The 72,089-nt window shown below is 43.0% G+C and overlaps 1 protein-coding gene and 2 long non-coding RNA genes across 3 annotated transcripts; 2 read left to right on the top strand and 1 right to left on the bottom strand.

Annotated features, from left to right (window-relative positions):
- The first annotated feature begins 13,185 nt into the window (after nucleotides 1–13,185).
- LOC135371693 (uncharacterized) lies at nucleotides 13,186–19,765 on the top strand. Its single transcript, XR_010415701.1, has 3 exons — nucleotides 13,186–13,204; nucleotides 17,164–17,214; nucleotides 19,483–19,765. It is a non-coding gene; the product is annotated as an uncharacterized LOC135371693 (long non-coding RNA).
- A 35,025-nt stretch (nucleotides 19,766–54,790) lies between these two features.
- LOC135371648 (uncharacterized) lies at nucleotides 54,791–56,485 on the bottom strand. The gene is made up of 2 exons (XM_064605634.1): nucleotides 56,416–56,485; nucleotides 54,791–55,869 (listed from the first exon to the last, which is right to left on the bottom strand). The coding sequence occupies exons 1-2, from the start codon at nucleotides 56,483–56,485 to the stop codon at nucleotides 54,791–54,793; spliced, it is 1,149 nt and encodes a 382-aa protein (XP_064461704.1).
- A 963-nt stretch (nucleotides 56,486–57,448) lies between these two features.
- On the top strand, nucleotides 57,449–59,049 carry LOC135371656 (uncharacterized). Its single transcript, XR_010415679.1, has 3 exons — nucleotides 57,449–57,569; nucleotides 58,138–58,198; nucleotides 58,583–59,049. It is a non-coding gene; the product is annotated as an uncharacterized LOC135371656 (long non-coding RNA).
- The last annotated feature ends 13,040 nt before the right edge of the window (nucleotides 59,050–72,089 follow it).

The raw sequence follows: 72,089 nt of genomic DNA, 5'->3' as shown, positions 1-72,089 counted from the left end.
GAACTCCCAATCATTAAAAAATTTACAGTTCCGCAAGACGCCCCACATATCGAGGCTCATCTAGAAATAATCTACAAAACACTCATAGAAATTCATAACAACTATGAAAATAAAATAATTCAAATAAATATAAACAATAAATCAACAATAGCTACAATAATTCAACCCCAGCCTATTATATCTACAGCCTCTAAAACTGAATTCAATTATCCACATTAAATAAAATTTACCTAGTCTACCACGAGGACAAATACTCAGACGATTTTTGCTTTTTTTTTTTGGTCAGGCCCCTTGCTTTTAAGAAATGTGCCAAACGATCGTTGACGAACTCACCCCCATTGTCAGTACGAATCCTTTTGACAGTCCGTCCAAGTTGGGTTTCGGCGGTGCATATGTGTTCCTTTAATGCTTCAGCGGCTTCGCTTTTGTAGCGTAAGAAATGAACTGCTGCTCGTCTACTACAGTCATCTACAATAACCATAAAATACTTGCTTCTCCCTATTGACTCCACTGGAAAAGGGCCACATAGGTCTACATGCAGCAATTCTAGTACTTCTGAGCTGTAACTTGAGAGCGCCCTCAAAGGTTATCTTGAGCGCTTCCCATTGACACAGTTCTCGCAGGTTTCCATTCCCTTCGAAAGGAGTGGTAGGCCGGCCACCGCATTCGTTCGTGACATTTTCATTAGCGCGTCGACATTCAAGTGTCCCATACGACGGTGCCACAGCATTTCTGTACTGTCGGTCTTTGCATGATCCGCCCGCTCTGTTACCGATATGGCTTGTGCATTCATTTTGTAGATGCCGCGTTTTCAGTTTTCACCGCGGAGAAAACGAAGTTCTCTTCCTTGTGGACGGTGCAATCGTCGTCGCTGAGATAACTTTCGTACCGCTGTCGGTAAGCTTAGACACGGAAATCAGGTTATCCGTTATGCCAGGGAACATAAAGAACGTTTCTTGCTGTTAGCCTGTTGTCCACATAGTCATCTAGGACACGAAAAATGACGGTTCCCGACTCATCAGCGTCAATAGTCTTGCCATCGGCCACCGTAACTTGCCTCTTCTTTTCGGGCTTGAAGTCTCTTAGGATATCCATGCATCCGGTCATATGGCTTGTGGCTCCCGAATCAATGGACCAATCTTCAGAGGCACACTTAAACTCCTTAACACCAAAAGCAAATTCATTGGTCAGTCGTACGTTTCTATCTTGTGCTGCGGGTGCTCTGACTAGTCTGGCCGTTTGCCTCGACATTGCTTCAGTTGTGTCGGGATTTCGAATCCTGAATGACTGGCCGCGATTCCTGTTCTGACGTGGCGTTCTACTTCCAGCGTTTCCTGCTGAACGGGTCCAGCAGTTTCGCGCAAAGTGTCCAGTTTTCCCACAATTGTAGCACTTGAGCGCTTTGGTTTGCGAAGCAAATTTATCCTCGTGCTGGTACCTTTTCGGTCGAACACTTGCTTTACAAGCGGCTTCATCAACTGAGTCCCTTTTTCTGACGTTGTTCTTCTGGTAGAACGGCATATCTGACCTTTTGTAGGGTAATATCGGACATAGAACAAACGTCAAAGACTCGGGCTACTCCATAATATGCTCTTGGCAGTCCTTGAATGGCACAGTATAGCTACTTCAGCATCTTCGATAGTCTCGCCTAAACTCCGTAGCTGCTCAGAAAGGGATTCTACGCGGTGCATGTATTGTGCTGCATTTTCTTCTTTGGTCCACTTAATCCCGTTAAGCTCCCGTTTTAGAGCATTTTTCTTTTCGAGTACTCGACCTCGGTTAACCTTTTCGGAGTTTGTTCCAAATGTCCTTTGGCGACGTCTGTTTACGACGTAACTCGTTTGTGCCCTTGACAGCGACTGGACCATGACGTTAGTAGCCTCGATCTCCTCCTTGTCCCATTTCACGCCTGGCATCCTGGTCAGTTGGGCGTTCGCCTTCCACGGCTGACCAAAGTCCCTTCGCTATGAGGTATATCGTCATTTTTAAAACGCCATGTGGGATAATTGCTGAAGTCAAGCTTCTCGTAGTGGACCGAGTGGTTAGTCGACGTTCCCTCCGCCATTTTGTTTTCTCAAAAGAATATGAACTTGCTCACCGCTTGAGGTTACTCGGTGTCTTGAAACCGATCTGGGCCCATAACCTTTGTTGAGGTTTCGTGCCGTGGACAGTCTGTGCGTGTGTCTTCAACACTACCGAGAGAGCATCAGTCAGACATCCAGTTCGGTCCAGTCAGCGAGAGAATGTGGTACACTACTTTGTCATCACACACCTCGCGCTGCTAGGGCCTTTATTATTAAAAGATAACTAATCCGAAACTAAAGGATTTGCGCTAGACTCCTCACATAGGGTTTTACCATGTGGAACTTGTTATCATTTTGTGTGGTCCAAGATTCCTAAGAGTTATGATTGATCGCCCTCCTCAGCATGGGTCCCAAATCCTGATTGGGAAAGCCAGCAGGAGCGATCTCTCCCACGAGAGCGGCTTCAGCAGCAGCCCGGTCAGCCTTTTCATTCCCCTGTATGCCTACATGGCTGGGTCAGGTGTTGAGCCCTGTTGAGCATTCTGTTTCAAGACATCGCGCTTGCTGGACAAGAGTGTTTTTCTTCAGTGCAGTCCACAAATAGCATGGAGAGACCTGAGCGAATTTCTGTACACTACGGATGATTGAATTCCATTTGTTCAGGATGAAGCGCAGTACTAGCATCAGTCCAATGATTTCAGTGTGAAACTTGAGAAGTTCTGATGTAAGCAGTTAGCCTTTGTCACGTTCTCTCTCACCATGGCGAATAATACACCGACTTCGCTCTTCGATCCGTATTTATAACATGCAGCAAGGCCGCCGAAATTTCCCTCAAAGTCTCAAACTCCTGCTTCGAAGCTACAGTGGTTGTATTTCTCTTGTCACACCTTGTTAAGGATGTAGATGGGTAGAAATCCAGCGAACCGGTAGAGATGTAGGAAGGGAGTTGCCTCAGGACAGAAGCCGCCGATATTTCGAACAGAGACTGTTCTTCTTCTGGGCACCGTCCTCATCATTGGCATGGTATTTAAAGGGTTAGGTGTGACGTGTTTAAAGGTTTATGCGAATTGTGGGTCAACAGCCCGGAGGGAAGAAAGGGTCCGTACGGGCTTCTTACGGCCGGAGTGAATGGCTGCTTTGTTAGAGTGTGGAGGGAATTATGTGAACGTAGTGATCTAGGCTACAGACCGGTTACAGAAAAATGGAAGGTTCACGAACACGTGGACGAAACGGGACAACAGGCAAGAATTGGCAAGCATAGCGAAAGATAAGGAGGTTAGTGGTTACGTGGGGAAAATTCCAGAACGAGCAAGGATTTTTTTTAAAATATATATTTGTAATACAAAGTTGTGGCATGCAATAAAGAGGGCAGAAAGCAGTGGCCATGCAGAACATAACAGATGATATTGAAGGTAGAAGGGAAAAGCATATTTTATTTGTGAAGTGTTTCTAGGGTACCTGTGATTTGTTGATACCGGACGGGTGAAGAGCGTTGAACTTGTATATGAGATAAGACTCCCTATCACGTCTGTCACGTGTGGATCTAAACCCGGTGTCTAGAATATATAGTTTAATGTTGTCAAAATTGTGACCAGGAACGTTAAAGTGTTCGGCGACTGCTTTGGGAGTTTGTTGGACGTGTCGGTTCTGTGTCCGGTAAGTCGGTTGTTCATTTGTTGGCCGGTTTCACCAATGTATTGCATAGAGCAGTCGCCGCATTCAATGCAGTATATGACATTGGAGCTTGTGCATGTGAATGCGTGGTTAACGGGGTGGGTGTAATTGCTCGCAGTGCTTTTGATGGAGTTAGCGTGTTGAATGTGCTTGCATGTTTTGCAGCGCGGGAGGTTGCAGGGTCGTGTTCCCGTGTACGGGGCGCTCGTTTTGCTGATTTTGGCATTGACCAAGGAGTCTGCCAGGTTTCTTGCGCGTCGGTATGTCACCTGTATGGGATTTGTGAATATGTTGCTAAGTCGGTCAGTGCTTTGGAGGAGGGGCTCGTGCTTCTGTAGAATGGCTTTGATGTTTGGAAGTGCGTTGGAATATCTTGTGATGAAGCTTATTTGGCACGCGTCGGGATTTTTTCGGTTTTCCAGAACCTCGTTTCGATCGAGTGTGAGTGCCTTGCGACGGAATTCGGTTAGCAGGGAGTCTGGATAGTCCCTTTGGGCAAGTGTACTGCAGAGTTCGTCAAGCTTCTCAGCGTAATCTGTGTCGTTTAAACAAATTCTGCGTAGTCTTACACTCTGCCAATTAGGAATTCCAACCTTACAATGACGCGGGTGGTGACTCTTGAAGTGAAGGTATTGTTGTTTGTCAGTTGGCTTTTTGTACAGGGTTGTGATGAGGTTGCCGTTGTCTAGTGATATCGTGGTGTCGAGGAAGTTAATTAAGTGAGTTGACTGTTGTGATGTGAACTTTATGTTGCTATGCGCGGTGTTCAGTAGATCTCGAACTTTTGAAATTCATGTTCCCCGTGTTCCCATATTATCTGTATATCATCCATGTATCGAAAGTACACCGTGGGTTTTAATGAGAGGGCGCTGAGAACTTTGTTTTCTAAGAACCCGATGAAGATATTTGCGTATGTGGGTGCAACAGGTGTGCCCATACTTGTACTGTGTACTTGTAGGTAGTATTCGCCATTGAACTCGAAGTAGTTCAGTTTAAGGACCAAGTCCATTAGAGCGAGTACGGTTTCCGTGTCTTTTCTGGTGTTTGAAGTAGAAAGGGTATTGCAGAGGGCTGTGATTCCGTCGTTGTGTGGGATGTTAGTATACAGTGATGTCACATCCAGCGTGGCTAGTATTGTGTCCCCACCAAATGTACGAGTGTTGTTTATATCTCTGATTATTCTGAGGAGGTGGGGTGTGTCTTGTACATGCGATGGCAGTGTTGTCGGAATATGGTTTAAATAGTGGTCCAGGAATTTCGAGAGTCTTTCTGTTGGTGTGTTGTTATTAGATACAATTGGCCTGCCGGGGATGTCAGCCGTATAGAGCTCGTTGGCGTGTACCTTGTGGATTTGGGGCAGTAAATAGAAACGACCTGCGTCTGTGTTTGATGGGGTGAGATATCTGAGGTCGTCACGTGTGATGAGCTTTCGTTCGTGGAGGTCCTGTATGGTATGGGTTATTAGCGCCGTGTACTCCTTTGTTGGGTCATGGTCCAGTTTGAGGTAGTGTTGCGTATTGTTGAGTTGCCTATGAGCTTCAGAAATATATTTATCTGTGGGCCAGATGACGATACACCCACCCTTATCTGCGGGCTTGATAATGATATCATCTCTGTCAGCTAGCGCTTTGATGATGTCACGCTGTGTTTTAGTGAGGTTGTGACCACGCGAGCTTTGGGAAATACCGCGAAGGATGTCGTTGCTTACTTGTTTAATGTACAGGTCTAATGCGGGTTCTCGGCCGTGATTTGGTGTCCAGGCTGATGGTAGTCGGAGGTCGTTGTTGTTTTCTTGTGTTGTATGAGCGAAGCATTCTCTAAGGCGTAGCCGTCTCGCAAAGTCTGATATGTCTTTGTGGATTTCGTATTCGTTAACAGAATTGAGTGTAGGGCAGAACGTTAACCCCCTAGAGAGGACTTGTAGTTCGTCGCTGGTTAGTGAGCGTGATATATCTATTACGGTGCTTGCGTCAGCGTTTTCTCGGGGTGGCTCAGCGATGTTGCGGAGAGTTGTGGTTGTGGTGCTGGAAATCATTTGTTCGGCTGCTGCGTGTGTCGTGTTAGTGGGTCCGGTATCCGTGTCGTTGTTGGAATTAGGTTTTCCGAGTTTTGAGTGTTCCTTGTTAGCTAGCTCGCGATTGAGTTGTTGAATGTGTAGTTCGAGAGTGTTTGCCTCCGCGTCGGTGAGACTGATATTGTTCATATGGGCCTGGATCGTAGCGAGTTGCGCGTGGCACTGTTTCTTTAATATTTCAAGAAAAAACCGAAAAAATCCCGACGCGTGCCAAATAAGCTTCATCACAAGATATTCCAACGCACTTCCAAACATCAAAGCCATTCTACGGAAGCACGAGCCCCTCCTCCAAAGCACTGACCGACTTAGCAACATATTCACAAATCCCATACAGGTGACATTATCGAAGTCTATCTTGCGAAGTGTAAACCAGAGTGAGCCCTACCTCTGATGTGCCAAACGACCTCGGAGAGTCCCGGCGGTGAAAACGGACAGCGCGGGCGTGTATAAAACATTCAACACACTGAACGTCACATTCATACACGTTGGAGCAGAAAATTCGCTGGATTAACGAGATTCCCACTGTCCCTTGGGACCGGTGCAGTTGCGGTGGTCTATTAGTAAAGGCCCGGACTCTGGAAGGCCTTAAGGCTATGGCCGAAGCCCTGGGTACGGATAAGGAATTAGATACTATGGTCAAAAGCTCGTTCCCAAGGGTGAGGAATACCAGACTAAAGCTCTGGGGGGTGGAAAGTAGGATTGAAACTGACATCCTTAGGGAAGTCATTAATATAAAAAATGATTTGAATATAACAGAAGAGGAATTTAGAGTCCTCAGTCAGGTTAAACGGGGAGCATACAGGAACTACCTGGTGGAGGTCTGCCCCGAGAAGGCAGCAATCATGATCAGTAAAGGACGGTTGCGCACGGGTTGGGATTCGTGCCGGGTACAGGAAATTTTTAACATCAGAGCGTGTTACAGGTGCCTATCGTATCAGCATGGGTCTCGGGCATGCACCGAGCAGAATGCCAGATGTTTTAGGTGTGGTGACGTGGGGCACCTGGCACGTCAGTGTGCCCGCGCGCGGGGTTCCGACCTGTGTGCTGCCTGCCAGAGGGAAAATGCACTTCATGGTGCTGCTCTCGGGGTGGATCATGCATTTGGCACCTCTAGGTGCCCTTTGTATCAAAGGGCACTTTATAGAATACGCAATAATGTTGACAACAGAACTTAATTGCACATTTAACAACATGGTACAACACAGGGAATCGGCAATAACCATTATTAATGGACAAAGTACACCTTAACGTCTTGCAGTTTAATGCCGGCAGGGGTAGAGCGGCCATGGACGCAATGATACAGTTTTGTACGGAGAACCAGATACAGGTTGCACTCGTGCAGGAGCCATTCATTTCTTCGGAGGCATTTTTGCCGCATGGTACTACGATAATACGCAGCATCGCCGGAGCAAAAGTTAGGTGTAGTTATATTTGATTTTTACGGGGACGTAATGCCTTGCATGGTCAGGGAGGATCTTATTGTGGTGGTCATTTCAGTTGGGGATGTCGAGTGTATTTTTGTGAACGTATACATTAGCCCCACAACGGATATGGCAACAGTGATACATGATCTCAATAGAATCAATCGTACATTTCATAACAAAATGTTAATGGTTGTAGGAGACGTTAATGCGAAAAATCAATTATGGGGCGGTATTAAAGACGATGACAGGGGCGAAGATCTATTTAACTACATCCTAGCCAATGATATGGCTATAGTAAACAACCCAAACTCACTGTCCACATTCCATTCCCGGAATGGAGATTCCTGGATAGATGTAACCTTGGTAACGGAAAAAGATTTCGATAGAATTAGTAAATGGAATGTTCATGATTTACCTACAGCTAGCGATCACAGGTATATTACATTTACGTGCTTTGACTATAAAAACCCTGGAAGAATCCAATTAACGGCAACGGGGAGAAAAAGATGGATTAACGATATAATGGGGGATCAATGGATAGCATTAATTAGAAGGCAGAGTATTAGGACAGTTAAAGATTTGGAAGCGATAATTAGCATTTTACAACAACGCATCGAAAATTCTAGAGTTAGGCATTTAAGATTTGTGAAGAAAAGAAATAAAAATGTTGAGTGGTGGTCGGACGATCTAACCTCATTGCGAAAAAGATTGCGCGCTATGCGCCGTCTATTTCAGAAGTCACGGGGAGACAGGAGAGCCGAATATAAAGACAAGTATTTTCAACTTTTTAATGGGTACAAAGCTATGATTAACAAAGCAAAAACAGACTTAGTTAACAGGAAAATTAGCAGCATGAGCCCTGTAAGGCCCTTTGGGCACAACTATAAAGAATTTATGGAAAAATCCAGACATAGGATAATGATACCAGCCGTTATCCGTTCTGGCGGAACCATTACAAAGGATTATACGGAGACATGTGTGGCAATTTTGGAAGCCATATATGGTGTTAATCATAATACGCATTCGGTAGTAACACATTTACTTGGTAGCAGTAATTATTCGGAAGATATAAATGAGATAGATAAGCCCTTTGGAGTACAAGACGTTAACCACGTGATCAAATTACTAAACAGGCGAGCCGATAAAGGAATAGATTTCGTAAATGTAGATATGTTAGAAATTTTACAGGACATACATGCTAACTTTTTGACATGGATTCTTAACAAAGCGTACTTATTTGGCATTTTTCCCCAAGCATGGAAACAATGCAAGGTTATATTGTTACCGAAAAAGGAGGCAGGTCAGTTAAGTCCGTGTGACTTTCGACCAATCAGCATATCAATGGGTATGGGTAAAGTATACAAGAGATTATTACACGGTAGGCTCGAGTCCTACCTATACAGTAATAAGTTTTTTTCAGAGAATCAATATGGGTTCTATCATAAAAGATCATGTACACTGGCGCTGGACCGCATAATTTCTTCCCTGACTCGTGTGAGACATCAAGGACAGTGTGCAGCCCTGTATGCACTTGATGTATCAAATGCGTTTACATCAGTACGGCCTCAGCATATAATTAATAATTTGGCCGGTATGAATTTTCCTAGAAATTTACTTACGACTTTGTGCGATTTTTTACAAAACAGAAGTTACATGGTTATGACTACGCAGGGGAATGTAGGCTTGAAGGAAGTATCGGGATGTCCCCAGGGGTCGCCACTAGGTCCAATATTGTGGAACGTCGTCATCAACGAACTACTGTCGAGAGACATGCCGGAGGGTGTTGCTATACTTGCATATGCTGATGATATTACCATTATAGTGGAGGGGAACACCCGTAAGGAGGTCGAGACTAAGTCACAGGAAGTGATCGATTCGGTTCTTCAGTGGGGCAAGAATGTCAAAATAGAATTCAATCAAAAAAAAAAAAACTAAGGCGGTCATGGTGGCCAAAGGCACCAAGTACGTAGGACGCCCACCGGTGGTTAAAATGGGAGCCAGGTCGATTACATTTTCCAACCAGGTAACGGTCCTAGGGGTGATAATTGATAGTACTTTAAGTTTTATTCCACACCTGGATAAAGTAAAGAACACGGTAGGTGATTTAACCCTCAAAGTAAACAGGCTGTGTGCCAGGCACAGAGACGAACGGTTTAGACTGTTCCATTCAATTTATAAAAAGTGTATTGAGAGAATAATGTTATATGGTGTGGGTGCCTGGTATAAAGATGTTAATAATTCACATATGAAAAGAAAACTGGAGAGCATACAGCGAATTCCGTTACTGAAAATGTGCAGGGGGTATAGTACTGTCCCTAATGATATTTTGCCGGTGGTTTGTGGGATTATTCCCATTACGCAAAAAGCCTGGGCCGAATGGGTGTTTTTCAAGATTCGTCAGGCTCATAAAGAAATACAGATTGGGGATACAGTCATTAGGCCAGACGATGTTGACGAAGATTTCCCAATATGGGCCTTGCACCCATTGCAACGTATATCGCTAACTTTTGACAGAAAGGACCAAGTAGTAGCGCAAGGTTGGCAACTGTACACGGACGGATCCAAAGGACAGGGTACAGTGGGTGCGGCATACTGTGTCATTGAGGGGGGACGGGTGGAGCGATACGGCAAGGCCGCTCTTCCGTCTCATGCTTCGATTTTTGAGGCAGAATTGGCCGCGATGGACTTTGGTATTAACGACGTCATTCAAAGTCGATACAGAGGGACGGTGCATGCATACACCGACAGCCTATCCCTTTTACAGGCCCTAAGTAACGCAGTCCATACAAACGTAAGGATACAAAAATTAAAGGAAATCATTAAAGCTGCCGAACCTGGTATAAATTTTTGTTTTCACTTTGTTTATGGACATACAGGAATCTTTGGTAACGAGATTGCCGACATATTTGCAAACGAGGCGAGGGGAGGTCAGGTGGACCGGCCGGTACCCTATTCCAAAACATCCATTAAAAATATTATATATGAGCAGGTAATGACAAAATGGCAGGAGAGCTGGGACAGGGGGCAGCATTGGTGTAAGAACTGGATTAGGAGTGTCCGAAAGGACGTGCCACCGACACCAGACTACTATATTACACAGGTACTGACGGGGCATGGGGGGTTCCCGGCCTACCTCGAGCGCTTTGGCCTCCGAGATTCTGCCCGGTGTGGTTGCGGCAATGAGAACGCCGATGTGGAGCACTACATGTTCCAGTGTTCCGAGACCCGGGGTCCGAGAGAGGTGCTCGAGGGTGTCCTGGGGGGGCCTCTGGTGGCTGAGCGACTTGTCTTCCTGATAAATAGGCGCGGTGTTTTGCCGCAGCTTAGAGCGATAGTTGAAAGAGCAAATGACATGTAGGTCTTTTTTTTCATTTTTTTTTTCAGCCATTACCGGGGTTGAGGCCCCAGTCAGCCGTCTCCGGTTTCCGGGGGTGCCGGGGCGGGGCACTGATTGGATACAGGGCCAGGGCGCGCCATGGGGGGGGGGGGAGGGTAGGTGCCAGTCAGGACGGAACTTTTGGGCAAGCCCCTGCGTGCTCGCATGCGGGCCTTAAGTACTATAACAATACAGTACCTTTTGAGGAATCCAAAAGGGAAAATGGAAAACAATTCCCCAGTACCTGTAGCTGGGAAAAAGGCTGGTTTCTGGTAAAACTGAAGGACCATATGTTGGTTGAGACACACCCAAGGGGCCTCCTCCCTTCACCCCCTGAGTGAGGCGCTCCCCTCATGGCGAAGGTCGTACATCGAGGAATAGCGATCAACCCCGACGTTGGTTGTTTTTTTTTTTTTTTTCAAGAAACAGCTTGGAAACGGTCGTGGGCTGCTGGGGCTCAACTGGGGCGCTCCGGTGCCGACCTCGAGGGTCTACGGGATAGTATAGCATGGAAGGCCGAGCGGTGGAGTCGGGTGGCTCGGAGCCGGGTCTGCCACGTGAGTGGTAGGCGTCCGATGGCCGGGTATCCCCGACGAGATCGTTCGACCAGATGGAGGGCTAGGTCCGGGGTTTTTGGTGTCCTGGGTGGGGCGGGGGGCCTCTGTTCTCCGTTGTGCCTCGTGGTCAGTCTGTTTAGTTGCCCTCGACTGGTTCTCCTGTAAGGGTGGTGTGCGGGCTGGATATCTCCAGGCTCCGCCTTGGCACTGGTAGTTGTCATTAATGGATGTTCCTTGGTGGTAGACTGGATGGGGTTCGTTGCCGGTTCGATGGTGGTGCCCACCCACTTCCCCCTCGTAGGGCATCTCTCACCAGGTTTAATCCAAACTGTAGGTTATATCTGCTTGATTTGGTTTTGTTTGTTATGTGGCAATGGTGGATCCCGTCTCCCCCTCTGATGATATAAGTATTAGCTGCACCCAATCTTAAGGCAGGGGGTAGGCGAAAGTGGGTCCGGTTATGGGTTGTGGCAAGGAAAGGGGCAAGTGGCGGCTCCTGGTTGACTTCTTTTTTTTGTGTGTGTGTGCTTTGCTCGGCCTTTTCCTGGCCTTCCCGTGGAGTGGTGGTGGTTACGCTCTGCTGCAGCTGCTTCTCCGCGGGGGGGCTGGGGTGGGGCGGGGTGGGGCCTAATGCTCCGGCGGTGGTGCGTTTATGCTTCGTTGGTTTGGTTTACTGCACGTAGGGTTCGTTGCCGTCGGTGGGGGGTGGTTACGCGCGAGCTGCAGCCCCCACTGGCGGGGGTCCATGGTTTTTCCCGTTTTTATCCTGGCCGGCATGTTGGCTGTGACCGTGGGTGTTGTACCACTCATCATTGACATTTTTCGTTTGTAGTATGGTGCCAATGTCCTGCGTTTCTATTCACTTTATCGTATTTACGTTTTGTGTGTTGACCAGGTGTGTCATGGGAGATAGGTGGTACCAGGGGTCGCAGGTACATAAATAAACGTTCTAATGTATTCGTGCATGGAGCACATGGATATACATGCAGGATCCCCGTGGCGGCAACTGGACTGGAGACGGAGCGGCGATGATGGGGTAGGAGACCCGGACCCGGAGACTGAAGGAGGACGGAAGGAGGCCTGGTCCTGAGGACGGGGTGTCGGGGTGACCATCCGGAGGTGCAGCCCTGGTAGGCCAGGCAGAGACCGGGAGAGGCGGTGACGGGAAGACGAAAAGGACCAGGGACTGTGAGGTGGCGACGGGTGGTGCCCTTGACCATCGAAGAGAAGTCAGCCCAGGTGCAGCAGAATGTCCCCCGGTCGTGCAGCAGGACAGAGTGCGGCGCTCGGGCCTGTTAAGGCCAGGAGGCTGGAATAGACTGCGGCTCGGGAATGGCAACGGCGGCTCCTCACGGAAAGGAGAAGGTGGCCCAAGAGTAACGAGCCCACAGCCCAGGACGTCAAGGCGGTCCACGCAGCACAAAGATCCAGGACAAGAGTGGTGCTTCAAGATAAAGAACTCGGGAAAGTGGTGCTAGACGTGAGGAGGAGACACGGAGGGTGCCTGGAAGAAAAGGGACTCATGCGGGGACTGTGTGCCTGGCAGGGTGGTCTCAGGTGTCCTTGGTGCAGTGGACAATTTGGATGGTGACTCTGGTGGTTGTGCGCATGGAAGTTGACATGAGTAATGATATGTATAATTAAAAATCTTTTTTTTGCGTTTGTTATTTATCCGGACTGAGCCAGCCTCCGGGGAGGCCATGTAAGTTGTTTGGATTTTTCCTGTATATTATGTGATATTATGATGAGAGTTCTTTATAAAAGCTGCTGTCCTTGTCTGTTCCCCGTTCCCCTGGCTGCGGTTTCGCGACTCCCAACCATTCTTCTGTTCTCTATTCGTCTTATTTCTGGCTATACTAACCCTCGCTCATTTGCTTTCACTATCCTTAGCTGTTTCTTTTCTATTTGAGGCCCAGGCCTGCGATACCTCGTGTGGTGTGGGTCTGGGTCTCTCTCTCCCTTCTCTTTCTGAAAGTAATGTCCCTTGGGACCTTGTCCCTAGATCGGACGGTTTTTTCCATCATCCAGAGGATCGCTGGTGATTTTCAAGCACAAGAACACCTCAGGCATCTGAAGTGAGTGAAATTTTAACATTACACCCAAAATGTTGACTAAAACAAACGATTTCTCAGACCAGCCCGGCTAAGCCTACTTTTAGCGTGGCCGGGACCGGATTTCGAGAACGCGACCAATTAATGATTTAAATTTATAACTCAAAGATAGATCTCAACTTCCGATTCTCGGAACTATAAAAATTTTGAAATTCGGCCCAGAGGATCCTGAGAAATCGTTATAAATAGTGAAGTAAACAAACCCCAAGGGGGCCACCATCTTGGATAGAAAGTAACAGTCACCTAAACAGAGTACGGTCCACCTTCGGACAACTTTACGAACCCTCAAATCGAAACCGAAACTAGATCTTACTGGTTTTCTCCACGAAAACAGAGCAATCCTATATAGCTCATATCTTGAGAACGGGTATAGATATTTAAATTCTATAAAAACTCGCGGATAGAGGAGGGAAAGGGGAAGAGATTGGAAAAGGGAAGGGAAGATAGGCAAGTGAAAACGCCGAATTCCTACGGGAAATAGGCGAAAATTGAGGTTAAAGTTGGTAATGCTAAAATGGTGAAATTTAACCATTGAAATGGAGTTAGAATCCAAAGAGGACAATGAAAACGATCAGACTTCGACCGAAGACAGTCTGGAATCGGAGGATGAGATATATACTCAGAAAGAACCAAAAAACGAACAAGGAGAAAGAAAGTCAAAAAGAGGACGAAAACCAAAAAAGGACAAGAAGAAAAAAATGAGTGAAAAAAAAAACAGTAAGGAGAGACCTTCAATGGTAGAAAAACAAGGAGTATCACAGGAAAACAAACAAACTGAGCACGGTGAGAAAAATACTCAATAATCCACAGAAACCAAACTCAGAAAATTAAGAGACAAATACATTGATATCGAACAAACGATCCCAATCAAACACAAGCAAGAGATAAGAAACGTATTCCACGAATACGAGGCCCTGATCAGAGAGCTGGAGCTAAAGCTAATGGAAACAAAGGTACGAATAAGCATGGCCGAAGAAGAAAAAGAAGAAACAAACACACACAAGGGAATAGTGGAAGGAAACCTAGTGGAGGTAACAAAAAGACTAAACGAAACGGAGGGAAAGATGTCCATACTGAAGGAAGTCCTCGAAAAAGAAGAGAATAAAGTAAATGAACTAGAACTAAAACTAAAAGAGACCCCAAGACCATCATACGCGCAGATGGCAAGCTCTCCCCCAGATCTCAACCCACAGGTAAAAAAGCCTAACGTAGAAGTGGCATTCGTACATGCTAAAGACAAAAGGACACATGAAGAGATAGGCATTTTGTTACGAGGTCACTACAACCCCGCAGAGATCGGGATCCCGGATGCTACAATCCAACCAATGAGGAATGGAGGGATCATGATAAAGTCTCACCACGCCGACGGGTTGAAAAGATTGGTAGACGACGTAAACAAAAACGATAAATCCGCTGGAGTACTTCAGGCAGCCCTCCCCAAAAAGAAAAATCCCAGACTACGAATAACTGGCGTTGAGAAACGGATATCAAAGGACGTATTCCTAGCCACTGTAAACATGAAAAATGACTTGGCAATAGACCAAGATGATTTCTCAATACTGAAGGAAATAAAAACTGGCCGGTATGTAACTTACATTGTAGAAGTAAGAGCAGACCAAGCCAAAGTCTTACTCGAGAGAGGATCACTCTACATGGGATGGTCAGAGTGCAAAGTCTTTGAAGAAATAATGGTCAAAAGATGCACCAAATGTTTGTTGTACACCCACAACACGAAAGAGTGCAGAAAAGAAAGAGCGAGATGCCACCTATGTGGGGAAGCCCATTTGGCCAAAGACTGCAGTGAAACAAACGCAGAGCTCTACTGCAGAGCATGTGGTTATGCAAATCACGTAAAGGGTGCAAACCACGATACTGGCCACTCAGCATATTCCAGAACATGCCCGGAATATCAAAGGGAACTAACAATAGCCATAAAAAGAAGGGGCATTTAATCTATAATAACTTAGACCCCTAATGCTGAATGTGTTACAAATAAACACCGCCAGAAGCAAGGCGGGTCTTAACAATTGTTACGCTACCATGAAAGAGTTAAACATAGACATTACTTGCATACAAGAACCTTATTTGATAAACAAAAAATTTGAAAACCTAAACCCTGAATATATAAATTTCCATTCACTTGAAAACCCGAAAACAGTGATCATTTGTAAAAATACAAATTATGACTATTTTCCATTGGACATTTCGAGAAACAAAATAATTCTGAAATGTTCAAATAAAAATAGAACATTCATATTAGTTAATCTATACTTTGAACCAAACTCAGTTATAAAAAATGATTTGGAAAATTTAAACAACGAAATAAAAACATTCACAACAGAAACATTAATTATAACTGGTGATTTAAACGCAAAAAACAGCTTATGGGGAGGAAAAATAACAGATGAGAGAGGTGAAGACACCCTTGATTTTATAATAGGAAATGATTTAGCAATAAAAAATTACAGTTCCTCCCCAGCAACCTTTCACGGCCCTTGTGGCAAATCTTGGATCGATATAACAATTATATCCGAAAAAGATTTCAAACAAATTAATGACTGGACAGTTAGCGAAATTCCATCTTGCTCAGACCACAGATATATCACCTTTAACGTATTTAAAAATGATAGAAAAGCTATATATAAATTAACTAAAAAAGGACAAATTCAACTAAATCAAAAGATACAAAACGACAATTGGTTCAGTGACATAACAAAGATCGAAACCCACACAAGAAATGATATAAATAACATAATCGAGCAAATGTATATAAAAATAGGAATATACAGAAAACAATGTATACGTAAAATACAACCACGTGGCCAAACAATTAACTGGTGGAACAACGATCTAACCATAACACGTAAAAAAATCAGAGCAATGAGAAAAAGATATAAAAAAATCAATGAACCAAATTTGAGAGAACATTTCAAAAAGATATATTTCAAACACTTTCAGGCATATAAAACTAAAATTGAGAATGCAAAAGAAGAACACTGGAACAAACAAATTAACACCATAACAAAAACAAATCCCTTCACAGTTCCATACAAAATGATGAAAAAAATAAACGAAAATACACCTAGTATATCTAAAGTAATAAAGAATGATGGATCATACACCGAAACTTTAGAAGAAACAATAGACAAAATCGTACAATCACTATTTATCACCACAAATGCAACAATACCAACAAATAACACTACGGACTCATCAAATCTAACAAATGATAAACCTTTCACAGAAACAGAGATATCCATGATAATAAAACAATTAAACAACGAAACGGCAACTGGAACTGATAATATAACTTTAGACTCAGTTCAAACAATACAATATGCTCATTCCAGATTTTTGCAATACATTTACAACGAATGCTTTAAACAAGGTTATTTCCCCAGAGAGTGGAAGACAAATAAACTAATTTTAATCCCAAAAGCTAAAGGGAATACTATAGACACTACAAACTTCAGACCTATTGCTATACCTGGACTATTTAGCAAAATTCTTGAAAAATTAATACATCAAAGATTATACCATTTCCTCTACAAAGAAGGATTCTTTAACAATCCTCAATACGGTTTTGTTCATGGAAACTCCAGCACAACTGCACTGAAAAAAATAATAGATAATTTAAACAATAATAAAAAAATGGATATACGTCAATGTTAATATCATTAGATATCAAAAACGCCTTCAATAGTCTTAACCCAGAAATTGTATTAAATGAATTAATTAAACTAAGATGCCCAAACAATTTATTTAAATTAATTAAGAGTTTTCTGAATGACAGAACATATCAAGTAAAGACCAAAAAGAAAGAAATGAACCACAACATCAATGGCGGAAGTCCACAGGGATCACCATTGAGCCCATTATTATGGAATGTCGCAATAAACTCATCTTTCAGCTACCTCTTCCAGATGATTCTGACCTACAAGCTTATGCAGATGATATATCCATCATCATCAAAGGTAAGACGAGGAAAGAGATAGAGGAAACAGGGAACGATACTCTGAACGTAATAACCAATTGGAGTAAACAAATTGGCATAAAATTTAATATAATCAAAACTCAAACAATTCTAGTAACCTCTGGGACAAAATATAAAAATAGACCTCCTATATTAAAAATGGATAATCAAAACATAAAAGTATCACAAAGTATTAAAATATTAGGCGTAATCATAGACGAAAAATTAAGCTTTTTAGAACACTTAGAGAAAGTAAAAAAAAAGTAACAGCATTAACGTTAACATTGTCGAAATTTACTAATAAAATAAAACATAAAAGAGAAGAAATCCTAAGAGAATTATATATAAGATGCATAGAGCGGGTGATAGTTTATTGAGCACCAGCATGGCATAAATCTGAATATAACACTCACATGCTAAGAAAATTAAAGTCAATACAAAGAATTCTATTACTAAAAATAACTAAAGCTTACAAAACTGTGCCTAATGAAGCACTCCCAGTTTTGGCAGACTTAAATCCCATAGACTTACAAATAAAAAAAGAATGTTTGCTATACCAAATATGGCAAGACAAAAAGAACATCAAAATCAACGACGAATATATAAAAAGCGAAAGCATAGAATACGATCAAAACAAATGGGACACACACCCTAGCGACATTATACAAATAAAATTTAAAAGACCTGAAAAAGTAAAATATACAAATTACACCATTTTCACAGATGGTTCAAAGATGAACGAACAAGCGGGGGCAGGATACTGTGTGATGGACGGAAACAACGTAGTCCATACAGGAAAATTTAAACTCCCAAAATATTCGACCATATTTGATGCTGAACTTACTGCCATAACACAAGGCATCGATTACATAAGATCATCTGAACATAAAAACTTCATAATATATTCTGACAGTCTGCCCACCCTGATGGCTCTAGAAAATCCAATGCACCACAATCCTCGTATCCATGAAGTAAAGAAAGAAATATTTGAAATTAGAAAAGAAAAAAACATTGAATTTAATTTCATAAACTCCCACACAGATATTCTGGGAAATGATATAGCAGACGACATTGCTAATAAAGCTAGAACATGTAATAACCAAGTATACGTAAAAATGACAAAAAAATATATTAAAGAATTAATTACTAAAGAAATAAAAAAAGAATGGCAACAAAGATGGTTGGAGTATGATAATGGTAATATTAAAATGTGGATACCAGATATTAAAAGTAAACCAAAAAGAATAATGAATCATTACGAATGTCAACTTTTAACCAACCACGGCAGCTTCCCCGGATACCTGGAAAAATTCAAGTTAAGTAACGATGGGAAATGCAAATGTAACCAAGATATAGGTAACGTAAGACATTACCTATTAAACTGCCCTGAAACGAAGAAATACAAAGAAAAGATACAAGACATCATAAAGAAACAACTGACCATCGAATACCTTCCAAATATCCTACAAAACCAGAACACAATGACCGTGTTACAAGAAATGATGATGTATCTTGGTGACGTATACAGGTGAAGAATCGACGCTGCGGCCTCAATCGGCTCGGACCTATGGGAGAAAAGGCCGAGGGCTCCGATTGTTAACAAGGCCAGGATACACTGCCTGCTGGAAGTTAAGAAATTGGAAAGTTCAAAGACAGATACAGACAGGAAACAAATTCTGTCTAAAACACCCATCCCCTTCCCCCCAGGGATGGTAGATACTCCAGCTACGCCAAGGCAGAAAACAATACCCAAGACATCACATCTTTAGCGAGCAGCAAAGAAACCCACCTGAACTTGAAAACAGGGCATACAAAATAAGTAAAAAATAGTGAAAAGACTGTGTGCAAAGAAATCATAAAATATAAATAAAGAAAAATATACAATATAAAAATAAAATAATAATAATAGAAAAAAATAATAATATATATATAAATAAATATATATATACAAAGAAAAACATCCAGAAGACGGTGTGTGAGTTTATACAAAAAAAAAAAGGAAGAAGAAGACAAGAATAACAATAAGATAAAAATAAAATAATAAAAAGAAAACAAGATTTTTTGGAATCAAAGGATGAACAGACGGAAAAGGAAAAAATATATATAGATACATATAAATAAAATTGATCCTATCCAACACACACAAGAAAAAATCAAATGTGAGGGAAAAAGGGAGAAAAGGAAAAGAAACCAAAATGAAGAAGGAAAGAAAAAGAAAAAGAAAAAAAATCAACACCAAGAAGACTATCAATATTAATACATGTGTAAGCTTTACAGAAAATCAAAAGCCAAGCAGGATGCGTGCAAGACAAGAACTTGGAAGCAGAAAAGAACATGGAAACAACAACAAGAAAGAGAAAACAACAATGAAGATCAAGACTCAAATAAATAACCAAACAGCTAAAATTATATACTCAGCCAGTATCATACTGGAAATGTACGAACAACCAACGGCTAAGATTGTATAATAGCTGCTATGTTATAATCTTTTTATATACAATTTATGTCCTTGAAAGTTTCAAGTGACCAATAAATCCGCTGTAAGCCTTGTACGTTCCCTTGCTGTGGTTTTGCTGATGGCACACTCACCCCCTTTTTTTTCCAATCAACTCCCTGTAATACTTCGTGGACAGGGCTTGATCTACTTCTCATTTCCTCTAATCACTTTACTATCATTCATTTACTCCTTCCTCTTTAACATTTATCAAATCTCCCCCCCCCTTGCAAAAGAAACAACAGCCGAAAGAAACAACGAGATTCCCACTGTCCCATGCAAAAGAAACAACAGCCGTTGCAGGAGCCTGGCCGCTTCCGCGGGACTCGTCCCGCTTATGGGGGCTTGTCAGACCTGAACGAACACGGCGGCTATCTTCACAGATTGAATGGACGTCGGGGTTGGTGGGGTCTTCCCTCCTCGTCGGTCCTGCCGTGGTCACTCCGCCGGCTGTGGCTTCGCTGGAGATAGTGCATCTTCTCTCCTCTCCACTATATTTTGTTTTATCTCCTGGTCTCCTCGTCTGTAATACCTTTGAGTGCGAGCAGGGGGAGGTCCGGGTTCAGTCTCTTCACCTTCTGTCCAATCATTCATTTTATCCTTCATTACTATCAAGTTCCCACATTAAGGTGTCCCTTTATCCCTGCCCGATTGGTGACGTGCATCAACTATACGAAGACTGAACAAGTGCATCTAAAGCATCTATCTCTTTCTGCTCCTATCTCTTTCAAGCACCTCTGGAGAGCATTCATTGTCATTCACAACCGGTATTTTCACTACAAACTGCAAAAAACCGTCAGACCCTCTCTAAGCCTACATCCAAATCATGTGACTGGTAACTTTTCATCCACAACACCTAAATCATTGACCTTGGTGGCAAATGATAGATATCGACTTCCGATTTAAAAATCTGTAAAAATTTTGAAAATCGGTTTAGTGACTTTCGAGATACAACTATAAACAGCTATGTAAACAAACCCCCTGGGGGCCGCCATCTTGCATAGAGGATAATAGCATAACCAGACAGAGTACGGTCCACTCTGGGACAACCTTTCTATGAACATAGCAGGAGGAGGCAAGCTAGCTGGTGTTGAATTGATATTAACATTGCCTTGAGTTTGAGGGGAAAAAACACAGGACGAACACAGGACGAGATGAACAGATAGACTCACGAACCAGCAATGAAGCCCTCAACGTTCCCTCGTTGCCTCTCTTAAAACCTACTGCCTGGCAACTGAACATCAAGCGGGATTTAGCAAAAAACTCCGCCGTTTTCTCGAGACCGATAAGTCCTCCAAGTTCTTTATCTTACCTCAGTCGAGCTTTAATGAGAAAGCTCTTGCCGCTATCTCTTCCGTAGTAAAGCCTTTTGAGGGCAACCTCAAACTTGCTAAACGAAAAGCCTTAGGTCTTTTACGATCCCTGCACTTCAAACCCTCAACAATTACAAAGATTTCCAGTGCCTCAGCTGATACCTTTTCCGTAAAATTTGTAGTTAAGGATCATAAACCTTCTCAACCGCTTCGAGTCATTGTAAATGAGAACGGCACTTGGCAGAAAGTTATCTCCGACTATATTGAAAATTCTTTGAGATGCATTTTCATGCCAGGCTCTATCAGTATTCGAAATTCTGAGGATCTCCTTGATGACATTGTGCCTTATCACACACAAACTTTCCACTGTATGTCACTTGATATCAAGAACCTCTATTTCTCCCTCGACATCGCAATCGTATTTTCCAGATTAAGGGACATCATTGAGAAGAATTTGGTTTGTTTTCAAACAAATGCGGGGATCCCACTTTCCTCCTTTCTAGAACTTGTCAAACTTTACCTTTCGTCTACAGTTGTCAGCTTCAACGATAGTCTTTTCACGCAGTCAAAGGGAATTTGCATTGGTTCTTCTGTCGCACCTAAGCTTAGCGAGATTTACCTTTCCGCACTCGACCGATCACTATCCTCCTGTTCCAAATCATGTCATGGCACAACTCTTGTCCGACGATACGTTGATGATATAATTATTTTGAGCCTCTCATTCAGACTCCATAACTGAACTCGTGGCCTGTGTTCAAAAGACGTGTCCTGAATTGGTCTTTACTTCAGAAGTCCCCTCAAACGGCAGTCTACGTTTCCTAGACGTAACCTTCATCCTTAGTCCAACTTTCTGTTGGGAGTATGGCCGTACTGACCCGAAACCGCTACAGTCAAGGTGGAGTTGCCATCCCAAAGCCGTAAAGTCAGGTGTAATCAATTCCGTCTTGGGTTCTGCTGTTAAAAAATCCTGTATCCATAAAGTCCCTACCGCTGTGCCCCAACAAATCAGCCGCCTCAAAGAAGCTGGCTTCCAGTCGGATGCAATATATACACACCTGCAAAATCTCGTGAACCCCCCGAAACCCCTAAGCCCTGAACGCCCACTGAACCGCCGTGTGGTCCTACCGTTTTACCACGGTATTTCACATGCCTTAGGAAAATTTGCGACCTCGCAAGGAATCAGAGTAGCCTACTCTGTTCACAACAAGCTGTCCACCCTAACACCTTTCATGAAATCTGGTCAACACCAGCGATGCACCACATCCCACACAAAAAAGTTCGTAGACTGCAAAAAGTCGTGCGTGTACCGTATACCCCTTCGGTGTGGGGGTTCCTACATTGGCAAGAGTGGCCGTTGCCTGAACGATAGACTTCGGGAACATGCTAATAATATCAAAAACAAATCAAGTACTTCTGAACTTTTTAAACATCTGGAGGGCTGTTCTGGTTGTTCGGCAGACCTTCTCGGAACCAACTGTTTAATCTCCTGCAATGACAGACTGTCCCGCATTCTACTAATCCTCTCTAATAGCAACTACAAAAAGGATGTGTGAGCCAACCTAGCATTGTCATCCCAGAAGGCTTGGTCACTCTCCTTAGCCCTGTTAGCCCCAGATAACTTTTTTAATCTTGACTAATTCCATGGGACAGACTCAAACACATTTTATTCCGTACCTTATACACTTCTGAGTTTTGCTTGTATGTTTATATTTTTATATATTGTACTGTTACTGTTACTAATATTTTACTTTTTATCGTCCTTTTGCAGTCTGTACTGCTTTGGAATATCTTTCCATTCTTTGCAAGCACACACGTTTCCTTATGCAGTTATCGATGCTACCACCGACCGCCTCATATTCACCTACGCTGAGACGTCGGAGTGTACTCTCTCTTTTTATCCTGTTCCCAATGCTTTTTGCTGGTTCGTGAGTCTATCTGTTCATCTCGTCCTGTGTTTTTCCCCTCAAACTCAAGGCAATGTTAATATCAACCTTTCTATGAAACAAATCGAAACCGAAACTAAGTTTTCGATTAATCCCATTGAAAACTGAGCAATCTTTGATAATCGATATCTGGAGAACGGCTCTAGATATTCGAATTCTGTAAAACCTTACTGGTAGTAGAGGGAAAGAGGAAGAACAGTAAAAAGGGAAGTAACGAAAACGCCGAATTCCAACGGGAAATCGGTGAAAATCCAGTCAGAAGCTACCCTCCGACACTTCACATAGCAAAGAAACAGGAAGACACCCAATAAAGAGCTGCAAATCAGCCCACGAAGCGGACGGGATTGGCGGAAGAGGGAACATTAAGCCGGAAGCGAAAAGCTAAACTTTAAAGGGCCAGCAACACCCCAATCTCTCTGTCTGCAGGACATACTCATATTGGTGGAATTTCCCAATTTCCACCCATATGTGCCAGGAAAATGAGTATGAGCGCAAGAGAGACTTTAAGGTCGGCAAAAAAGGCCAATGAAAAACCATCAAAGGGGAAGACGTCCCCGAACAAGGACAAGAGCAATGACAAAGAAAAGGACCCCCAACTGCGGAATCTGCACCGGCGGAGACCGCGTCTGAAGAGAAACAGGAGGAAGACTCTCAATCACAGGGGAAGTCTTTTGACCGCAAGTTGAGGAAGGTGCGCAACAAATTTAGGGATCTCGACCCCCAAATCCCGGAAAAACTCCGCAATGAGGTGCGACACATTTTTGATGACTTTGAAAAATAGATCAGATAAGTAATGGGGCAATAATAAGTAATGAAGGACCTGCTTAACCAGCTTCAAGTAAAGACTGGTCAGGTGGAAGAATGCACCCAACGACTTAGGGAACAAACTCAACAGGTCAAAACTTACGCCGCTGCGACAACGGCGACACAAGAGCAGCTAGTCCCAACTGGCACCCCTCCACCCTGAAAGGAGGTCCTTGTTGTAAATAAAAACAAGGAGGACAATTCCACTAACGTATCTGCCCTTTTGAAGAAGACCTTCAGCCCCTCTGCGCTCGGCCTGACGGACGCGGAGCTGATCACCACCCGAAGTGGAGAAGTCCTCATCAAGTCAACTTCAAAGGAAGGTATCGAAAGGCTGGCTGCGGAAATCCAATCCAACCCGGCGACGAAAGACAAGCTAAATGCGAAGAAACAAATAAAAATGAAGCCAAGAATGAAGATAATAGGAGCCGATCCAGATGTGGAAGAAAAGGACCCCCTAAATACTATCATGGAACAGAACGACCTCCTCATACCAGAAGCGAATTTCACTGTGGTGACAGGTTTCCACGTGCAAAACACAAAAACCTGGATTGTGGAAGTGTCGGGGAAAGTCTTTCAAGAACTCATCAAGATCCGTAAGCTATACATAGGCTGGCTCAGGGCCACGGTGGAGGAGGCGACGTACGTAAAAAAAGTGCACAAAATGCGTGCAGTATGGGCATGACACCCGCAAATGTACCAAAGAAGACGCTGGAACATGCCACAAATGCGGTTCGGCGCACAAGGGATTCTGCAGGGAGCCACTCCAACTCCACTGTTTGGCTTGCCAACAAAACAACTTAAAGTTCAAGTCAAGATACCGACTGGACCATGAGTTTGGATCACAAAGATGCTCTACATATGGCAGAGTACTGGCTCCACTAAAAAGTAGAGTCGATTACTTCTCGGAAGGCTTCTGAATATTATAAATTTTCTTTTATTTGCCTTCAATTTTTTACAAGTAAACACTGCAAGAGCGCAAATCGCGGCTCTAACTCTTATCAAAGAAGCCACCCGCCAAGCATATGATATTATACTCGTACAGGAGCCGTACAGGGGCAATTGGACCCATCTAGGCCTCCCATCATCCTACCAAGTCATACAGGGAAAGGAAAACCCTAGGACTACTATTCGAGTACAAAAATCAAGGTTTGATATATTCCCATTGCTGGTGTCAAGAGATTTTATAGTTCTACAAATACAAGACAAAGGAATAAAAATTTTGATGATGAACATATACATCCCTCCGACAGCGGACATGAGCATACTGTCAGACATTGAATCGGTACTTAATAAATATACAGATATCCCATCTATCATGGGTGGAGATTGGAATGCAAAGCACGAACTCTGGGGAAGCCCTACGAACGACAACAAAGGAGAAGAACTTATAGATTTTATTTTAGTAAACGACTTGGCCATCCTGAACAGCTCATCTACGCCGCCCACTTTCGTGGGCCCATGTGGCCAGTCATGGATAGATATAACCATGGTGAGCCAGAGTGTATTCCACCGATGTCACAACTGGACAGTATTAGACAAATTCACAGGAAGCGACCACAAGTTCATTACCTTTCAAATGCCCGGCGTCGGGAACTTGGCGCCCCCATCGCCCGGCAGCAGCCGCAGTAGCCCCCTCCTGCACTCACGGTTGGGTCGCCGCAGGAGGGAGACCCCCACGTATAGCTTTGCGTGGCTTTCCTGTGTCTGGGGAAAGGGGGGTCCTGGCGGTTGAGTGGACCCGGAGGTTGTTTAGGACCCTTCCGGGCCCCTCCGGGAAAGCAACACACCGCTTTCGCCCCTGCTTCCCATAGTCGGGTGGTCCTGGAAGGCCCGGCCAGGACTATTCAGCTAGTCGCCATCTCCCTTTTCATCACTTTCTCTTCCTTGGTCTCCTTCTTTCTCTCCTTTTCCTCTTTTCACCTTCTTTGGCGGCAAGGGTCAACCTTGGGCAGTCTTTCACTCTCCAGAAGCTGCGCTTGGATATAGTGTAGGCGTACCTGCTACTGCGTCAAACGCGGTCCCCTGGTTGGGCTCCGTGGTGGGCGGCAGGACCTTTATGGCTTCCCCTTCTTTAAAACCCCGAGATCGGAATCGGAAACGGTTCCGCACCGAGTACCAGCAAATTGATTTAAATACCGTGTGGCTTGTCGCGGAGAGAAGTAGACAGGCGGACAGCTTAGGAGGCAACAGAATCAGACTGCACCCGGCTCGCTAAGAACTCGAGCCCGTGAGCGCGCGTCAGCGTTTATTTTTGGCGCGTATCTTCCGGTGGCGCCGCGATATCCACTTGATCAGCGATATCCGGAGGAAGAGCAGACACGACGTTTAAGTACTTCGTAAGCGGCGAGGTGATGCGACGAAGAGCAAATCGGGCTTCGATTTGCAGGAACCATGCCCGAGGGTTCTTTGTCCAAAAAGGGGGCGAGTGAACTTCTACGCCAACCGTGCCGACGGAGGGGTTCTCGATAAGCTGAGCGGAATGGGGCGACGGTGGCTCCAAAGGGGCGTCGGGGGGAATGTTCATTGTTCGGGTCACCAGTTGTGGCTTGTCGCGGAGAGAAGTAGACAGGCAGACAGCTTAGGAGGCAACAGAATCAGATTGCACCCGGCTCGCTAAGAACTCGAGCCCGTGAGCGCGCGTCAGCGTTTATTTTTGGCGCGTATCTTCCGGTGGCGCCGACCTGCGGCCGCTTTTATGACTTCCCCTTCTTTAAAACACCGAGATCGGAATCGGAAACGGTTCCGCACCGAGTACCAGCAAATTGATTTAAATACCTCAACACCCGAACCATGGTTTGCAAACTTTCTCGTTGTCCACTCGAATGATGACACAAGACCACTGTCAAAGGTATCTCCTTTTGTAATAGCGAAAGCACTTGAATAGCTGATAGGTAAAGAATACAATGCCAAGAAACTGGGCTCTGGAGATATCCAGGTCCATGTTGAAAAGCGAGAGCAAAGCAGTGCGCTTCGTTCACTGACAAGCATCAATGGGATATCTGTCACAGTAAGTTCGCACCGGAGTCTCAACATTGTTAAAGGAGTAATTTCTGAGAGCGACCTTCTTGACTGTTCGGAATCGGAACTTCAAGAAGGCCTACAACAGCACGGTGTGGTAGCCGTAAAGCGAATAGTCATGCGTAGGGATGGGAAAGCAATCCCAACAAAGCACATAATCGTTTCTTTCAAGCCGCACAAGCTGCCAGACACAATCAAAGCCGGTTACCTCAGTTGCAATGTGAGGGCTTCCATCCCAAATCCGAGTCGCTGTTACAAGTGCCAGCGGTTTGGCCACGGTTCTCAGGTATGCCGTGGGCAGCCCGTCTATGCTAAGTGCTCCGGCCAAGACCATTCGTCAGAGTCGTGCAGCAATGACTTTCAGTGTGCCAATTGCAAGGGTAACCACCCTGTTTACTCCAGATCATGTCCTTGTTGGAAGGAGGAGAAACAGATCCTCAAGCTGAAAACGGAGCAAAATATCACATACAGTGCAGCAAAGGCACAATTGGCGTTCCAGAAGAAAGGAACCTTCTCTGATGTGGTGCGCAGGGGAGTAGCACCACTCAGAGTATCGGTGGAGACCCAGACCTCTGGGGCTCCCCTACACTCCCCAAGGCAAAGAGAGGGACACTGAGGGTTCTCCTCCAGTGGCCTTTCAGACGAACAGCCAGGGAGATGCAATGTTAACCTCAGAGGAGGTTGTTGCATCCCCTTCCGTTTGGGACGGGATTGCCATGGGCCTGTCTCAAAACACGAGTCAGAGCATGGATCTCGATGACGACGACTGCTGCTCTGAGAAGTCGTCTTCGAGTCTACCAAGTCTTTCCATGGGCAAGGAACAGAGAGGGAAAAAAGCTGGCCGAGGACGAGGAGGAAAAGCCAAGGAACAACAACAAAGGGTTCCTCCACCGAGAATACACGCTCCTTAATCCCTCCGCATTCATGGACAGTTGCTCTACAAGGTCTTTACGCCTTAGAGTAGTCGTTCAGTCCATATTCTTTTTCCTCTTCTGTGCATTTCTTATGGGTTCCCAGAGCATTATTCAGTGGAACTGCCGGGGTTTGCTGAAAAATCTTGATGACGTCCATGATTTGGCAGACAAACATCATGCTGTCTGTTTCTGTCTCCAAGAAACAAATTTGATTCGAGACACTCCTTTCCACCTCCGACGGTGGAACGTTTATCGTAAGGACCGAACAGACACGGCACGTGCTTCCGGAGGTGTGGCCATTCTCACGGCCAGAACACTTCCCACGAGAGACCTTCCACTTTCCACAGATCTTGAGGCCATTGCTGTACAGATCTGCACTGACCGTTTAGTGACGGTATGCTCTTTATACCTACCGCCATCAGTCAGGGTCGAACAGAGACAACGGCTTAGCCGTTCTGTCCTTCTACCAAGATTACACATTCCCCCTGCCAACACCTGCAGAAGAACTGAAGAGAAAACATCAAAATCACTCAGCCACAGACAACAGGACTACGTCTCAAACGAGAGAAGAAGACTTCAGGAAGAAAACTGCGACCAGAAATTTCACAACAATTAAAAGAATATAGATAACAGATTTTATGCAACAACAAAGTAGCTATTGTATAAAGTCAAACCAATATTCGCACTTTCACACATGTATTCAATTTTTCCATAAATCCGCATTTTGTCGCCCGGCCCCTGGCTGTGGTTTCGTGGGATATCTCATTTACTCCTATCACTTTCTCTTTTTCTCCATCTCCTTTCTTCCAGCTATATCCCATATTTGTTGCGATACCTACGGGTGGTACAACGAAGTGGGATTTCTCTTTTCTTCCTTCCCCCCTATATTCCTCCCCCATACCCCATCCTATTTTTTTACTGCAAAAGGAAACTTAACAAGGAAAGTCAAAATCCCCGAAATCATCTAATCAGCGCCGCGCATGAATGAACGTGTTTGCTTTGTGCTCTTGTAAAACAGTTGAAATAGCTGTCCCAAGGCCTTTGCGAGTGCGGAAAAGTGTCATCACTGAAGTATAGACATCTCAGGACTTCTGGGTGAGCCTAGTTATTTAGTTTCACCCCAGAATTACTGTATTATCAGCAAAAATCATCTGCAGATCCGCTAAGACTAACTATGGACCATGTGCAACCTAACGCTCAACCGTTCATCCATCAACGTGTCAGTTACAATTAGAAGAAGACTAAGGACACTCCAAGTCAAGCTAATTCTTCTAAAACCCAAGCATCAAGACCCAAGAAAACCATCCACATATCAAGATCAAGAAGATCACTTAATCATAACATCATTATATAACTTCATTTCTATATAGCCATGTATGTAACCTATGTAACCTTTTTTTCACTATGTAACCTTCTCAATATTTAAACACCAATCTTGTAAATAATCACTGATCACTTTCAATAAATCCGCTTTTGCCAATGTCCCCTCCCCCTTACTGTGATTTCGCTAGCCCCCTCCCCCTTCCTTCACACACTCACTCTCCCTACTCCTTTTCTATCATAATTTTATTTCTTCCAGAATTCAGTCCCTGTTATACCTCGTGTGGCACGGGGAGTAATTTTTTACATTTCCCCTCTTTTCTATCATTTATTTAAATCTTTCAGGCACTCCTGCCTCCCACTTCATCTATTACTCTTATTCACATATTCCAAAAGGAAACTTAACAAACAAAGTCAAAATCCCCGAAATCCGACCGCAAAAGGCCGAAAAATCGGTTTAAAGGTCAGAAGATCCATCGACACCTGCAAAATACACAGTAAAGCTCAGGAAATGAACTCTTGGGCAAGACTTTGCTAACTCCAAAGACGAGAGCACACAGACACCCAAGGAAAGCCGCAAGATGCGTAAAAACAAACCTGACGAGAAAGGAAAAAGGCAGGTTTATGACAGCCTGACAAACGACACAACGACTATGAACCCAGATACGGACACTAGCACCGAGGATACCGGAGGAAGACGTTATAGAATCCTCTCAAAAGTCGAAAAAGAAGGAAATCGAACAAAAAGGAAAACAGAAGAAAAAGAAAAAGAAGAGAAAAACAGAACAAGATGAAGAAAACAGTGCTTTCCCTCCACTAGCTCAACAGACCAATGAAACAGCGGACAACCCAAATGAGCACTCCCAGGAAAACACTGTTGAGTCCTCTTCTGAACAAGCTGCTGACATCAATGAGGCTCTTGAGGACCTCAGAAACCACTACATCGATGCAGAGCATAAACTGCCCAAGGAAAAAAGATAGATCATCCGGGATGTATTCCATAAATACGAAGGTCTTATTCGCGCCTTGGACATTCAAAGAGCTACTGAAAGAGCCAGAAGAAAGGAAATGGAACGGTCAGCAAAAGTTCTCAATGAAACCCTCAAACACCTTGAAAATCAGGTCAGAGAACCCCCCATGACCTACGCTGACGTTACCCAAACAAACCTCAACAGGCCTAAGTCCAAACCAGCCAAGATTTCTTCAGCCACTGTGAAGCCTAAAAATGGCAAGAGCCTCAAAAACTTGACTACCATCTTAAAACAAGAACTCACTGAGGCTGAAATTCTCTTAACAGACGCCACTATAAGATCTACAAAATCCGGTCTCCTCATCGTTGAAAGTAGAAAGAAGGAGGACTTGGAAAAGACAGAACAGGTCAGTAGTAATAGGTGGGGCAGAACCGAGCCGGATGAGAAACTACGGCACCCCTGCCCTGAGCCCTGCGCGTATTTTTCCCTGCGCGGCGCGTGTGGGGAAGGTTGTCCGCGCGCTTATCGGCGGGGGAGGGCTGCGCGTGCGCTCATCGTAGCGTATTTTTCAGCCTGGGCAGACTTCTTTGGCCGACTTCACATATTTTTCCGATACAGCAGGTGAGCGGTTTACATGCAGAGACATGCAAAGAAGGGTCATACACAAAAAGTACAAGTGAAAATATATTTATTAATGCCATTCAAGTTGAGATATTTATTAAAGCCAATAGTGCTGGGAATTGTGATGCCAATCAGGTGAAGGAGAAAAACCCAGCCGAAAAAACCTTCACCACCTGTAACAGGGCGGTGCTCGGGTGGAGGGTTGCTGTGGTGGGCGAAGCGTGACCGGAGGGCTGCGTGCGCGCTTACCATTCATCCTGGGCTGACTTCTTTCACCATTTTCCTACTTGGGCCGACATCCTTCCCGCGACAGGTGGGCGTGCTCGGGTGGAGGGCTGCTGTGGTGGGCGGAGCGTGACCGGAGGGCTGCGTGCGTGCTTACCCTTCACCCTGGGCTGACTTCTTTCACAATTTTCCTACTTGGGCGTCGCGTGGCCGGAGGGCTGCGTGTGCGTTTACCATTCAGCCTGGGCCGCCGACTTTCGTGATTTTTCAGCCTGAGTCGACTTGAATCGTAATTTTTCCAGCTACAACAGGTGTGCAGTTTACATGCAAAGGATAGCCATACACAAAAGTACAAGTGAAAATATATTTATTAAAGTCATTAGGAATTATGTTATGACTCTGCGTGAATGGGAAAAACTTAGCCAAAAATCTGAAATAGAAGGAACACAATACACGTAACAAAGAATATTGCAGGTATGATACATTAGCATTGAATAGATATCACAAATCAAACACAATATTTTTATTAGTGGAAGTTTTCAATGAATCAGAATTGATAGCGCATTTAAAATATTCTTAATCAATACGATTACAATCAAAATTACAAATTGTATTATAAAACGTCTAATATTCCTATACGTGAGAACCATCAGTGCAATAGCGGGAAGTTCTGATAGTTGTATGCAATTAAATGTGAACAGCAGAGACTCTGGAGGACTATGGGACACGAACACAAGAGGAAATAAAATCTATGCCACTACATTGGTTAATCAAACAACATAGTAATCTATCATTCAGAAAATGAAAAAATCAAACTCATCAGGAATAAGACATTTTAAAAATGAACTTCACCACATAGCACGCTCCTAGCTAACAATCAGAACAAAGAACGACACGAACACAAGAGGAAATAAAATCTATACCAATACAAAGAAGATATTCCACTTCACCACATAGCACACTCCCAGCCAACAAACAGAACAAAGAACGACACGAACACAAGAGGAAATAAAATCTATACCAATACAAAGAAGATATTCCACTTCACCACATAGCACGCTCCTAGCCAACAAACAGAATAAAGAACGACACGAACACAAGAGGAAATAAAATATATACCAATACAAAGAAGATATCCCACTTCACCACATGGCACACTCCTAGCAAACAAACAGAACAAAGAACGACACGAACACAAGAGGAAATAAAATCTATACCACTACAAAGAAGATATTCCACTTCACCACATAGCACGCTCCTAGCCAACAAACAGAACAAAGAACGACACGAACACAAGAGGAAATAAAATCTATACCACTACAAAGAAGATATTCCACTTCACCACATAGCACGCTCCAAGCCAACAAACAGAACAAAGAACGACACGAACACAAGAGGAAATAAAATCTATACCACTACAAAGAAGATATTCCACTTCACCACATAGCACACTCCTAGCCAACAAACAGAATAAAGAACGACACGAACACAAGAGGAAATAAAATCTATACCACTACAAAGAAGATATTCCACTTCACCACATAGCACGCTCCTAGCCAACAAACAGAACAAAGAACGACACGAACACAAGAGGAAATAAAATCTATACCACTACAAAGAAGATATTCCACTTCACCACATAGCACACTCCTAGCCAACAAACAGAATAAAGAACGACACGAACACAAGAGGAAATAAAATCTATACCACTACAAAGAAGATATTCCACTTCACCACATAGCACACTCCTAGCCAACAAACAGAACAAAGAACGACACGAACACAAGAGGAAATAAAATCTATACCACTACAAAGAAGATATTCCACTTCACCACATAGCACGCTCCTAGCCAACAAACAGAACAAAGAACGACACGAACACAAGAGGAAATAAAATCTATACCAATACAAAGAAGATATTCCACTTCACCACATAGCACACTCCTAGCCAACAAACAGAACAAAGAACGACACGAACACAAGAGGAAATAAAATCTATACCAATACAAAGAAGATATTCCACTTCACCACATAGCACACTCCTAGCCAACAAACAGAACAAAGAACGACACGAACACAAGAGGAAATAAAATCTATACCAATACAAAGAAGATATTCCACTTCACCACATAGCACACTCCTTGCCAACAAACAGAACAAAGAACGACACGAACACAAGAGGAAATAAAATCTATACCAATACAAAGAAGATATTCCACTTCACCACATAGCACACTCCTAGCCAGCAAACAGAAGAAAGAACGACACGAACACAAGAGGAAATAAAATCTATACCACTACAAAGAAGATATTCCACTTCACCACATAGCACGCTCCTAGCCAACAAACAGAACAAAGAACGACACGAACACAAGAGGAAATAAAATCTATACCAATACAAAGAAGATATTCCACTTCACCACATAGCACACTCCTAGCCAACAAACAGAACAAAGAACGACACGAACACAAGAGGAAATAAAATCTATACCACTACAAAGAAGATATTCCACTTCACCACATAGCACACTCCTAGCCAGCAAACAGAATAAAGAACGACACGAACACAAGAGGAAATAAAATCTATACCACTACAAAGAAGATATTCCACTTCACCACATAGCACGCTCCTAGCCAACAAACAGAACAAAGAACGACACGAACACAAGAGGAAATAAAATCTATACCACTACAAAGAAGATATTCCACTTCACCACATAGCACACTCCTAGCCAACAAACAGAACAAAGAACGACACGAACACAAGAGGAAATAAAATCTATACCAATACAAAGAAGATATTCCACTTCATCACATAGCACACTCCTAGCCAGCAAACAGAATAAAGAACGACACGAACACAAGAGGAAATAAAATCTATACCACTACAAAGAAGATATTCCACTTCACCACATAGCACACTCCTAGCCAACAATCAGAACAAAGAACGACACGAACACAAGAGGAAATAAAATCTATACCAATACAAAGAAGATATCCCACTTCACCACATAGCACACTCCTAGCCAACAAACAGAATAAAGAACGACACGAACACAAGAGGAAATAAAATCTATACCAATACAAAGAAGATATTCCACTTCACCACATAGCACACTCCTAGCCAACAAACAGAACAAAGAACGACACGAACACAAGAGGAAATAAAATCTATACCAATACAAAGAAGATATTCCACTTCACCACATAGCACACTCCTAGCCAACAAACAGAACAAAGAACGACACGAACACAAGAGGAAATAAAATCTATACCAATACAAAGAAGATATTCCACTTCACCACATAGCACGCTCCTAGCCAACAAACAGAACAAAGAACGACACGAACACAAGAGGAAATAAAATCTATACCACTACAAAGAAGATATTCCACTTCACCACATAGCACACTCCTAGCCAACAAACAGAACAAAGAACGACACGAACACAAGAGGAAATAAAATCTATACCAATACAAAGAAGATATTCCACTTCACCACATAGCACACTCCTAGCCAACAAACAGAACAAAGAACGACACGAACACAAGAGGAAATAAAATCTATACCAATACAAAGAAGATATTCCACTTCACCACATAGCACACTCCTAGCCAACAAACAGAACAAAGAACGACACGAACACAAGAGGAAATAAAATCTATACCAATACAAAGAAGATATTCCACTTCACCACATAGCACGCTCCTAGCCAACAAACAGAACAAAGAACGACACGAACACAAGAGGAAATAAAATCTATACCAATACAAAGAAGATATTCCACTTCACCACATAGCACACTCCTAGCCAACAAACAGAATAAAGAACGACACGAACACAAGAGGAAATAAAATCTATACCAATACAAAGAAGATATTCCACTTCACCACATAGCACACTCCTAGCCAACAATCAGAACAAAGAACGACACGAACACAAGAGGAAATAAAATCTATACCAATACAAAGAAGGTATCGCACTTCACCACATAGCACACTCCTAGCCAACAAACAGAATAAAGAACGACACGAACACAAGAGGAAATAAAATCTATACCAATACAAAGAAGATATTCCACTTCACCACATAGCACACTCCTAGCCAACAAACAGAATAAAGAACGACACGAACACAAGAGGAAATAAAATCTATACCAATACAAAGAAGATATTCCACTTCACCACATAGCACACTCCTAGCCAACAATCAGAACAAAGAACGACACGAACACAAGAGGAAATAAAATCTATACCAATACAAAGAAGGTATCGCACTTCACCACATAGCACACTCCTAGCCAACAAACAGAATAAAGAACGACACGAACACAAGAGGAAATAAAATCTATACCACTACAAAGAAGATATTCCACTTTACCACATAGCACACTCCTAGCCAACAAACAGAATAAAGAACGACACGAACACAAGAGGAAATAAAATCTATACCAATACAAAGAAGATATTCCACTTCACCACATAGCACACTCCTAGCCAACAAACAGAATAAAGAACGACACGAACACAACAGGAAATAAAATCTATACCAATACAAAGAAGATATTCCACTTCACCACATAGCACACTCCTAGCCAACAATCAGAACAAAGAACGACACGAACACAAGAGGAAATAAAATCTATACCAATACAAAGAAGATATCCCACTTCACCACATAGCACACTCCTAGCCAACAATCAGAACAAAGAACGACACGAACACAAGAGGAAATAAAATCTATACCAATACAAAGAAGATATCCCACTTCACCACATAGCACACTCCTAGCCAACAAACAGAATAAAGAACGACACGAACACAAGAGGAAATAAAATCTATACCACTACAAAGAAGATATTCCACTTTACCACATAGCACACTCCTAGCCAACAAACAGAATAAAGAACGACACGAACACAAGAGGAAATAAAATCTATACCAATACAAAGAAGATATTCCACTTCACCACATAGCACACTCCTAGCCAACAAACAGAATAAAGAACGACACGAACACAAGAGGAAATAAAATCTATACCAATACAAAGAAGATATTCCACTTCACCACATAGCACACTCCTAGCCAACAATCAGAACAAAGAACGACACGAACACAAGAGGAAATAAAATCTATACCAATACAAAGAAGATATCCCACTTCACCACATAGCACACTCCTAGCCAACAATCAGAACAAAGAACGACACGAACACAAGAGGAAATCAAATATATACCAATACAAAGAAGATATCCCACTTCACCACATAGCACACTCCTAGCCAACAAACAGAATAAAGAACGACACGAACACAAGAGGAAATAAAATCTATACCAATACAAAGAAGATATTCCACTTCACCACATAGCACACTCCTAGCCAACAAACAGAATAAAGAACGACACGAACACAAGAGGAAATAAAATCTATACCAATACAAAGAAGATATTCCACTTCACCACATAGCACACTCCTATCCAACAATCAGAACAAAGAACGACACGAACACAAGAGGAAATAAAATCTATACCAATACAAAGAAGATATCCCACTTCACCACATAGCACACTCCTAGCCAACAAACAGAACAAAGAACGACACGAACACAAGAGGAAATAAAATCTATACCAATACAAAGAAGATATTCCACTTCACCACATAGCACACTCCTAGCCAACAATCAGAACAAAGAACGACACGAACACAAGAGGAAATAAAATCTATACCAATACAAAGAAGATATTCCACTTCACCACATAGCACACTCCTAGCCAACAAACAGAATAAAGAACGACACGAACACAAGAGGAAATAAAATCTATACCAATACAAAGAAGATATTCCACTTCACCACATAGCACACTCCTAGCCAACAAACAGAACAAAGAACGACACGAACACAAGAGGAAATAAAATCTATACCAATACAAAGAAGATATTCCACTTCACCACATAGCACACTCCTAGCCAACAAACAGAACAAAGAACGACACGAACACAAGAGGAAATAAAATCTATACCAATACAAAGAAGATATTCCACTTCACCACATAGCACACTCCTAGCCAACAAACAGAATAAAGAACGACACGAACACAAGAGGAAATAAAATCTATACCAATACAAAGAAGATATTCCACTTCACCACATAGCACACTCCTAGCCAACAATCAGAACAAAGAACGACACGAACACAAGAGGAAATAAAATCTATACCAATACAAAGAAGATATCCCACTTCACCACATAGCACACTCCTAGCCAACAAACAGAACAAAGAACGACACGAACACAAGAGGAAATAAAATCTATACCAATACAAAGAAGATATTCCACTTCACCACATAGCACACTCCTAGCCAACAATCAGAACAAAGAACGACACGAACACAAGAGGAAATAAAATCTATACCAATACAAAGAAGATATTCCACTTCACCACATAGCACACTCCTAGCCAACAATCAGAACAAAGAACGACACGAACACAAGAGGAAATAAAATCTATACCAATACAAAGAAGGTATCGCACTTCACCACATAGCACACTCCTAGCCAACAAACAGAATAAAGAACGACACGAACACAAGAGGAAATAAAATCTATACCACTACAAAGAAGATATTCCACTTTACCACATAGCACACTCCTAGCCAACAAACAGAATAAAGAACGACACGAACACAAGAGGAAATAAAATCTATACCAATACAAAGAAGATATTCCACTTCACCACATAGCACACTCCTAGCCAACAAACAGAATAAAGAACGACACGAACACAACAGGAAATAAAATCTATACCAATACAAAGAAGATATTCCACTTCACCACATAGCACACTCCTAGCCAACAATCAGAACAAAGAACGACACGAACACAAGAGGAAATAAAATCTATACCAATACAAAGAAGATATCCCACTTCACCACATAGCACACTCCTAGCCAACAATCAGAACAAAGAACGACACGAACACAAGAGGAAATAAAATCTATACCAATACAAAGAAGATATCCCACTTCACCACATAGCACACTCCTAGCCAACAAACAGAATAAAGAACGACACGAACACAAGAGGAAATAAAATCTATACCACTACAAAGAAGATATTCCACTTTACCACATAGCACACTCCTAGCCAACAAACAGAATAAAGAACGACACGAACACAAGAGGAAATAAAATCTATACCAATACAAAGAAGATATTCCACTTCACCACATAGCACACTCCTAGCCAACAAACAGAATAAAGAACGACACGAACACAAGAGGAAATAAAATCTATACCAATACAAAGAAGATATTCCACTTCACCACATAGCACACTCCTAGCCAACAATCAGAACAAAGAACGACACGAACACAAGAGGAAATAAAATCTATACCAATACAAAGAAGATATCCCACTTCACCACATAGCACACTCCTAGCCAACAATCAGAACAAAGAACGACACGAACACAAGAGGAAATCAAATATATACCAATACAAAGAAGATATCCCACTTCACCACATAGCACACTCCTAGCCAACAAACAGAATAAAGAACGACACGAACACAAGAGGAAATAAAATCTATACCAATACAAAGAAGATATTCCACTTCACCACATAGCACACTCCTAGCCAACAAACAGAATAAAGAACGACACGAACACAAGAGGAAATAAAATCTATACCAATACAAAGAAGATATTCCACTTCACCACATAGCACACTCCTATCCAACAATCAGAACAAAGAACGACACGAACACAAGAGGAAATAAAATCTATACCAATACAAAGAAGATATCCCACTTCACCACATAGCACACTCCTAGCCAACAAACAGAACAAAGAACGACACGAACACAAGAGGAAATAAAATCTATACCAATACAAAGAAGATATTCCACTTCACCACATAGCACACTCCTAGCCAACAATCAGAACAAAGAACGACACGAACACAAGAGGAAATAAAATCTATACCAATACAAAGAAGATATTCCACTTCACCACATAGCACACTCCTAGCCAACAAACAGAATAAAGAACGACACGAACACAAGAGGAAATAAAATCTATACCAATACAAAGAAGATATTCCACTTCACCACATAGCACACTCCTAGCCAACAAACAGAACAAAGAACGACACGAACACAAGAGGAAATAAAATCTATACCAATACAAAGAAGATATTCCACTTCACCACATAGCACACTCCTAGCCAACAAACAGAACAAAGAACGACACGAACACAAGAGGAAATAAAATCTATACCAATACAAAGAAGATATTCCACTTCACCACATAGCACACTCCTAGCCAACAAACAGAATAAAGAACGACACGAACACAAGAGGAAATAAAATCTATACCAATACAAAGAAGATATTCCACTTCACCACATAGCACACTCCTAGCCAACAATCAGAACAAAGAACGACACGAACACAAGAGGAAATAAAATCTATACCAATACAAAGAAGGTATCGCACTTCACCACATAGCACACTCCTAGCCAACAAACAGAATAAAGAACGACACGAACACAAGAGGAAATAAAATCTATACCACTACAAAGAAGATATTCCACTTTACCACATAGCACACTCCTAGCCAACAAACAGAATAAAGAACGACACGAACACAAGAGGAAATAAAATCTATACCAATACAAAGAAGATATTCCACTTCACCACATAGCACACTCCTAGCCAACAAACAGAATAAAGAACGACACGAACACAACAGGAAATAAAATCTATACCAATACAAAGAAGATATTCCACTTCACCACATAGCACACTCCTAGCCAACAATCAGAACAAAGAACGACACGAACACAAGAGGAAATAAAATCTATACCAATACAAAGAAGATATCCCACTTCACCACATAGCACACTCCTAGCCAACAATCAGAACAAAGAACGACACGAACACAAGAGGAAATAAAATCTATACCAATACAAAGAAGATATCCCACTTCACCACATAGCACACTCCTAGCCAACAAACAGAATAAAGAACGACACGAACACAAGAGGAAATAAAATCTATACCACTACAAAGAAGATATTCCACTTTACCACATAGCACACTCCTAGCCAACAAACAGAATAAAGAACGACACGAACACAAGAGGAAATAAAATCTATACCAATACAAAGAAGATATTCCACTTCACCACATAGCACACTCCTAGCCAACAAACAGAATAAAGAACGACACGAACACAAGAGGAAATAAAATCTATACCAATACAAAGAAGATATTCCACTTCACTACATAGCACACTCCTAGCCAACAATCAGAACAAAGAACGACACGAACACAAGAGGAAATAAAATCTATACCAATACAAAGAAGATATCCCACTTCACCACATAGCACACTCCTAGCCAACAATCAGAACAAAGAACGACACGAACACAAGAGGAAATCAAATATATACCAATACAAAGAAGATATCCCACTTCACCACATAGCACACTCCTAGCCAACAAACAGAATAAAGAACGACACGAACACAAGAGGAAATAAAATCTATACCAATACAAAGAAGATATTCCACTTCACCACATAGCACACTCCTAGCCAACAAACAGAATAAAGAACGACACGAACACAAGAGGAAATAAAATCTATACCAATACAAAGAAGATATTCCACTTCACCACATAGCACACTCCTATCCAACAATCAGAACAAAGAACGACACGAACACAAGAGGAAATAAAATCTATACCAATACAAAGAAGATATCCCACTTCACCACATAGCACACTCCTAGCCAACAAACAGAACAAAGAACGACACGAACACAAGAGGAAATAAAATCTATACCAATACAAAGAAGATATTCCACTTCACCACATAGCACACTCCTAGCCAACAATCAGAACAAAGAACGACACGAACACAAGAGGAAATAAAATCTATACCAATACAAAGAAGATATTCCACTTCACCACATAGCACACTCCTAGCCAACAAACAGAATAAAGAACGACACGAACACAAGAGGAAATAAAATCTATACCAATACAAAGAAGATATTCCACTTCACCACATAGCACACTCCTAGCCAACAAACAGAACAAAGAACGACACGAACACAAGAGGAAATAAAATCTATACCAATACAAAGAAGATATTCCACTTCACCACATAGCACACTCCTAGCCAACAAACAGAACAAAGAACGACACGAACACAAGAGGAAATAAAATCTATACCAATACAAAGAAGATATTCCACTTCACCACATAGCACACTCCTAGCCAACAAACAGAATAAAGAACGACACGAACACAAGAGGAAATAAAATCTATACCAATACAAAGAAGATATTCCACTTCACCACATAGCACACTCCTAGCCAACAATCAGAACAAAGAACGACACGAACACAAGAGGAAATAAAATCTATACCAATACAAAGAAGATATCCCACTTCACCACATAGCACACTCCTAGCCAACAAACAGAACAAAGAACGACACGAACACAAGAGGAAATAAAATCTATACCAATACAAAGAAGATATTCCACTTCACCACATAGCACACTCCTAGCCAACAATCAGAACAAAGAACGACACGAACACAAGAGGAAATAAAATCTATACCAATACAAAGAAGATATTCCACTTCACCACATAGCACACTCCTAGCCAACAAACAGAATAAAGAACGACACGAACACAAGAGGAAATAAAATCTATACCAATACAAAGAAGATATTCCACTTCACCACATAGCACACTCCTAGCCAACAAACAGAACAAAGAACGACACGAACACAAGAGGAAATAAAATCTATACCAATACAAAGAAGATATTCCACTTCACCACATAGCACACTCCTAGCCAACAAACAGAACAAAGAACGACACGAACACAAGAGGAAATAAAATCTATACCAATACAAAGAAGATATTCCACTTCACCACATAGCACACTCCTAGCCAACAAACAGAATAAAGAACGACACGAACACAAGAGGAAATAAAATCTATACCACTACAAAGAAGATATTCCACTTTACCACATAGCACACTCCTAGCCAACAAACAGAATAAAGAACGACACGAACACAAGAGGAAATAAAATCTATGCCACTACAAAGAAGATATTCCACTTCACCACATAGCACACTCCTAGCCAACAAACAGAAGGTGCGTTCTTTTCGCTTGCACCTCCTTGCACCCAGCAAACCGGTTCGGAGGGTGCAGCACCTTTTCATTCTTTTCGTCCCCTCCTCGGCGCACTCTTGCCCCGCCCGCGTTCTTTTCGTAGTTCCCTCTGCCCCAGTTTCACGTTGAACCCAAAAACCTCTGCACCTTCCCGTACGTGGGTGAAAAAGTGTGGAAGCAGACGACATCGTGAAATGGCTGCGACGTCGGTCTTCGAAATCTGGCCCCTGCTCGATGGGTAGAACTCGGAGGCCTCGTACATGTCGGCAAGTTGCTGGACACGGCGTGTAGACAGTCGGAACAAACGTTTGTACTCGAATTCCATGTACTTCGGCACGACAGTTTCATAATACAGAGGAATTCGACAGCATTCATGCCTCTCGAGAACTTTGATTGTAGCACAAACCAAGCGCGATTCATAACACTCGTCTTCTGAGTCCGAATCAACTAGCTCCATAAAGGCAGCCAGACTCGCGTTACACGCCATTACCGTCACAAGAACCAGAAGAATGTGGGACTGCGCATACGAACAAAACTCCACGCTCTACGAAAACTCAAACCTACGCAGCTACAGCCCTGCTTCGTAGCAGACGACAGCCCGTTGTCACTGTCATGTGATTGCATTCTTTTCAAGGGTTTAGTCCCTTTGCACCTTTCACTAAACTGGTTTTCGCGGTCTTCCCAACCCAGAAAACCAGGGATTTAGGTGCAGCACTTTTTTTGCCGAAAAGAACGCACCTAGAATAAAGAACGACACGAACACAAGAGGAAATAAAATCTATGCCACTACAAAGAAGATATTCCACTTCACCACATAGCACGCTCCTAGCTAACAATCAGAACAAAGAACGACACGAACACAAGAGGAAATAAAATCTATACCAATACAAAGAAGATATTCCACTTCACCACATAGCACACTCCTAGCCAACAAATAGAACAAAGAACGACACGAACACAAGAGGAAATAAAATCTATACCAATACAAAGAAGATATTCAACTTCACCACATAGCACACTCCTAGCCAACAAATAGAACAAAGAACGACACGAACACAAGATGAAATAAAATCTATACCAATACAAATAAGATATTCCACTTCACCACATAACACACTCCTAGCCAACAAACAGAACAAAGAACGACACGAACACAAGATGAAATAAAATCTATACCAATACAAAGAAGATATTCCACTTCACCACATAGCACACTCCTAGCCAACAAACAGAATAAAGAACGACACGAACACAAGAGGAAATAAAATCTATACCAATACAAATAAGATATTCCTAATAAAAACAACATAGTAATCTATCATTCAGTAAATCAGAAGAAAAAATCAAACTCATCAGAAAATAGACATGTTAAAAATGAACTTCACCATATAGCGCGCTCCTAGCCAACAACCAGATCTAATGATATCTGACCTGCATGATTTGTTGAAGACGGATGCCGATAGATGGAAGACCATGGAACACGAGCGACAAGAGGAAATAAAATTTATACCACTACAAAGAAGATATTCTTAATCAATACGATTACAATCAAATTACAAATTGTATTATAAAAGTCTGAGACGTGAGAACCATCTTTGCAATAGCGTGAATATTTGTCATAACATTTCGAGCACAATAGGGAATCTCAGTTTCATATTCCAACATTATTCAACTTTTAATTTCTTATTAAGTGAACAGCATAGACGTAAGGAAATAACGAGAAACAACACAATCAACAGCTACAATTCATAGAGAGCCAAACCTGCGCAACATCCAAACATAGAGAAATAATAGCTAATCAATCTATCAAAGGCGAAATAGCACAGACTTAACGCTGAAGAACAGAGGAACACGCGGCGGCACGTAAACAACAATAGAGGAAAATAATCTATCACTGAACCATCATAAAATCGACCAATATACAATTTTCATTCTAACAAACACTACGAACCTTGATGAAGCTATCCAAGATGTAGAAAATATGCACTGTTTTCACTCTTTTCCTCAAAGCCAGGAGACTTTATGTCTCTATCTATGTGACCATAGCACCGCGCATGCTTTATCACTCAAAGGGTTAGGGGCTATATTACTTCGTTCAGCAAACGGGGCGCTCTAGAGGTCAGATAAGAGAGTTCAAAGGCGATATATTTTATTGTGCAGCGCAAATAGATGTCGATATCACTCGCTGGGGTCACTATCTTTTCGCATCCTTTCCCTGAAACGGAAATCTTTTGTCAAAGTGGTTGGCAAGTCGGCTAAGTTTGTAGAGATGCGATATTGTTATTGAAGATGTAGAGAAAGTCCAAATTATTAATTGGTAGCAACGATACACAATCAAAAAACGAGAAACAGATCTAATTACATCAATTTTTGTAATATCTTGCAACAGAAATTTCTAATGAACCACAGAGAAATATCAAATGTGAAATGCAACTCAGAGTTATGAGGCATTCCCATCTTAGACGTACTTACTTATGTCATGCGAGTGAACAATTGGAACAAATACAAGACAATAATTATTTCGTGCGGTAAGTTCACAACTCATAGAATATCAATCGAGTGAATACTTGAAACAAAATCAAAACAATAATTCTCACGACAGGTGGAGATTATAGCATTCTAAACCAGATAATAAAATTTTAATCAATAAAATAAACAAAGATATGCTTTTAATTAAGTGTAGATGTGCACTTGAAAACAGAAGAGACAATTGCTCTACATTGAAAAGATGGACAGATTTTGTACTCGATACCATAAGTCATGGGAAGATGTGATAAAAAACTGCTTCGAAAAGGAGGAGCCGCGAAACGATTTCATTATCGCTGCATTTCAATACGTACTAAACATGGTCGTATTCGGAGATATGGTACAAACTACAGAACTGAAGGTGCAAGAATTTATATGCCGAATCTTCAATACTTATAAAAATATCTGCACATCAACGTCGGAAGGGCCATTAGGATTGATGGCGGAGTTTTTGAGGTTTGCCAACGAAGAATTGAAATACACTAGACCAGATGTAATTGTAATCATTGCAGTGGGCATTGCGTACATCAAGAAAGTAGTCGGATCAAATTATCATATACAAGCGGTCTATATCGCACGATTCATTACGGATTTGTTGAAATTACATATATCTGAGATGGAAAGTACATAAAAACTTATCACGTGATATATTCCACTACCACGGCAATGCAATTATTTTCTTCTACCAGTCTCTGCAACGATGTCGAATCAACAGAAGTTCAATATTGTCGTGCAAGGTCTGATGTATTATCACCTGTTGAAACTCAACAAACACATCAATTGCGGTGGACCACCAGACGATTTTCATCTAATACTCTCTTGTACGCCATTCAAGAATCTTCATACAAAGAAAGGAAACATCAATAACAGACTGTGCAAGTTCATCGCGACAAAGTGCATGTTGTTGAAGCAATACAAACACGGCGACAACATAGCGCCTGCGTTAATCAATGCTGGATTCAAGCGCCCAATAATCACAATAAACTGCTTGATGTCTTCGGAATTCATGAATCAAGACAACAAACGAAAACTTCAGAGTTTGAATAGAATTGTAATTTATTGGAATAAACAAGCTTATAATTGAAACAATAATTGTATTCTTTGTCATCATTATAATGAATTCTTCGCATCACAATGAAAAACACTTTACATTTAGCATGGCTAGACTGAGAACAATGATCGCTAAGGAAACGAATATTCCACAATTTGTGTAAGAATTCCCATATGGAATGAGACCTGACCACCAAATAGGTTTTACTCGACAACACTCTGTACAAATTCAACACCCGATGGATAGAATTGCCGGAGAAGGATCGGTCATTGAAATTTAGAGACATGATACATCGGTCTATGATTACAAAAAGGATCACTAATCTCATGTGAGAACTTATCATATTTCATGAATTAAATTCCACAGTGCATGTATATTTATCAATCAGTTGCACTATCCCATACTTAGTAAACGAAGAAAAGATGTCTTTGACAAGCAACCCGATTGGAATGCGGAACAAATAAATAAATATTTTTGTCAACACAGTTGTCCATTGTTTGAGTAGGAAAAAGGAGCCGTCCAAGGCTTGCAGTGGGGGCCAAGATATGGCAAAACGGGAAATAAGGCAAGATAACTGAGTGCGGCGGGTCGTTCGCGACAACTTTTACAATCGCATTGGGGTTCACTGCCTGGGAGATAATACGAAGCCTTCGCGAAAAGCGAATCTATTATCAGATGCCACAATGCAAACGAAAGATTTTACGAGCACGACGTACAGGCCAAGTCTACATTTCTAATCACGTAGTCTTCGTAACACACGGCACACAAACGTATATGAAATAATTTCCAAGTGGCAATCAGATTTTGGGAGAAGTGGATCACACAACAGCCATCAGAAGTGCTTAACCAATGTACAATGAAGATGAGCTTTATGCATAAACACAATGGAAGATATATTATATTAATTATAATAACCAGATCAGCGCAGGTCACACATAAACGTAGATCCAATTCACAAAATATACTCGAGATTTCCCGTAACCATACAGAAAACCTATCACATTATTTTAGTGTCATGGCATCTGGGCACTACAAATGGAAAGGCCATACTTTAATTTTATAAGTCTTTAGCTCATAACGTTGTAACACGCAATTTCCACACTAAAGATAATTTTCTTCTTTAAATTTTCAAAATCAAAACTGCACGCTATTTCTTGCATTTTTCTAAAGATATAGATTAAAAAGTTGTGCATATACTCACACATACTATACAAGATATTTGAATGTGGATTAATTGCTAAAATTTATCGATCCACATTAAGGAGAAGTGTTGACTACCACACAGCGGTAGGAGTTTAATCACAATTTGAACAAGTGTTGCGATTTATGATCAGTGTTGTAGAATGTGTAATTTCACAATACGCAAGCTTTAGGTCGCTCACTTTGACGAGCACTCTTTCATGGTGTCAGGGAATTTAATCAAATGGATTGATATTTTCTGTATACACTATAACATAATGCGAATTCTTTATGTCGCGGATATTAAAAGTTACGAATATTTTTCGAACGAAAATTTACTTAAGACTCGAAGGCAACACGCTCGCGTGCGGTACCGCGTTAACGCGTCGGGCGCAGAATCGCGTTCGGTTTCGGGTACGGCAAAGTAAATTTTCGTTCGAAAAATATTCGTAACTTTTTTTCGTAAAAAACGTATTTTAACGGCCCGGGCCCGGCCCGCGGTGCTGGCGTGTTTTGTTGGCCCGGGCTCGGCCCGGCCCGGAGCACATAGCCAATAACAAGCCCGGCACGGCCCGCGGGCCGGGTCGGGGGCCAGGGCCCGTGCAGGGCTCTAGGTCCGAGTAGACATGCGATATGCCTTGCTTGCATAGCTTGATATGGGTTGAGTCACACAGAACAACTTAATGATTTGCTTGTACCAAGAAATCAAATACATACTTAAAATTAAACCATTCCTTGTTAAAAAAAACATCAATAAGCATTTTTGGTAGCTCTCTCTGTGGTTTATGTCTTTTAAATACATTACAATATAAATGTATCTGCGTCATTGAAAAAAAAAGTAAATTTTCGGAAGGTGGGGGTATGGTGGTTTGGTGGTACTCAAGGGGGTCACATACTGGAAAAGTTTGAGAAACACTGGCATAGAGGGATGTTGTTCCAAATTTAACTACACAAGGACGAAAGGAAGAATGGACCGAAATCACTGTGTTAGGTAGGAAACCAGAATTAATTGTGCTGATGTCTGAGAGAAGGGTGTGGTATAATTGTGCATGGTTAACTGAAGTTGACTAGAAGGTGTGTAAAATATCTGGTACATAACCTGAGCAACTTTATACTTCACAAGGTGGTGTACATTGAGGATGCGGAAACGGGGAAAAGCAAATGAGACAGACTCATCAGGATCTAAAAACAGAATAATCTGCAGCGCCCGCTTCTAGGTCAGGAGAACAGGTTGAAGGTATATGTGAGGCCATAAGTGATATGGGAGTGGATAAGGGTGTAGCGCACACAGTAAATTATCCAGAACCCCCTACACCACCCTAACTTTTCCACCAGTGCACCCCCTACAGGGGGTGCCCTTGCGATTTAGACACATGTCAGTAATGATATGTTTAGCTGTAATTAAGTAACTACAACAATGCCCCCCCCCCCCGTTATTTTCACAGAGCACAATGCCCACAAACCATACGGAACATACCCGAGTGAGTTCATGTGGCCCCAGCCTAAGAACATTGTTAGCGAGGTTAAGGGTTTTTGGGATATCGTGAAAACCGGGTTATTGTTAAGACCGATTCATGGATACAAGTCTGGTAATACTCTATCAGTTGGAGATGGCACAAGACATGAGCCATGTTAATAAACTGTTTGTGATGTTTTGCAATTTGGAAGATGGTATGCTCACTGAAAGATTCATTGTTTCATATCCAACCAGAGGCATAAAGCTCAATGCATGTTCAAAGCATTAATGGACTGTCATGTGTTGTCACATGACAATGCTGCATTCATGAGTAAGTTATGTAGGTGTGAAGGTTTTTAAACATGAATTCAACAGAAATACTCTGATTGGGTGTACTTCCTGCTGCTTGGCAGGCCCTTAGAATCTGGTCACAAAGCTGCTTCTGAAAACTGCCCTGCTGCTATTGGTTTCTTCACACTGTCTGTGCATCAATATTTGTACAGCTTGCAATAAAAGGCTACGAAACACCAGGGTGTCACATTTCTTCATTGGAGCAACACCCTAGGAGCAAACAGAAGCAGGCACACACACTCAGAGGTGCATGCAACAGCCAGTCACCCGTTTCGTGTTCAATATCTTCCTGCTAGCCAACAGAGGGCCGCTCCGATGAAGTGCAAGCTAATAGGCTTATTGATATGGTGTCCAGCTGTAATTTATATTGTATTTTGCAACGATATATTGTTAACGATCAACAAGACCAGTAAAAATATCCTGTGTGTTTGTCTCTCTAGTACTGAGTACTCCCCTGCAATGTAACGAGACAACTGCCCCTTGTAGTGACCCTCCAGGGCAAGCATGACGACAACCTCTACAAAAGTGAGACGTTTAATCAAAGCCCTGAGGCAGCAACATCAAGAGCCGGAGCAGAAAGACCCCGCTTGCCAGAAGCCGGTACCTTTTATCGCCACAAAGTGTTCCACCTTCTTCGTGGCACCCTGACGATACCCATGAGCCTTGCGGTGGTGCCTATGTTGATGAAGCTGAGGGCAGAGTCGTTACAGCTCCTCCGCCGTTCGAAGAGGTCGACACAGTCGATCCTGATAATGATGCAGGAAGCCCGAAGATGCACGACTGGCTCCACGAAATGCTTGAGTGGTCGTTTAGTTCTGCGAATACCTGTACAAAGTTCAGGGCGCAACGAACAAGCAAAATCCAGCCCTCCAAACACCGACCGAACAAACGGCAAAATTTCCCTGATACACACCAAGAAATACTCCAATAACACCAAAGAAACCTACTAAAATCCTACCTTACGGAGAACAGGTCCGTTGCCCCCCCCCCCTCCAAAAGTCAACCCAAAATCCGGGTTCCCAACTAATCCCGAATTGAAACAAAGACCCATAAGGAAACCTCTGCTCTAGTCCCTAGCTCTAGGAGTAGCGGCTCAAGCAATCAGCATTACCGTGATGCTTTCCTTTCTTGTATTTCACGGTAAAATTGAATTCTTGGAGAATTAAACTCCATCTAAGAAGCCGCCCGTTCTTGGGAGACATGCTTTCTAGCCACTGCAGTGGACAATGATCAGTTTCAAAAGTAAAACGAGTTCCGTAGAGATAGCAGTTGAACTTTCGAGCAGCCCACACTAGGCAAGCGCACTCCTTTTCAGAAGCACTGTACGCTTGCTCGCGAATCGTTAGCTTACGGCTAGCGTAGAGAATCGGATGTTCTTGTCCACTTTCTTCCTTTTGGCACAAACTTGCCCCTAATCCACGGTCACTAGCGTCACACTGGACAAAAAAAGGTTTGTCCTGCGCGTAATTTTGTTCGACGTGCTGTATACTGTAACGACGCAATTGGACTTGACGCTCGACCCGACGCTTGTCCAGTTTCACAATGAGCACCTCTCACCTAGAGAAACGTTTGTTGGAGGCAGATGAGGCTTTCAAACGACATGTAAATTCAACATCAGCGATCGCTTGGAAGGTGGACGTAAACCGTCTGACCGACATCATTAGAGACGCTGTAAGTACCGTGCGTCCGTACTCACTGTCAGAATGTTCGAACTTAGGGACTGTCGGCGTAGAAGCGGACTACTTAGAGAAGAAAAAACGTGCGCTCGAAGAACTACAGGTTGCTGTAGGATCTCTGCTTCATGAAGTCTGCCTCAGAAGTGAGGCGTCAAACTACACGCTTACTGAAAAGCACTTTACTGAGATAGCGCTTCATCAGGGTCGAGATAAGTTGTCCAGAGTTTGGTCAATAGGTGCTATGCAAAATTACTCTGCGTCTGGCAACAACGAGCGCCGAGATTTAGTCAGCCATCTTTGTGTTGTCGACCCAATCGTCCTGGTAAACGTGCTTCTATCGCAGTCTATCGGCTCTACGATGACTGCTCGACTGCGTTTTCCATCTTTTGGCCATGACGTGTGGAAAAACGACTTGGAAGTTCTACCCTGTCTGTCAGATGATACGCTGGGAGGCTTGTGCGCGCTGGCAGAGCCGTCGGTCCGGCAACAGAAGAAATCTTACGTCTTCACCGTCGAGGCGTACGCCCAATCTTCGTCGATATTTACAAACGCGTGCGACATCAGGTACGTAACGTTTTTTGCTCATCTGAAGTTAAGCGTTCGTAGATCATGACGACGCGGGAATATTTGAGACCAGAGCCTGCATTTTCGCACGGTTTAGCAAATATGCGTATAACTGCTGCTACTTGCTTGTCGTAGGCGCACATTAAGCCTGTGGAATGGTTCCATATTTTCGTTTACAATGCAATATGTGTGAAGCGTCTCGATTAAGGAGGGACACGTCCCGCTTTGCTACCACTATTTTCAACGGAGTAGGCGCGGTTTGGAAATGCCTGTGTGTGAGGTATCCGCCTAACGTGAAAATTTACTCGCTCACTTGTTCACGTTTGACATCACTTTTGCGTAACGCGAGAGCCACTTCTGTCAACATTTTGAGCAGCAGTTATGATAAGCCTAATCGTCCCGTTCCTTTGATGTGGACGAAATGGTTCCGGGACATTTCATCGAACATCGTTTCGTCGAAAAATGGATGTTTCATTGAACGCCGATTCATTGAGACTTTGACATTGAGACATTACATCTGCTCTCTTACAGTCGTGGCATCATATATGCTCGGGCAACTTGCTACAGGAGCCAGAGGAAGACTGGACCGGAGTATAAAGTACAGCTGAAATTTGAAAGCTGTTCAGTAACCGATGCATACTGTGACTGCGCTATTGGAAAGGAGAGCCCATGCAGTCATGTCCTTGCGGCAGTACGACTGCTTATTTTGTTGAAGAAGAAAGGGTACAAGGAGGCACCATCGGAGCTGTCATGTACCGAGCTACCTCAACAGTGGAGGCGTCCTCGTCGTCAAAATATTGGACCGATGAGGGTACAGGACGTAGATTGGAGGAGCCCCCGTGAAGGTGGTGTACTTCTGCCAATGCCGGTGCGGCTGTTCGATGCTCAGGCCAGGAGTATGGACCAACAGCACAAGCTGGAGTCTTTCCAGAAGTTGAGTGAACGTCAAGCTGGCCTTGGGAACCATGACTTCGCTGCTGTGCTGCGGGCTGCAAGGAGTCCTTTTGCCAACACGAAGCTTGGAGTGGCGCCTCCTTCCTCACCATTGACCTACCAGCAGGCACGCCTGCCTGCAAACTTTAAGACGTGGATCGCTGCTGACATCTCGGTAGGGTCCAGTATGGTCAGCTCTGTGCCGGAACTGCCACTCTTCTGCGGAGCAACACAGTATGTCTTCCCGGACGGGCTCGCCACAGAAGAACAAAGAATACTGATGGTAAGTGTATGACTTTGTTGATACCCTTACATGTATCTTTGCATATCACGTGTGTGCTTACATTGTTGGAAATTGTGCAGATAACAACAAACACAATGCAGTGGAAGGAAATCTTCTACACTTCGAAAGAAGCCACTGGAATGGTCACTGAGCCAGCTGCAGGACTCAAACCACATATTCTATGCTACGGATCAAGGGCTGTGCTTTTTAGCAACCTGGCCACCCTCGAAGAGGAGTCATTTGGAGGGTCAAGCACATGCTTTCGCCTCGATACATACTCCACTATTCGGTGCGGATCTTTCGCACAGGCACCATGGGTCCATGCACATAGAACTTTGAGACTGTTCTCATTGTCAGTATCAATAACCTGGGTCATGCTCTCTGCAAAAGTGACAACAAATGATACTATATTCCCCTTCATCAGACTGCATGCTGGAGTAGGCCAAGATGAACTGGCACGCTGCAAAACCCCATATTTGATGGCATTCGGGTGTAAAGTACCAACTTTCAGAGTCACAAAAACTGTCCTCCCTGGATAACCCAGCGTATACCGGCTAATGCGGGGGAAATACGGCAGGTGTGCAGTGAGGGGGCGCTTTGGGGTCAAAAGGGCCCTGAAACCGTACCTTTAGTAGTGCATTTGGGAAAGGGTAAAAAAGGGTGAGTCCTCCCCTGCCATATAAACCTCCCATACAGCCCCTCTTGACATTTTTTTCTGGCTACAGCATTGGAATATGGTAATAGTCATGTAGAGCGTGGTTGTCTTTCCTTCCCTCGACGATATTCTCTATCTGTTTGACCCGAGGATGATCGATGGCAGTTGTCCCAAATTTTAACACATCACTCTTCAAAAGTCTGGTTCAAAATTGATATTCACTCTTTTTGCCTTCGCCAGGACATCAGTGTATCAGTGGAAGAGGCCAGGGAGCTGGAGCAGAAGTCGAGGCAGCAGGCACTTAGTGCATGCTGGCATCAAGGGCGCCTACACAGACTCACGTCATCGTGCTTCGGTCAGGTGACAAGGAGAACAGAGTGGAGCGAGAAAGGCCTGCGGAACCTCATCGAGCCAAAGGACCTCTCACGAGTACGCGCCATACAGTACGGGCGGAAAAATGAAGGGCCGGCAGCAGAACGCTATGCCGAAGTTATGAAGCGCTGTGGCCACGATGTCTCACTGCGACGATGATGATGATGATGATTCGGGTTTTTATGGCGCACGGACAACTAAGGTCATAGATCACTGCGACACAGCGGTCTCATCGTCCATCCGGGTGCCCGTGGCTAGGTGCCAGTCCTGATAGATTTGTGTACGACTCGGAGGAGCGCACGTATGGCGTCCTGGAAATCAAGTGCCCATATTCCTTGAAAGACACTGATCCAGATATCTCTACACTGCAGCTATCGTGCATGAGTGTTAGTGAGAATGGGGAGCCAAGCCTCAAAAGGAACCACGAGTACTACGCTCAAGTAGTCGGACAAATGGCATTAACAGGATGTCAGTGGGCTGACTTTGTTGTGTTCTCCAAAAACTGGATTGCTATCGAGCGCATCAGGTTCGATGAACATGCATGGAGGGATATGAAGTCAAAACTTGACAAGTTTTATTTCTCCCATATGCTTCCCTACATTGTGAAGAACGGGCAGCATCTGCCTTGACCGTGTGTTATGTATTCACTAAGATGTATTGTGCTTTTCCCCCCTCTGAACTGCAAGTACAGATTCCCTTCCTGATAACCCTTACTGAAAACTGCCTGCCCTGAGAATCTGACTACGGACACACAGCTCCTATAAATAGCAGCATCCAACTTCTCCTGAACCCTTAACGACAACTGCCTGCCCCTGGAATCTTTGACTACGGACTCACAGCTCCCATAAACAGCAGCATTCAACCTCTCCTCCTCGTGGTGGGAGCTGGTCAACGGGCCCTCTTCGTAGGAGGGCCTGGCTAACGGGGCTCTGAATGCTGCATGCAGCTACTCAAGCCATGCAAACTGTACCACAAGAGGCACGTTTTTGTGTCAATGTGTATAGTGTGAAAATCTCACTAAAATTGTGCCATTTATGAAAGAATGCGTTATCGAGACTATCACACCAAATGTGTTTTCCCTGCTTTCAAACATGCTCTATGAACGCTTCTCCCTGCCTGCTTTTGTGTGCTGTCTGAATGCTGATGTCTTTCTAACACCATGGGCATATTGTCAATTTGTGATTTAATTTTCTCCTGCTTTCCATGCCACTGTGCTACTCTACCACTTCAAAGCATTAATAAAGTCCTCGTGACGTGCTGCACAAACTCTGGATGCCTTCAGCACAGTTCTGTAAACGATTCTGTAGAGCAGTCAACAACAACTTTATTTTTGCAATGTGTTGTAGAAAGAAAAGGATGGCATAGAGTTCCGCAGCTGTGGAGGAGGTTGGATGTGAATGGCGTTTCCCGTGCACTACGCCTTCGGATGTCCTGTAGAGCAGTCAAACATCAGCTCTCTTATTCATTTTGCTGTTTCTTGTGATGCAAATAACATGGAAGGGCATGAAAAATGAAAGTCACTGAAAAGGTTGGCCAGCTGTAGGACTCGAACCCACATCTTCTGGATTGCCGGTCCAGGGCTCTACCAATATTCCCTTCTATGTTGTTCCAGCCTCAGAACATCAGTTCTTTCATGGAAGGGCATCATGGATATTCCACATCCTGTTGATTCCAAAGGTGCACCAATTTTTTTTCTTCTGTAACTGCACTACTTCAGTGTTGAATTAAAGGGCTTTGAAAGTTTGTAAGAATAGCTGTCACAGTCCAGATTTGGTTGATGACAGGAGCCAACGAAAGTGGGATTGGCCTGTCGAAGATGTGGTATCCCTTGATGCGCTGTATTCGTCGCTCCACATGTATCCGTAGGGAAGCAATCTCTTGTGTTCGAAGCACTTCTTCCCTTGAGAATGTCCCATCTCTCAGAAATGGGGGCATATTCAGAAGTACTCCCTTCTTTTCCAAGAGGTCCGCAATAAGAAAACCCTTGTCCGCCATTACGACATCATTTTCTTCGAAATCTAGCCCCAGGAACCCACTCCGTGAGACGCACTCTCTGTCTGACGTGGATCCCGTGAACAGCTCGGACACAAAGCTGACCAGTCCATTCGGTGACACCCCTATGAGGCCTTTAAATGTGTTTGACGACTTGTAAAACGAGTACGTGCTTGACTGTAGTGACAGAGATGAAGGCACTTCACAGCGTATTTCGGTCGCATCAAGGATCACCCTTGTTGAAGCATATTTGTGCAGTAACTCAGTCGGCATTGTTGCATCGATGACTTCCCTTGGGGCCCAAAGAGGCAGGGTGCAGAGCTTGGCATACATGAAGTTTATCCATGATGTGCATATCCTGGATACCGTAGATTGCGTGACGCAAAACCTGTGACCTAGGTCAGCCTCAAGCAGACCAAGTCGCAGTCGAACTAAGACCAAGAAGAGTTCATCTTCTACACTAAGTTTTCTTTTCCGGCCTGCAGTAGACTTTGTTGTACTACTGCTGCCCTCAGTGCGCAAAACATTACAACCACGTTCACCTGGGTCCAAGAACTCCATCAAACTCATGAACTGTTCATAGCAGGGCAAACCGGTGTAAAGCATGATATCTTCATCTGAATGCTTGAACTTTTCGAGGGAAAAATTTGATGTCCTTTGTTTTTCTTCGTCAAGCTGGCACGCTAGAGATTCATTTTGTGCCCGCAGTTCGTGAATGGCTGCCCTGGCAGATGTAAGCTGTTCCTCTAAGGCAGCACACTTGCCTCGAAGTTTCAACGACGGAAACGATGAAAAGATACCTGCATTGCAAAGGACACAAAATGTACTCAGTGACGATGATAAGAGGGAATACTTGGACGCCACAATGTAACCTTGGCTATCACGAGATCACTTCTCATCCAATAAAAAGACGACTAACGCTAGGGTCAGTACTAAACACACTCGCGGCTCTGCGGAGCAAAACACTGCCACTGCTGCACGTTTATTATCGGCGCAGCTGTATTCACGTGTCACTAGATTCCGTGCATGAATATGGCATAAATTAATAGAACTAACGTATCAAAACTTAACCGCAAACGTTTCTGCCTCTCTGTATTCATATATAGCACGTATTCATATCGTATAAAGTCACCATTCGTAAAAACGCCAGCCAGTGAGCGGCGACGAAGCGAGTACAATGTTTATTCTAAAAAATAGGGTACATACCTTGTTGCCATCGCTGTCTGCGAGTCCACGTTGTTTACACATCGGCACGCAACAGTGTGGAGGCATTTTTGCTGGATTAAGAAGGCTCAGGACGTGCCAGCGAGCGACCAGTCAAGCAGCAGGCAATAGCGCGCACTTGCCTCTCGACAACACGAAGATGGCCGCCCCAGTTGCAACCGCGTCCCCGAGATGGCGCTTCCCATTTTGCATACGGCCTATTGGACGAGCTGTACAAGAGGTGACAGGTCACGATGACCTGAAGAGAAAACTGCGTTTCTTTCAACACGCATTGCAGAATGTGCTGTGCAAAAGCTTAGATATCTTGACTTTGCCATAATCGACAGCAGTAGCCGAACTACGTGACGTTTCTAAGCGCTTCATTTCGAGCTCTAACCGTTTGAGTTCAAGCTGAAACTCCATCTGCCTATGTTCAGCTGCTTTCTGTACTGCGGCCTCGGCTTCTGTTTCTTTTTTTTTTTTCGAGAGCTTCGACCTCCCTCCTTCCCTCGAGAGCCTCGGCCTCTATCTTTTGTTCCTGAATAACATCCAAAGCTTCGCTAAGCTCGTCCTGCTCTACCCCTGAAGCCTGAATGGTGCTATAATCTGAGGTTTCCTCATGGATTTCTGAGCCTCTAGCCCCAGTTCCTCGCAAATTAACAAAAGATCCGCTTTTAGCAGGCATTTTAAATCCATGATGGAGGGTTCTAGATCTGTTCTTCAATTACGCCTAAGTCAGCACGTGCGAATTCGAATCTCTAGCAAATTTCTAACTTGGCGTGGCTCAAAGGAAATTATGCTGCTCACCCAGCCGACATCCGAAGAACAGAACCAAGTCGCCGTAAGCCCCTGCGCAGATTCCATCAGCAAACAACGCTTTCGACGATCCTTGGACAGTCCTGAACCAAGGCTTGGGAGCAACCAAGCGTCCGAGACGTAGGAGTATCCAAGGGTCCGAGGCCTGGGAGTATCCCACCGCTGCCACCAGTTGTAGTGACCCTCCAGGGCAAGCATGAAGACAAGTGAGACGTTTAATCAAAGCCCTGAGGCAGCAACATCAAGAGCCGGAGCAGAAAGACCCCGCTTGCCAGAAGCCGGTTCCTTTTATCGCCACCAAGTGTTCCACCCACTGATCTCGATTGTAAAAGGCTGGATGGCGGATAGGGAGCGCGAGCGTGAAGAAACCGGCCGCCATCTTACTGTACCCACAACAGTCGCCGCAGCGATCATGGCAACTTCTTGCAATTACGGTCGTACCAACCGTACTGGCAAGGTTACAGGGCCTAAATTTATACAGGTGAGTCACTCTTTATCGAGGAATAAATAGGCGTCCATTCTGTATATTTAGTTGACCATTATGAAGTGTTTTTTTGCCCAAAACGAGCACTGGATGCAGGTTGCTTGATCGCTCTTCCGACGTTCAATCGAGCACACTTGCATTATACCCGGCGGCAAATACAGTTTGAGTGCATAATATGCTTGAAAGAACACGTTACACTACACAGGTAGTGTTGTCATCAATATATGTGCGAGCACTCGAGCGCTTTTTTGCATGCATTGCTAGCATGGTACACGGTGTTCTCTGCGGAAGCAAGTGCCACATTCATTTCTTTGAATTACCTTCACGCACAAGTTCGGTGTTACGTCATAATGAGACCACGATTGTCACCTTTTTTCATGTATTGGTATTGTTTTGTGCCTTGGTTTGATTTGTGACAAAGAATCCTACGTAACGGTGGTGTGGCGCGACTTGAATAACGCCTTTGTGTCTGAGCTGTATCGTCAGCTTGTTACGATAGTAATAATTTGTAGCGTGTCGTGCTATTTGTAGCAGTTTTTAAGGCAAAAGTGGTCTCTCAATACAGGTTTTGTCATGAGGGCTACCCAGTGAATTATCTGTGCAGTGTGATACGGCTGGGTGTACAGGTAAGTATCACGTTCCTCATCCACTGGTTTCTACTTTACAGGAAGGAACAACCTCAGTGCACGCACTGTGGTTAGCCTCTCTCAGTTCTGCATATTTTCTTACATGTTCACATCAGAAACACACCTTAGACTTTAGGCTCCTTCACCCAGCAATAAAATAATTAGAGATTGTACTTCTTCTTAGAATAGTTTTTAATCTTTTTAATTTTTAGAAGATACAGGGATTGTAAACCATGTTTTAAACTGATGTTTTAACATTTGTCCAATGCATTTATTAAACAACATATTCATTTTTAACTGGTTGCACCCAAACCAATGTTCTGATGTATTATTTCTTTTGTTGTCGATGCACCATAAAAATTGGAATAATCATCATCAATGCAGGTTACTTCACAGCTGCCTCAACATACTCAAGAAATGGGTGCAGAACCTGCGTAATGCCCACAAACTTTGACTACCACAGCACCTCCATAAAGTAAAGGCATGTGTGTCACATGGGATTTTTAAAGGCATTCACAGTATATAATACCTTGTATGAACTGTTGTTGATCTAAGCAGCCTCTACAGTACACTCTCAGAAATTAAAACTTGTCAGGGAACTGTGATAATTGTTCCAGTTAATAGGCATGCATATGTACGCTATAAGAAGAAAATTATTTATTGAGAATGCACTACTGTTGATCACACTCGTGCAGCTGTAGGTTTACCTTCGGCCTCTTGGAACTCTTTTTTTTTAGTTGCCTTAGCTGCAGGAGGAGTGTCATCGAGCATGTCAACTACTTGCAGAAATATTGACGTATTTAAGATTATGACACAGTTTGAAGGGTTTCAATTCAGGAAATTTGCAGTGGCAGGGCATGCCAGAGTGAAACCTACTGAATATTTTATGGTGTTGAAGTGGCAGTTCCTCCAGGATAGGAATATCTTAGATGGGAGCAAAAAGCTTGAAATTAACAAAGTGTTGTTTGCATTAAGCAATTTGTAATACACTGAACACATAGGCAGCAAAACAAAAATTTAAAATTCAGCATGTATGAAAATTGGGTGCAACAAATTTGCATAGTGTACGTGTACATTGTCATTCGTGAGATATATATTGTCATCGCAGGGAGGTCACAAAACAATAAATGTATTGTTTTGTCACTTCCCTGCACATTCATTGTATCTTGAAATGCGTATATGCCAGAATAAATGTTGAACTTGAAAAATGTATATTCTCTTCATTCATAGAGCATAACATCACTTATCTTCTTTACAAAAGCATATCGTGTTACATCTTTGTCACGCAGAACGCACAACCAAGAAAGCCATCTCCCATTAAACATCACGTTTCAGACATGATTCAGTTGGTATCATTTCATAGACAGGGTACACCAGGGCTCGAGTTTCAAGCTCCAAATCGTCATGTTGCAGTTTGGAAACCGTACATGTGTAGTGCAAGAGAGCCCTCGCACATTAAAATGTAAGATGGGAGTCACCGTTACTGAAAAGTAACTCCTATGAGAGAGTCTGGCGCTGCAGAAAAGTGTGCAAACTGCGGAAAGTGTCATAGAAGATCTTCAGAAATCGTGCCTGGTTTCACGGCAGTGCTACCACACTCCCTTTTAGATGACGATGATAATGATTGGAGTTTCAGATGTGCAGCTGCATTTTTTGCAACGTGCTCCTCCTGCTTCTCTGGCTACTCATGTTGTTTACATCTACTGTTGATCACATTCATTTATCACATATTATATTCTTATATATTATTGTTATATTATCACATATTCGATCACATTAAATTTAAAATTTAGCATATATGAGAAAATATCAGGAGGGAAGTTGCTATTCATTGCTCATTCCAACCTAAAATTGAGTGCTACAAATTTAGAGAGCGTACCTGATCATTGTCATTCCTAAAATATATATTGCCATTGTAGCAAGGTCACAAAACAATAAATGTAGCCTTTTGCGACCTCCCTGTACGTTCATTGTATCCTGAAACGCATAAGTGCAAGAAATAAATCTTGAACTTGAATAAACTTGATGTTGTATAAACTTGACATAAGACGTTGAATAATATAATGAATAATATAAAATATTGAATAAACTTGAACTCGTATATTCTCTTTACTCATCATCAGTGATCTTCATTACAAAAGCATATCGTGTTAGACTTTTTTGTTTGCGTTTCACAGACTGGGTACACGAGGGCCAAAATGACAAAATCACAACTGTTTCAAGCTCCAAATAGTCCTGTTGCAATTTGAAGACCATATGTGGAGCTGCATTTTTTCGAACATGCTCCACATAACAAGCATGACAAACTTTTCTCACGCTGCAGTTGTATCCAACAAAAGCATATGAGCGCTGGAGAAGGACATTCAGTTTGGCACAACCGCGCCTGCAAATAATCAGAACAAATAAAGGAAGAAGCAAACAAACATAGAAGGGCTGTACTTCAAAAAGAGATAAGTCCTGTGTCTCAAGGAGGTGTTACCACTTTCTATGTAACTTAATTGATTAAGCTTACATCACTATACCTGATTAACTGTCCTAAAGAGTGTGATCTAATTGCGTGAAGTAATTATTTGGGCTGCTTCGGTGTGTCCATATTTGCGAGGCAAAGCACCGCTGTCGTTTACTAAGAGACTCGTGCTAAGGCGATGCTTGATATAAATCATACTAAACGCATACACGGCTAAAACAACGGCTGTGATTCTACAGAACGATCTCTTTCTGCCATGCGAGTATATCTCTTCCCGGACCGTTCTTTATGGAACAATTTTTGTCCAGAACGCAGTACGGGATATTATATACATGGTTGTTGTTAACCTCAAGTCGTTTCTTATTGAAATATTGGCTGGGAAACGTGCTGTAGTACAATCCCCAGCGCTGCACTGCAGTGACGGTCTAGTTTCGGAATGCAAAACATAACGTAATTAAGAATCGAACGGCAGGACACCTGTGAAACACTGTTAGGATACATCAGTATACTGGCACCTTATGCGCAATAAATACCTGGCAGCGCAATAAATACTCACAATCTCTGTTGCCTCCCATTGTTTTCTATGGGCGCACACAGCACTTTGGGGCCCACCAACATGGCGGCCCGAAGGCACGCCTCTCCCCTAAGAGCCTCTCTCCCATGCGCGATCCAGCCTTTATACATAGAGATCAGTGGTTCCACCTTCCTCGTGGCACCCTGACGATACCCATGAGCCTTGCGGTGATGCCCATGTTGATGAAGCTGAGGTCAGAGTCGTTACACCCTGTGATAGCGCCCCTGACTGATGGTACTATTTTCTTAAGCTGCAACAGATGCTTTTTACCCAAATGTGCTTCGTGCCAGTACACAAGTATCTCATAGAATGACCCACCTGCGGTGCCATGTATAAAATCTATGCACACTTTTTTTGGTGCCCAAATGCCCTAACAGCTGTTTTTGCATGTCACGAGAACTAGCAAGAAATCCTCAACAAGTCCTTCTTGCAACAAGTCAGTATTTCCTCATTGAAAAAGGGTAGCATCATCATCCTTCTTGCCACTGAACTGCTCGTTTGGGCTCTGACCAACAGGGCAACACTGCTTTGATTGTTGTCGTCGTTCCTCTCACTATAATATATATTGTAGTCCCTCATGGTGGTGCACAAGTACTGCCTTGTATTGAGGTGAACTGAATCCTTAGCAATGTGCCATCCAGCACACCTCAAATACTGAGCTGCATAGAAAGCAGAGTGCTACACGGTCACGTAGTTTCCCTAATATACACAAATACTTCCAAAAAAGACAGTACAACAAGAAAAAAAAAGACATTCCAGTTAGTGTTTTACAGGGGCCTGCACGTGCTGTCTGTATTGTATCCGTGCTGTTGTATTGCATCCGTGCATCGTTGCAACGTGGTTTTCAGGAAAGGGGGCGCGCTGGCATCACTTCCGAGGAAAGTCAATAATCCAGAAGAACCGGAATGTACAATAAAACACAAAACTAGGTTCACGGGTTGCAAACGGAATGTCGTGTACAAAATTTCTTTAGGTTGCAAGAAATTTTACATTGGGCAAACGCAGAGATGTGTCAACGTCAGGTTGCAGGAGCATGCCAGGGCGAGCCCCCAATATTCAACTTTAAAAGATCACATAAAAGACTGCGAGGATTGCAAAAACAGCCCCCAGATTATCGCGGAATGCAGATTCTTTTTCACGGGCATGGAAGAGGGAAGCTTCTTTATCAGGAGGCTAGGTATATTCGAGAGGAAGGGGATAATTGTGTTAGTATGACATCCATTGATTTCACCAAAAAAATAGAAGAATTTATCAACGCACGAAACAACAGATAGGCAAGCAGATTTGGAAGAACTTGTTTCTAGTGTATAGCGCTCTCTTTTGGTCGGTTTTTGGGGGGTGAAAGGGGTGTCACTGGTTTGCTCGAAAAATAAACTTCACTTGGTTGCAGTTCAGTGCCGGTCGTTGTCCTTTTATCCTCTGTCCTTGTCCTACGCAGCACTGGGGGGTTTTAATTGTTTTTAATTCATTAATTCTGTATTGCATCTTCCTTGGTTTTTGTCAGTGGGGTGTGGCTAGGATTGTCAATCGGGATATCCCAAAATCTCGGGATCCCGACCAATTTTTGACGTCCCGAAGTCCCAGGATTCCTTCCGGAAAATCCCGGGACTTCGTGAGGGCAAATATGACAGGAAAATCAAACACCCGTGGGCCATCAGGCACAGACTCACTCCTTATCATATATCATTATCGGAGCAAAAATAAATAAATAAAATGTAACCATTTCGTCGTCATTATTTTACCAATGTAATTACACTGCGAATTTTCGAGTGCTGTCTTTCGCGAAAAGGTAGAATTGACAAAGCACACATGAACTGCGCGCAGCACGCCGATATAGTCACTTGAGGTGAATGGACTTGGAAGTAGAGCCCTGCACGGTAGGGACCAGCGAGGTAGCGGGTTCGGTGCGGTCGACGCATTTTACCAAAGCACTATTAGAAAGTACACTGAGTTGCTCAACATTTTACGCGTCTGTACTGCAATCTGTACTCGAATTATGGCGTAAAACGTCGCTGACAATGGCGGAACAAACGCTCACACCATTAGGGTGCAACAGCGCCTGTGTGTTCTGCTTTGTCCATGTCACGCTTCGTGTCATGCTGCCTCGAGTCACAAACCAACACGCACCTTCTTGCCCCCTGCGCTGATGTCGTACAAAAAACTATGCACACAGACACATCTAGTGATAGGCATAGACCAGGTAGACGATCAGTGTACTGCATTCATCGCGCTGCGGGTAGCGCTTCGTGTGCGAGTGAGCTTTTTGAAAAAAAAAAAAAATGCGTGCTGCGCTCGGATGCGGGTCTCAATTTGTAACGGTACTCGGGTAGCGTGTCGGGTGCGGATTTGAACCTGCGGGCACGGTTCGGATGCGGGTCAGATAATCCCGACCTGCGCAGGACTATGCTTGGAAGCACCATCTAAACTAGTCACAATCCCGAAATCCCGTCCCGGGATTGACAGCAAAAAATCCCGAAATCCCGGGACAGCAAAAATGGCTCGGGGTTGACAACCCCAGGTGTGGCACAGCCCAAAACCACGTGCAAAATAGCAAGCTTGGAAGACTAAGGAGACAGCTTGGAATGTTCCAGTTTGGAATGTTGCAGGCACATCAGCAAGGCAGGTGTCCCCACGCATGACAGAACCGCGTGATTTTGTGGAACATTTCCTTTGATATGTCCTCTCTGTAAAAGCACCTGATTAGTCACAAATATAATAACACTTTAATCCTCCACCTCTCAATCTTTTTGCGCCTGTGCCTATAATGACCCTTGGCTGCCTTCTGCATTTCTTCTCTCCATTCCGGAAAACATGAAATCAGCAAAAATAAGCAATGTCCTCAGTTTTAACACAATTGGCATATGTTTTGTAATTTCGTTGGCCGAGTTAAAAATGCAGCATGAGAGTTCTGTGTAAAAACACGGGAACAAAATAATAGGAATAATTAAGCACAACTAAAGATGATCGGAACAAACATTACACATTTACCGGCTGCGGTGTTGAGATGAAACAGGTGATACAATTAGATAATCCGAACACGCCACACGAATTAGTCGAGCTCGGCACTCGGCAGTATATGGGATATGGGGGTGTAGTACATTGCACAGCAGACTGCCGGTTTATGCCACTCCATCATTTTTTGCAACACCTGCAAAGTAAGTGCGTCGAACGCGAATGGTATGTGTGTATTAGTGTAACAGAGCATGAGACGCACTTACCTGCTTCAGAATTGTACATTCACCTGGTGCTGCTGTTGCCTGGGCTGAGAAAAAGTGAACTTGCATTGTTGCAATCGGCGCAACAGAGCAGCCCATGGAGCAATTTTGTTCAAACACCCTCACCTTTGAACCGAACACGCTACTCGCAGGTGTTACTGAAACGTTCCCTCACACGGTGAACATCGACAGACGTCCAGCGAGGAGATTGAACGAAATATGCAGCAAAGCAAAGCTGTTTCACTTGCTTCACGTCCCAAGCACGAATCCATCCTCAAGCCTTAAGCTGCTCAAGCAACCCGCAGTCTGCAAGCCTCTATGGCCAAAGTTGCCTTTGCGCCATTAAAATCCTAATCATCATCATCATCAGTCTGCAAGCACATGCGCACAAGAAGCGAGCAGACGACAAGGCAGCGGCAAAGAGCGGCACGTGACGTATTGCTGGCGCATGCGCAGCGCAACTTAATTTCCTCTCCCGAAGGCCAAGTGCCGGGAGGCTCTTTTCGGCTGTAGCCTGAGTCACATGGGCGGAGCCCACTGATCTCTATCTATAAAGGCTGGATCGCGCATGGGAGAGGGGCTCGTGGGGGAGAGGCGTGCCTTCGGGCCGCCATGTTGGTGGGCCCTAAAGTGCTGTGTGTGCCCATAGAAAACAATGGGAGGCAACAGAGATTGTGAGTATTTATTGCGCTGCAAGCATTGGTCATTGTTTGTCATCACACAATTTTGTAAGGTGCCAGTATACTGATGTATCCTAACAGTGTTTCACAGGTGTCCTGCCGTTCGATTCTTAATTACGTTATGTTTTTCATTCCGAAACTAGACCGTCACTGCAGTGCAGCGCTGGGGATTGTACTACAGCACGTTTCCCAGCCAATATTTCAATAAGAAACGACTTGAGGTTAACAACAACCATGTATATAATATCCCGTACTGCGTTCTGGACAAAAATTGTTCCATAAAGAACGGTCCGGGAAAAGATATACTCGCATGGCAGAAAGAGATCGTTCTGTAGAATCACAGCCGTTGTTTTAGCCGTGTATGCGTTTAGTATGATTTATATCAAGCATCGCCTTAGAAAGAGGCTTTTAGTAAACGACAGCGGTGCTTTGCCTCGCAAATATGGACACACCGAAGCAGCCCAAATAATTACTTCACGCAATTAGATCACACTCATTAGGACAGTTAATCAGGTAGTGATGTAAGCTTAATCAAATTAAGTTACTTAGAAAGTGGTAGCACCTGCTTGAGACACAGGACTTATCTCTTTTTGAAGTACAGAAGTACCTTCTATGTTTGTTTGCTTCTTCCTTTATTTGTTCTGATTATTTGCAGGCGCGATTGTGCCAAACTGAATGTCCTTCTCCCAGCACTCACGTGCTTTTGTTGAATACAACTGCAGCGTGAGAAAAGCTGCTTGGGGACGGGGTCCTGCTATCCAGTGCTGACTTTGTCATGCTTGTTATGTGGAGCATGTTTCAAAAAATGCAGCTCCACGTATGGTCTTCAAATTGCAACAGGACTATTTGGAGCTTGAAACAGTTGTGATTTTGTCATTTTGGCCCTCGTGTACTCAGTCTGTGAAACGCAAACAAAAAAGTCTAACACGATATGCTTTTGTAATGAAGATCACTGATGATGAGTAAAGAGAATATACGTGTTCAAGTTTATTCAATATTTTATATCATTCATTATATTATTCAACATTTTATGTCAAGTTTATACAACATCAAGTTTATTCAAGTTCAAGATTTATTTCTTGCACTTATGCGTTTCAGGATACAATGAACGTGCAGGGAGGTCGCAAAAGGCTACATTTATTGTTTTGTGACCTTGCTACAATGGCAATATATATTTTAGGAATGGCAATGATCAGGTACGTTCTCTAAATTTGTAGCACTCAATGTTAGGTTGCAATGAGCAATGAATAGCAACTTCCCTCCTGATATTTTCTCATATATGCTAAATTTTAAATTTAATGTGATCAAATATGTGATAATATAACAATAATATATAAGAATATAATATGTGATAAATGAATGTGATCAACAGCAGACGTAAACAACATGAGTAGCCAGAGAAGGAGGAGGAGCACGTTGCAAAAAATGCAGCTGCACATCTGAAACTCCAATCATTATCATCGTCATCTAAAAGGGAGTGTGGTAGCACTGACGTGAAACCAGGCACGATTTCTGAAGATCTTCTATGACACTTTCCGCAGTTTGCACACTTTTCTGCAGCGTCAGTCTCTCTCATAGGAGTTACTTTGCAGTAACGGTGACTCCCATCTTACATTTTAATGTGCGAGGGCTCTCTTGCACTACACATGTACGGTTTCCAAACTGCAACATGACGATTTGGAGCTTGAAACTCGAGCCCTGGTGTACCCTGTCTATGAAATGGTACCAACTGAATCATGTCTGAAACGTGATGTTTAATGGAAGATGGCTTTCTTGGTTGTGCATTCTGCGTGACAAAGATGTAACACGATATGCTTTTGTAAAGAAGATAAGTGATGTTATGCTCTATGAATAAAGAGAATATACAATTTTCAAGTTCAACATTTATTCTGGCATATACGCATTTCAAGATACAATGAATGTGCAGGGAAGTGACAAAACAATACATTTATTGTTTTGGGACCTCCCTGCAATGACAATATATATCTCAGGAATGACAATGTACACGTACACTATGCAAATTTGTTGCACCCAATTTTCATACATGCTGAATTTTAAATTTTTGTTTTGCTGCCTATGTGTTCAGTATATTACAAATTGCTTAATGCAAACAATACTTTGTTAATTTCAAGCTTTTTGCTCCCATCTAAGATATTCCTATCCTGGAGGAACTGCCTCTTCGACACCATAAAATATTCAGTAGGTTTCACTCTGGCAGGCCCTGCCACTGCAAATTTCCTGAATTGAAACCCTTCAAACTGTGTCATAATCTTAAATACGTCAATATTTCTGCAAGTAGTTGACATGCTGGATGACACTCCTCCTGCAGCTAAGGCAACTACAAAGAGTTCCAAGAGGCCGAAGGTAAAACTACAGCTGCATGAGTGTGATCAACAGTAGTGCATTCTCAATAAATAATTTTCTTCTTATAGCGTACATGTGCATGCCTATTAACTGGAACAATTATCACAGCTCCCTGACAAGTTTTAATTTCTGAGAGTGTACTGTAGAGGCTGCTTATATCTACAACAGTTCATACAAGGTATTATATACTGTGAATGCCTTTAAAAATCCCATGTGACACATATCCCTTTACTTTCTGGAGGTGCTGTGGTAGTCAAAGTTTGTGGGCATTACGCTGGTCCTGCACCCATTTCTTGAGTATGTCGAGGCAGCTGTGAAGTAACCTGCATTGATGATGATTATTCCAATTTTTATGGTGCATCGACAACAAAGGAAATAATACATCAGAACATTGGTTTGGGTGCAACCAGTTAAAAATGAATATGTTGTTTAATAAATGCATTGGACAAATGTTAAAACATCAGTTTAAAACATGGTTTACAATCCCAGTATCTTCTAAAAATTAAAAAGATTAAAAACTATTCTAAAAAGAATATGGGGAACTCTTCTAAAAAGAATTATAATCTTTAATTATTATATTCCTGGGTGAAGGAGCCTATAGTGTAAGGTGTGTTTCTGATGTGAACATGTAAGAAAATATGCGAAACTGAGAGAGGCTAACCACAGTGCGTGCACTGAGGTTGTTCCTTCCTGTAAAGTAGAAACCAGTGGATGAGGAACGTGATACTTACCTGTACACCCAGCCGTATCACACTGCACAGATTATTCACTGGGTAGCCCTCATGACGAAACCTGTATTGAGAGACCACTTTTGCCTTAAAACTGCTACAAATAGCACGACACGCTACAAATTATTACTATCGTAACAAGCTGACGATACAGCTCAGACACAAAGGCGTTATTCAAGTCGCGCCACACCACCGTTACGTAGGATTCTTTGTCACAAATCAAACCAAGGCACAAAACAATACCAATACATGAAAAAAGGTGACAATCGTGGTCTCATTATGACGGAATACCGAACTTGTGTGCGAAGGTAATTCAAAGAAATGAATGTGGCACTTGCTTCCGCAAAGAACACCGTGTACCATGCTAGCAATGCACGCAAAAAAGCGCTCGAGTGCTTGCACATATATTGATGACAACACTACCTGTGTAGTGTAACATGTTCTTTCAACCATATTATGCACTCAAACTGTATTTGCCGCTGGGTAAAATGCAAGTGTGCTCGATTGAACGTCGGAAGAGCGATCAAGCAACCTGCATCCAGTGTTCGTTTTGGGCAAAAAAACACTTCATAAAGGTCAACTAAATATACAGAATGGACGCCTATTTATTCCTTGATGAAGAGTGACTCACCTGTATAAATTTAGGTCCTGTAACCCTGCCAGTACGGTTGGTACGACCGTAATTGCAAGAAGTTGCCATGATCGCTGCGGCGACTGTTGTGGGTACAGTAAGATGGCGGCCGGTTTCTTCACGCTCGCGCTCCCTATCCGCCATCCAGCCTTTTACAATCGAGATCAGTGGCGGAGCCTCTCCGATCATGTGACCGTCGCCTCCGCGTCACGTGACCGGGTCGACTGCTACTCGTGGCCTTCGTTGCTGGCTTTCCTGCGGAACACGCAGTGGTAAAGGGGAAAGCGCACCATAAAGCGAAGGACTGTTTCGTGCACGAAACTCACCTGCGCAAAAATTGCTGCAACCTGGGGCGGATTTAAGGGTCTGTCATGGGGGGGAGCGGTCTTAAGGAAATTTCGTGCTTTGCGGCGCAGCATGGTCAGGGGATACGGTTTTTACATAGGGAACACGACCGTATGGGGTGGGGGGTCGCCCCCCCCTTAAATCCGCCCCTGGCTGCAACATTGAGCTCGCAGAGCTTAGAGACAACGTGAAATAGACGAAGAAACGCCAAAGTGCAGGCCAGCAGGGGATATTAACGGGGAAAACATGAGACGCGCGGCGGGTAAAGAATTAAGAAAGAAAAACCAAATCTGACACCGCATGCTGACCGCGCGCAGCACATGACACGCCGGGACTAGACGCGCGCGAGAAGCGGCGTCTCCAGGAGCTGTTTTGCGTCTTGCTGAGGTGCCGTACAACGCTTGTGTTCACTTGTCTACTCGGCTTGATTCGCTTCTTTTCCCCGGAAAGAAGGCTAAGGGATGAATGTGGACTGTGATGAATATCAGGTGCTGAAGCAGCACGTTCACGACTTGCGAAAAGATCGGACGTGTTGGCATGGATATGTTGAATCGGAGAGTTGTTTGAAAGATTTCGAACGCGACTTGGCTGCCATCGGGTTTTCGTATCCCACCGAATGGTCCCGGAAAAAGGAAGGTGAGTATACCTCGATTGTTTGGACACGATTTCTTGTAAGAGCGGCACATGTTGGTTTACTCCAAAACTATACCAGGTTAGGTACCTTTGGAGGATATAATTAGTAACCGAACTTCAGTTACAATTACCATTTTCGTGAAGTAACTGCACAGACGTCACTTTATGCTTATCCTTGACGACGCCAACGCTGATCCTTAAAACGTATCCAGGGGATAATATGCCACATATCAGAACACAGCACATATCAGAATCAGACATAAATGCTACTTAATAAAAATATTTTGGGAATGAATCCCATAGTGGCTTATACAGGTGAGGAGGGCATTGCCTTCAGTAATGTTTAATTCCAAAATTAGCTATACGAAGGCTAACCCAGTACATTAGAGTCTCCCTTCCACTGTACAGTTGGATTGACACATGAACCTACATCTTGGCACAGAGTAATCACGTTCACAAACACATTTTGAGGTGGGACAAAGATCCCAAGGGCAGTTGCCCACTTCTGCTTATGTCTTCTTCTCATACATGTTAATGTGGTTACATTTGCCCTTCTAAATGGAATTATCTATTTTCCTACTTAATGCCTTGACAGGGGGAAAACTTCTCTTCTCCACAAATCAAGGGGCTGTGCCTGTCTCCCTTTCGTCCCCATTCACTGTCGTCAGATTAGTCAGCAAAGAGTGCGTCTTTGGAAGAGACCGCCACAAGGTGAAGCCACATCGGCAGAATGAGGAAGGGAACCAGGTCTGTAATGTGCCTGTATGGTATATGTTGTCCACAGTTCTTGTACCTATGTCATAACCCATGTTCAGGGGTACATCGAGTGGACAGGGTCTTGAGCCACGTAAAAAGAAAGAAACTGGATGTGCCCCTGCCCGTGCTCTTTTGTTTTTGCAACACTTACTCCCAGCAGTACCCCATCTGTTCACAGTGATGGCAGATACACAAGCTATCGTAATGCATAACATTGTTTCTTGCCCTTGCAGCGCACGTCTGATGCTCCAGATTGGACAACAGGTACATTTGCATCACGCAAAGTAAACGTACAGGGCTCCAAGAAAAAGGGCTGCACTGCTTCCATGCACATCAAGAAGGTCTTGATATATCCAGAGAATAAAAGAAAGAAGAGAAGGAAATGGAAATATAATGCAGGCATTTGTTTTGCAAACAAATTACATGGGGGATCAAGGATTAAAGCACATATTTGGCCTTTTAATTAACTGCTATGCACTAACATTACTACAATATTCTTGTTCGGGGTATTAAAGGATCATGTGTGATGTTGTTGAAGCAAATTTCTACTGTTCTGTTCATTTGATGTATTCCCGAGCTGCTGCTATTATTATGCATGGAATTTAAATCATAGCATTGCCAATATTTACGTCCATTATATTTTCTCAATCTACAAATGTTACCAATTTTTCTCCCACACTTTTGCAGTTGTTGCTTCTGTAGAGGAGCTGAGGCACCATCAAGTTCTCGGAGCTTGTAACCTCAGCCCTCTATCTCAGCCCAAATTAAGATACTATACAGGATGTTTCACGTAACATGTAAAAAAAGTCATAGCAAAAGTTCTATTTGTCCGAAGACAACACGGCCAATGGTGTTTGATTTCGGAGAACTTTTGCTGTCATGTGATGACAGCTGGACCAATTTTTAAGTACAGGAAATTTGGTTTCTTAAATTGACAAGGCGAATCCCAGTTTTTCTTTGCGCAGGTAGAGTGTGCTGCACGAGTTTGCTCACATCCAACAAAAGTACAGTCAACAGAGTACTCGAAGTATCTGAAATTACTTAGCAAAAGTAGGTGAAAATTGCTACCACACCTCCTCCACACCAGCGACACAAAAAATTAGGCTGACAGAGAAGCGATAGAAGGAGGATTATTAGATCGGTGTGTGTTCACTTCCCCGCTGTTGCGAAATGGCAAAAGATCCAGTTGTTATCGGAAGTTGAATCAAGGACTGAATTACAGTGTGATCTTATCATCCCCTTTTTGTCACTTCTTTGCGAGCCGAATTTTTCCCGCTGCAGAGTGAGAGTGGCCAAGTAGCAATTTTAGTCTATTTTTGCTAATAAATTTAAGTTACTTTGAGTACTCTGTCGACTATACTTATGATGGATGTGGGCACACTCGTGAAGCACTCTTTGCCTGTGCAAAGAAAAGTTGATGTTTACTTGGCAATTAGCAGGGCTTAGCTAAAGAAAAAAATTTCTGCAATCAAACATTGACCCAGTGGGCGTCAAGCGA

This window comes from Ornithodoros turicata, unplaced genomic scaffold (genome assembly GCF_037126465.1).
Source record: "Ornithodoros turicata isolate Travis unplaced genomic scaffold, ASM3712646v1 Chromosome12, whole genome shotgun sequence".
NCBI lineage: Eukaryota > Metazoa > Arthropoda > Arachnida > Ixodida > Argasidae > Ornithodoros > Ornithodoros turicata.
Note: the sequence above shows the minus strand (reverse complement) of the source record. Positions and strands in the feature narration are given on the sequence as shown.

Excerpts from the sequence above, each read along its gene's own strand:
- LOC135371648 (XM_064605634.1), bottom strand. The coding sequence starts at position 56,485 with ATGCAAAATGGGAAGCGCCATCTCGGGGACGCGGTTGCAACTGGGGCG. Across the intron at positions 55,870-56,415 it reads CATCTTCGTGTTGTCGAGAG|GTATCTTTTCATCGTTTCCG; the intron begins GCAAGTGCGCGC and ends TTTGCAATGCAG.